Source organism: Henckelia pumila, chromosome 4 (genome assembly GCF_033568475.1).
Source record: "Henckelia pumila isolate YLH828 chromosome 4, ASM3356847v2, whole genome shotgun sequence".
NCBI lineage: Eukaryota > Viridiplantae > Streptophyta > Magnoliopsida > Lamiales > Gesneriaceae > Henckelia > Henckelia pumila.
Genome location: NC_133123.1, coordinates 81,957,813 through 82,029,901, shown reverse-complemented (window position 1 = coordinate 82,029,901; position 72,089 = coordinate 81,957,813). Strand labels below are relative to the sequence as shown.

General features: G+C 40.2%; 1 protein-coding gene and 1 non-coding gene across 2 annotated transcripts; one reads left to right on the top strand and one right to left on the bottom strand.

The window, feature by feature from the left end:
* Positions 1–39,150: 39,150 nt before the first annotated feature.
* On the bottom strand, positions 39,151–40,329 carry LOC140861334 (uncharacterized). Its single transcript, XM_073264340.1, has one exon. The coding sequence runs from the start codon at positions 40,327–40,329 to the stop codon at positions 39,151–39,153; it is 1,179 nt and encodes a 392-aa protein (XP_073120441.1).
* LOC140870095 (small nucleolar RNA R71) lies at positions 39,677–39,783 on the top strand. Its single transcript, XR_012147075.1, has one exon. It is a non-coding gene; the product is annotated as a small nucleolar RNA R71 (small nucleolar RNA).
* Positions 40,330–72,089: the final 31,760 nt, after the last annotated feature.

The following is a 72,089-nucleotide window of genomic DNA, read 5'->3' as shown; positions in this document are numbered from 1 at the left end:
TAAATCGAGAGTCGTTCGAGATTCGATAACTATGCAATACATCTTGAAGATCAAATAGTGACATCGCATGTGCTACTAAGAAACCATTTCTTAAAACACATCATGTACTCTGGCCAGAGATTCGTCACACTAATATCTTCTCAGATCGCATAGGATATCTACACTTGCAAGTATGTGGTGAATCCTTGACAACAAAGCATCGACTCCTATATGTGTTGTAACTGTACCCAATCCCGACACCTGATGACCCCAATAGAGTCGGTAAACGAGTCAAAGCACAGTACTAGCATATAGAGTCTCAATGATGTTTCAAGTAGTAAGGACTAATGGTGTACAACCAAAACCGCGGACTTTATCCACTCGATAAGTGATAACCACTTGGAAAGTCCGGATAGGGTAGTTCGATCATTCATCGTATGAATATCCATTTGCATGCTTCGAACATCTCTATGTTCCTCACCAATGAAACGTGGTACTTTGCATCGCAAATGCTAGTCTCAAACTCGAGCGATCCTTATCCTTATTATCGGACGGCTCAATCGACTAGGAACAATTTAGAATATACAGTGACTATAAGATGTGTTTTATGATAGACATCCCCATGTTCTACCACATCTTACATACACTATAGTATATTCAAGGTCTTTATCAAAACAATAATAGTATATCACAATATAACAATATGAAGAAAGATAAAGTCATTGCCATTAATAAAAGTGTAAATTATATTAAACAAAAGATTGTTTATACAAAGAGTCATCAAAGCCCTTAGCCACAAGTTGGCTCACCGGGCACCCACTCTTTCAGAACCACGAGAACCAGACGAAGTAGTAGGAGTAGAAGAAGACGTAGGTACAGATGGCACAACAGATTGAGCTCGAGGCTCAACAAATCCACTAGGCTGTGCTGGCATCATCAACTGTCCACGCCTATTGCTGGTCTCCACAAGTCGGCAACGGTTAACCAAAGTTTCATAAGACACCGGGTCATCACAGACGACAACCTGCGCGTAGATATCTTGGTTCAGGCCTTGCAGAAAGATATCATACTTCGATGCATCACTCGCATTAATATGAGGACTGAAAGGTAGCAGATCAAGAAATAGCTGCTGATACTAATCAATAGTCATTGATCCTTGCCTCAAAGTAAGCAACTCCATAGATCGTGCTTGGCGAACAGCCGGAGGAAAATATAATTTTTGAAACTCCCGACAAAAATCCCCCCAAGTCACCTGTCCTCTCTCAGTACGTGCCTGAGCAACCTTGGAATCCCACCAAAAACGTGCTCTATCCTCTAGAACGAATTCTAGAACTTCTAGTTTCTGCTCCTCAGTACACTCGAAAGCTCGAAACGTGCTCTCAAGTTTAGACATCCAGCTTCTAGCTTGTTCAGGATTCTCGCCTCCCACTAAGGGTTTCGGTCCTACCTGCATGAACTTATTAATAGTATAGCGACGTCGACCCTCATGAGGACGATGTTGATCATCCTGATGATGATGGCGACGATGATGATGATCACCTCCCTGGCCAACACTTTCGTGACTCTTGTCAGTCATATCCTGAAAAGAATTGCACATTAAAATCCCAAATGCGCAAGAATTACTCAAGACTAAACTAAATCCCAAGTACTAATCCCAAAATCTATGCATGCTCTGATACCAAAAATGTAGTGACCCTGCATGGAATCACCTACTAACTGGCAACTAATAGCATGCATTAAACTTAATACAGCAAAATACTTAACAGAGTAAAAACGTGCGGAAACTTAACCATAATTTACATATCAGCTTAGTAATATAATCCAGGCTTAAATCTGTAGTGATACAACCATATCGAAATTCTTAAAATTAAACATTATACAGCTAATAAATCATGCTGTATAAAAACTTTCAAAGCTCCTGCTCCCTAGTCCTGCCTTGAACTACCAGTTCCGTCCATCCTGCGACCTGCCCCATGGAATAGGGTGTCCAAGATAACAACTAGGACGTGAGCGCTACGCCCAGTACATAGACATGAGTAAACATATGTATATAATGCATGCAACATGATGACTGGTAAAAGATCATCTGAAAAGTCATGCTCAGAACCGGCACCATATGAGTGCTGCCACCGCACGGATCAACCTCTGGGTGCAACCACACTCGTCTAGTACACCAGAGTAGACAGACATAAATGCCCCCGCCGTCGCGGTACTCTCAGTGGCAACTTATCGAGTATAGAGCTGAGCGGCTCTATAATCAGGTATAACAAGGAATAGGCTCAACGTGTATATGCACATGACATATGAGTATAGAAAACGGTAAATCATACATCATGCCATATAATAATGCCAAATAAATGCAACATATAAACATGTATACTCGCTGGCAATCTCAGTCAATGTGTACGTACCTCTAGGCTAGTTCAAGTAAAGTAGATCCTAGGTTCCAAGCCTATATTCAAAAGTTCACCGTATCACTACACAAGTTCTATAAGCCTTAACTAAGCTAATAAGTACTCCCAAAACTTAAATCGATTCCCGGACCATACCTTCGTCCGAAGTAAGCCCTTTGAAGATGCTAGTCCCGGATGACTATAACTACAACTTGGTTATTCCAGAACTTCGATTATAACCGATAGGGCCCTCAAGTGTATATCTCACACTATATAACTGAAGAAGGAAACTCGGGAATTCGTAATTGAAAATGAACTCTGAACGGCCCTATTTATAGCCAAATTTCTCGGCCAGGATCGGAACTTCCGATTTCGGAATCGGAGCTTCCGATCTAGCTCATTGCGTGCATGTCTGCCACGCCAGGATCGGAGCTTCCGATCTACGATCGGAGCTTCCGATCTGTTCTATGATCGACACTTGTCAAAACTCGCGACTGAGTCATCGATCATTGCTGGCAGCTGGGGATCGGAACTTCCGTTCCAGGATCGGAGCTTCCGTTCCGATCGGAGCTTACTATCTAGGATCGGAGCTTACTATCTGGGATCGGAGCTTACTATCCGGCCCAAAATTAAAAAGCCCAAATTTTACTTCTGAAGTCCAATAACACTCCGAAATTGGTTAAATACCAACCCTTAATCATGTTTAACATATTATTATCTTAAAATGGTTTCTGGGTTACTACACTCCATCTAAAACTATTCCAATGCAATCCAAATCAACAAATACATTAAAAAAATGCAGTTCCTCCGATTAATACATGAAGTTCTAGAGTTTAACAACTACTCCAAAATAGAACATACCATGATAACAACACGGCAAATCTTGCATGTCAATACAACATAATAACGAAGTTCGATATCTAAACATGTTCTAACAACACTAAGTAGACGTGCTGACACGACTTCTAAACCGAGTCTCACTGCTACAACTTTCCCTCGGAGCTAACCATGCCTCTTCTCACTTGATCCTGCCCCAGGGATCGGAGCTTACTATCCGGCCCAAAATTAAAAAGCCCAAATTTTACTTCTGAAGTCCAATAACACTCCGAAATTGGTTAAATACCAACCCTTAATCATGTTTAACATATTATTATATTAAAATGGTTTCTGGGTTACTACACTCCATCTAAAACTATTCCAATGCAATCCAAATCAACACATACATTAAAAAAATGCAGTTCCTCCGATTAATACATGAAGTTCTAGAGTTTAACAACTACTCCAAAATAGAACATACCATGATAACAACACGGCAAAGCTTGCATGTCAATACAACATAATAACGAAGTTCGATATCTAAACATGTTCTAACAACACTAAGTAGACATGCTGACACGACTTCTAAACCGAGTCTCACTGCTACAACTTTCCCTCGGAGCTAACCATGCCTCTTCTCACTTGATCCTGCCCCACCTGTTGCCAAGTACACATACAAAACAAAGCAACAGCCGGATAACCGGTGAGAACGACATTCCCAGCAAAAGCAACATAACAATTAATACAACAATCAACATGCTTTCAATAAAACAAGGCAATCAATAATAACATAATGAATGCATGTCTTTTAAACCGGGATATCAATCTGATAAACGAGGGATTGCTGCTGTGCTTTTGGGATCCCGAGGATGAGATCACGTAACGACTCACCGACTCTCCCAATCGAGGTGGTGCCACGTATCCCACTCCTCTAGACTTTGAGCAACCATAATGAGTATGCTAGAACTAGGCGAAATACTACAACCTAGGCCACTCAATCATAGTTCCCAAACGTCTAAATAAAAAGGGCGGTTCTGCCCGCTGAAAAAAAGATTGGCTCAAGATGAATGCATAACATAAATATAACACATAAGTCATTTAACAAAAGCCAATACAATCAACAAGACACAAGTTCCTCATGCTAGAACAAGTGTAAATGCAAGTATGTGATTTCAAAGGGAAAACTCGTGGACCACAGTCCCGAGTATGCTATCCCGCTACGATGACTGCTTTTACCTTTCAATGCAGTAGCTTCCAACTCTGGATACGCTACAAAAGAGACTGTATCAACAACTATACAATCTAACAATGACAAGGCAACGGTTCAAGGAAATGTTCTATACCGTTCTTTGTTCAAATCTCGGAAACGATCAAACAGCTGCTAACTCTGGGCTTGATACCTCCAAACGAATCTGTACGGAGACAAATGAATGATCAATAACCAAGATCAACTTATAAGCCAAGTTCCAACAACTCAAAAACGGTTCAAAATCCCCAAAACTCAAACCGACGGCATAACGGCTATAACTGAACAAACCGGCAACGCAGACGGCAGTTCAATACCGATAACAACTCAATTCAATGCTAAAACAACAACAACAAGACAAACCCAACAAATCTCAATACCATGATTTTCGAAAATGGCTTCCAAAAATCATAACAATTCCGAACGTCGCTCTATTTCAAAACCGACAGATAATTAACGATCAAAACTCTGTCAAGAACAACATACTCGAATCTAGAGCGATTCTAACAACATCCAAAAACTAGAATGTATCGGATCGAAGAAGAACTTACGATATAACAGAGCTCTCACTGCAGTGATCGATAATCTGCCTTCAAAAATAATTTCCAACGGACGGATCGAGCCCGGAATGAAATCACAAAGCTCAAAAGCTCAAAAGTGGCGTCTACAATGGAGGAGGCGTTCTTGAGGAAGGAGGAGAAAGCTTCTCCAATCAAATCCAAGTGTAGATAATATATAAAAATCAATTTTGCGTTTTAGTCCCTAAAATTTCCAAAATTTGCAAAAAGGACCCTGATCAAAATCAAACCGGCTCGAGAACTCTGTAATCTCTGATTAACTCAAATAAACTCATTTAAAATAAAAACGGGGCGTTACAATTCTCCCCCACTAAGAAGAGATTTCGTCCTCGAAATCGATGAGAACCACAACTCATAAGATAGAATAAAGAACTAAAGACAGTAAGAAGAACTCACATCATCCGAATAACTCCGGAAATCGCTGTCTCATGCCAGACTCTGTCTCCCAAGTCGCTTCCTCGACGCCGTGACGGCTCCACTGCACTTTCACTAACGGGATCGACTTGGTTCTGAGTTGCTTTTCTTTCCGATCAAGGATCTGAATCGGTCGTTCAAAGTAGCTCAGAGTCTCGTCTAACTCGGCTTCGTCAGGCTAAAGGATATGAGAAGAATCTGGATGATACTTTCGCAGCATAGAGACGTGAAAAACGTCGTGAATACCAGATAAAGACGGAGGAAGTGCAAGTCTGTAGGCAAGATCGCCTATCTTCTCGAGAATCTCGTACGGACCGATGAATCTCGGAGATAACTTTCCTCTCTTACCGAATCTGACGGTGCCTCTGAATGGTGAAATCTTAAGGAAAACACGGTCTCCCTGCTCAAAACTCAGAGGTCGACGTCTGACATTCGCATACTTTGCCTGTCTATCTTGAGCTGTCTTCATTCCGGTCTGAATGATCTTAACCTGCTCTGCCATATCTCTAAGCATATCCGGTCCCAAATTTGGTGACTCGGACAAATCATCCCAAAACAACGGAGATCGGCATTTCTTACCATACAATGCCTCAAAAGGCGCCATACCGATACTCGTTTGGAAGCTGTTGTTGTAAGAAAACTCGACAAGAGGCAAAGAATCCTGCCAACTAGTGCCAAAATCTAGCACTACCGCTCGCAGCATATCCTCTAACGTCTGGATAGTCCGCTCTGACTGTCCATCGGTCTGAGGATGATAAGCTGTACTCAGATGCAATCGAGTACCAAGTGCCCCCTGAAGACTGTGCCAGAAGTGAGAAGTGAATCTAGGATCTCTATCTGAAACGATCGACTTCGGCACACCATGCAATCTCACAACGTTGCTAACATACAACTCAGCCATCTGATCATGACGATACGTCATCTTGTACGGAATAAAACAAGAAGAATTCGTCAATCGGTCGATCACTACCCAAATGGCATCGCATCCTCGAACGGATCGTGGTAGCTTCGTGACAAAATCCATAGAAATGTGATCCCATTTCCATTCAGGAACAGATAAACTGTGCAACAGACCTCCTGGTCGCTTCCGTTCTGCTTTCACCTGTTGACAATTCAAACACCGAGATACAAACCTCGCTACGTCGCTCTTCATTCTCTTCCACCAAAACTAGTTCTTCAGATCGTTGTACATCTTACGACCTCCAGGATGAATACTAAACCGACTGCAATGAGCCTGTCGGAGAATAAGCTGTCTCAACTCCGAAATATTAGGCACAACAACACGGTTATTCACGAACAAAACATCATCTCTAACCTGGAATTCAGACTGATGACCCGATCTGACTTTCTCTACTGAAATCTAGATGCTCGGCTCAGACTTCTGTGCTTCTCTGATTGCAACAAACAACTCTGGCTCGGCTTGAATAGCAAACACCCTGATAGTCTCCCTATCTGTTTCAAACTCTAAACCAGAAGTGCAACAATTGTCGATCAACTGGGAAACACCCATAGTAGAAAGAGATAAAGAACAAAGCTTTCGGCTCAAGGCATCTGCAACTACATTCGACTTTCCCGGATAATACTTGATTTCATAGTCGAAATCCTTCAACAGATCTAACCATCTTCTCTGTCTCATATTTAGCTCTGCCTGTGAAAACAAGTACTTAAGGCTCTTATGGTCAGAAAAGATCTCGAAAGACTCACCATAAAGATAGTGACGCCAGATCTTCAGAGCAAAGACGATCGCAGCTAGTTCAAGATCATGAACCGGATAACGAGTCTCGTGCGGTTTCAGCTGCCTCGATGCATACGCCACCACATGCTTATGCTGCATAAGAACACAACCCAAGCCTCGGTTAGAAGCATCACAATAGACTGTGAAACCTCCAGTACCCTTCGGAATAGAAAGAATTGGAGCACTGGTCAGTCTCCTCTTCAGATAACAAAGCTAGCCTCACAATCTGGAGTCCAAACAAAAGGCGCATTCTTTTGAGTCAGTTGGGTAATTGGCTTGGCAATAGACGAGAAACCCTCGATGAAACGATGGTAATAACCAGCTAAACCCATGAAGCTTCGGATCTTCGGCACTGAAGTAGGTCTAGGCCAATTCATAACCGCTTCAATCTTGCTAGGATCGACAGAAATCCCATCTTCAGAAATAATATGACCGAGAAAGACAACTCGATCTAACCAAAATTCACGCTTGGACAACTTGGAAAACAACTGCTCTACTCGCAAAATCTGCAAGACGATTCTCAAGTGCTCTGCATGGTCAGTACGGTTCTTCGAGTAGATAAGAATATCATCGATAAAGATAATTACGAACTCATCTAAATAACGCTGAAATATACGGTTCATCAAACCCATAAAAACCGCTGGGGCGTTAGTCAAAGCGAACGGCATGACTATAAACTCAAAGTGACCATACCTCGTCCTGAATGCTGTCTTAGGAACGTCTTCCTCTCGCAATCTCAACTGGTGATAACCTGACCTCAGATCAATCTTAGAGTAGACAGAAGAACCCTGCAGTTGATCAAACAAGTCATCTATTCGGGGTAAAGGATACCTGTTCTTAACTGTAGCCTGATTCAATTGACGGTAGTCGATACAGAGCCGCATAGAACCATCCTTCTTCCGAACGAATAGAACAGGAGCACCCCAAGGCGATACACTAGGTCTGATGTATCCTTTGGCAATCAAATCCTCAAGTTGCTCCTTCAACTCTCTCAATTCAACAAGTGCCACACGATAAGGAGCTTTTGAAATAGGTTGAGTACCTGGCACTAAGTCAATGCTGAATTCGATTTCTCGAATATGTGGCAAACCAGGAACATCTTCCGGGAACACATCAGCAAATTCTCTAACCACCGGTAAATCTACCAAAGCTGGGCTAGATTTCAGTACATCAACTGTATACACCAAAAATCCTTCTGCACCTTTCTGTAGCAAACGAGTCATAGATAACACTGAAATCAAAGGAATTCTAGATCGAGAACCCTTACCAAAGAATTTCCACTCGTCTGCCCTTTCCGGTCTGAACCTGACAAATTTCTGGAAACAATCGACTGTCGCCCTGTACTTGGTTAAAGCATCCATCCCGACAATACAATCAAAGTCTGACAGTACAAGTACAATACAGTCGAATTCTAACAAATTTCCTTCAAAACACAGTTCACAGTTCCTGAATAATCTGACAGAAACAATTCCTCCACCCAAAGGTGAAGTAACATCTACTACTGTAGGCAACAATTCGGTTGGAAAAGCATGCAATAATACGAATTTCTCAGAGATAAAAGAATGGGAAGCACCCGTATCTATCAAGACATGAGCAGAATAACCAAAAATCGAACAGTTACCTGCTATGACATCGTCAGGTGCTACCTGAGCCTGATCCTCTGTCAATGCAAAGACTCGTGCTTGCTGTCTCGGAGGCTGATTTGCACTAGAGTTACCTCCCTGTTGGTTCTGTTGCTGAGGCTGGAAAGAGTGCACTGCAGAAGACTGCCTCTCAGGCTGAGCTGTAGGTCTAAACGAACTCCCACTCTGAGCTCTATCTCAGTTACGTTGAGGGCACACCTTAGAGAAGTGTCCCGGTTGCTGACATGTGTTACAATTGCCGAAGACTCCCACACACTGATCCGGTGAGTGTCTTCCTCCACACTTGCTGCAGTACAAGGATGATGACCCAGAACTCGGTCCTGAACCGAATTGCTTCGAACCACTGGAACTGGACGAACTGTTTCCTTGCCTCTTGAACTGTTTACCTCTTGTTTTGTACTGATCCTTTTTGTTTCCCCCACTGCTACCACCTTCATACCTCTGCTGCTGGTTCTGATGTTGAGGTGGCTGATTCTGATACTGAGATGGTTGGTTCTGATACTGCCTCTGTTGCTAAGGTGCCCCCTGATTACCTCTTTGCCTCCACAAGCCTGCTTCTGCTCCCTTTGCGTAATTCATGGCATCCGCAAAGTTGCTAGGCCTGTTGGTGTTAACCAACGTGAAGACATCGGGGTTCAACCCGTTGATGAACTGATCTGCCTTAGCTTCTTCATCTCCGGCAATTAGCGGTGCAAAACGCAACAGACTATCGAACTTAGCCACGTACTCTTCAATGTTCAGATTCCCTTGCTTCAGATTTGCAAACTCTGCTCCCTTATCCTTACGATACGAGATAGGAAAAAACCGCTTATAAAACTCAGATTTAAAAAGAGTCCAAGTAACCTCTGTACCTCTACTCTCAAATTCTTTCTTGGTCATGATCCACCAGCTCTTAGCACCACCACGCAGCTGATGAATTACTAACCTGATTCGGCGATCATCTGTGTAGTCAATGGAATCAAACAACTGATCCATATCATCCAACCAACTTTCACAGTCAACTGGATTTTCTGAACCCATCAACAACGGCGGATTGAACGACTTAAACCTCTTCAGCAAGGTTTCCATAGGAGTCGCTGAAGCATCCAACTGATCAAATTCAGTTCTAGCTTGCTCAGTCGCAGGGATAACTGGCGGTGTGTTTCTGTTTATCACTCGACGAGGACCCATCTGATAATCAAAGGTTAGGACACGAGATATCAAAATCGTTACAATCAGTGCCCTTACAACCGCTTGGAATACCGGATACCAGTCGATAACAGAAATAGTTATATTTCAAGTAGATCATGCTTTATAAATTAAATCACAAAACCATGTAATTCAATAACTCTCAATAATAAAGCATGCTCGCATGGAATTAAGTACACAGTTACAATAATTCAAATACATGCGAGGAGCCAATACACGCAGACTCGATCTACCCGCTTACTCTAGTTCAACCAAGAATCTTAACTTTCTGATACCACTTAATGTGAGACCTCGGTTCTACACATCTAATTAAGGAGTAAACAATAATTAAGCATACAAGATCCAAGAACTAAAAGCAAAGCCAAAACGAAAGAAATTTTTTTTTTTTTTTAAAGGGTCCGCGCTCGGGCGGCCGAAAACCGCCGCTCGAGCGCGGCCTGGACAGAGGCGCTACTGATCTCAGAGTGGGGTGCGCTCGGGCTGCTAAAAATTGCAGCTCGGGCGCCCCCTACAGCAAAAACAGAACAGCAGAAAAACTTGCTTTGCAACTCCATCTAAAACTATTCCAATGCAATCCAAATCAACACATACATTAAAAAAATGCAGTTCCTCCGATTAATACATGAAGTTCTAGAGTTTAACAACTACTCCAAAATAGAAAATGCCATGATAACAACACTGCAAAGCTTGCATGTCAATACAACATAATAACGAAGTTCGATATCTAAACATGTTCTAACAACACTAAGTAGACATGCTGACACGACTTCTAAACCGAGTCTCACTGCTACAACTTTCCCTCGGAGCTAACCATGCCTCTTCTGACTTGATCATGCCCCACCTGTTGCCAAGTACACATACAAAACAAAGCAACAGCCGGATAACCGGTGAGAACGACATTCCCAGCAAAAGCAACATAACAATTAATACAACAATCAACATGCTTTCAATACAACAAGGCAATCAATAATAACATAATGAATGCATGTCTTTTAAACCGGGATATCAATATGATAAACGAGGGATTGCTGCTGTGCTTTTGGGATCCCGAGGATGAGATCACGTAACGACTCACCGACTCTCCCAATCGAGGTGGTGCCACGTATCCCACTCCTCTAGACTTTGAGCAACCATAATGAGTATGCTAGCACTAGGCGAAATACTACAACCTAGGCCACTCAATCATAGTTCCCAAACGTCTAAACAAAAAGGGCGGTTCTGCCCGCTGAAAACAAGATTGGCTCAAGATGAATGCATAACATAAATATAACACATAAGTCATTTAACAAAAGCCAATACAATCAACAAGACACAAGTTCCTCATGCTAGAACAAGTGTAAATGCAAGTATGTGATTTCAAAGGGAAAACTCGTGGACCACAGTCCCGAGTATGCTATCCCGCTACGATGACTGCTTTTACCTTTCAATGCAGTAGCTTCCAACTCTGGATACGCTACAAAAGAGACTGTATCAACAACTATACAATCTAACAACGACAAGGCAATGGTTCAAGGAAATGTTCTATACCGTTCTTTGTTCAAATCTCGGAAACGATCAAACAGCTGCTAACTCTGGGCTTGATACCTCCAAACGAATCTGTACGGAGACAAATGAATGATCAATAACCAAGATCAACTTATAAGCCAAGTTCCAACAACTCAAAAACGGTTCAAAATCCCCAAAACTCAAACCGACGGCATAACGGCTATAACTGAACAAACCGGCAACGCAGACGGCAGTTCAATACCGATAACAACTCAATTCAATGCTAAAACAACAACAACAAGACAAACCCAACAAATCTCAAAACCATGATTTTCGAAAATGGCTTCCAAAAATCATAACAATTCCGAACGTCGCTCTATTTCAAAACCGACAGATAATTAACGATCAGAACTCTGTCAAGAACAACATACTCGAATCTAGAACGATTCTAACAACATCCAAAAACTAGAATGTATCGGATCGAAGAAGAACTTACGATATAACAGAGCTCTCACTGCAGTGATCGATAATCTGCCTTCAGAAATAATTTCCAACGAACGGATCGAGCCCGGAATGAAATCACAAAGCTCAAAAGCTCAAAAGTGGCGTCTACAATGGAGGAGGCGTGCTTGAGGAAGGAGTAGAAAGCTTCTCCAATCAAATCCAAGTGTAAGATAATATATAAAAATCAATATTTGCATTTTAGTCCCTAAAATTTCCAAAATTTTCAAAAAGGACCCTGATCAAAATCAAACTTCGAGAACTCTGTAATCTCTGATAAACTCAAATAAACTCATTTAAGATAAAAACGGGGCGTTACAATATATTACCCTCATAGTCCTTTCCATATAAAACTCCCGAAATAAAGTTTTCCAAAATCTCGATCGGGCGCTCGGTCTGCTGATTTTCACCGACCGAGCGCTGGAAATTGGCCAACCTTCTGCCCGTTTTTATTCAGCAAGCGCTCGGTCTGCTCTTTTTCACCGACCAATGCTCAAAATCCTTCAACTCTATGCCTGCCTAAATAATGCCAGCGCTCGGTCTGCTCTTTTCTGCAGACCGAGCGCACCCCCTAATGAATCCTGAAATTATTTTTTTCTCGTTTTCCTGCCAGTTTAACCATAAATCAATAGGAGTAAACAAAACACACAACATTACATTAAATGCAAACAAAATTTGATATAAACTAACAAGACGACAAAGAAAGAATGCAAAACACCAATAAAACAAACAATAAAACATCGAAAAATGACTCTTATCAACCTCCCCAAACTAACCTTTTGCTTGCCCTCAAGCAAAATAGGTGACAAAATAAAATGCAAATTCAAACACAACAACACGACACAACGACAAATGTGGATGAACTCAACATTTTAAAGTCTCAGAATTTCTTCCAAAAGATTACAAATCCAATCATATCCATCTACTAAGATTTTGAAAGTAAAATAAAAACCGGAAAACCTTGTAAACTCCTAAATCCCGCAACTCACGTTTCAACATACCTTCCTCCAAATTCAATTCACACATTCAAGGATCTTGAGGACTTTTTCAGGTATTACAGGCTCAAAGATGAGAGAAATTCAATGACACACACTCCACATTGGTTTAACTCAAAGAATTACAGTGTGTGCGTGTTTTGATAAAAAATCTATACTTATTAAAAATGTCTATCAACTATCCATAGGCTAAATTATCACAACTCTTCTCCACTAGTATATTGGGCAACTATGACTCGGTCAATTGGTCTTAATAAGCTTATAATGTTAGGCCTGGTTCATGGCTACAAACGAAAGATATCGATTCAAATAAGGGAATAAGTTACAACCAACTATTCATTTTCATTTCCTTCTTCTTTCTCCTTCTAATTAACTTCATCAATCCATTGCCTTCACTAATTTTGCAAAATTGTCTTTTCATTTCAAATTTTTATATATTTTTTTTTTCAACTTTTCCAAACACACCATTTCACTTTGCAGTTACAATTCCGGAGCATATACAATTCTCACATTCAACTTACTCCCTTTAGGGTAAGAAATAGTGTTTAGGCTGTTCTTCGGTAGTAAGTGTAGGACTATGAAAAAGTGACGAATGGGGGTTTATCACACGTTTTCACGCATGTCATTCGATTTCAATAAAGCTCAAAGAAGGTACTAGAGATAGAATGTATCGATGGGTAGCTTGAAAGGCTCAAACGATTCACAGAAAGATTGCCTAAATCATTCCTAATCAAAGTTATGCCCGTATTGCGCCTCGAAGAGTGTTCGAACTAGTTCTAGACAAGTCTCAATTCACAATTAAATCATAAAAATTTCAACCAGTGCAGAAATAAACAATCATCAGCAGTAAACGATGATTTTCAACAGATTACAGATTTTTGTACCTCATGTACTCATAAACATTGTGAAGGCTGAACAGGGCAATTAAGGATGAAGTTAATTCAAGAGACACTAGGCCCAAAAATTCAAACAATGCCTCAATCCTATCCAAGTTTGTACGTTTCAAATTCAGACTCGAGCATATATCACAGAGTATATAAAGATCTATTTATATACTTGGTTCTACCAGTAAAAAAAAATTTGTTAGAAGAAGAAGATACTCATGGATTTCAGCTACCAAACACAAATTCTTTTTTCATCACTGGCTTTTATGATTTCATCCACAAATTCATGCATAACTCAACACAAAACAAAAGACAAAGACAAAATGCAAACAAAATACAAAGACAAAATCATGAAAACATAAAAGACACCCTCTCAAAACTAACATCTAGCAGTGTCCCCAATTCTAGACAAACAAAACAAAACCAAAAAACGGATAATGCAAAACACACAAAAAACAATAAAAAAACGAAAACAAAAACTCCCCTGATTATTGGTCCTCATCGTCGCCATCGGCTTCATCATCTGAATCATCAGGAAAATTTTGGTGGAGAGCAGAGTACTAGAAATGGTGTTGGATTGCGCGGCGTTCAGATCAAACAGGATTGATACCCGGTGCAGCGGAAGTTTAAAATTTTTATTATATGGAACGATTCCATATTGGGTATCAAATCTTTACGATTAAATTGTGTGTGTAAAAATTTAAATAACTATTATAAAATTTTTACCTTTAATCTCGAATCGAGATTCTGGACACCAACAGATTTCTCTGCTCTTGTTGTATCTCCCTGGAACCGATGGACGAACAGTTCTTCAATCAGGTCCACGAATAGAGATTTAATCCCTCTGATAGATTGCACTAGAAAATCTATCAGAAGTTTTCTACGAAGAGAGTTAACGAATTTGATCCGTTAAACCAGACTGTAATTCAAAATCACAGGCTGAAATTTTTCTCGAGTAGAGAGAGGGAGAGGGGGCGGCCACTTTAAGAAAAATAGCTTAGGGTTTTCGAAAATTTTGTGCCTATTGTGTGTAATTTCTGTACTGCAATAACTTATTTATAATGCAGGCCACTAACAGCTTAGGGCCCATTAGTCATAAGTTCAAGCCCGACAAGCAAAGCCCGCATGTTCAGAAATTAATATAAAATTCATCGTGACTCCGATTGATAAACCGATTTCACCAATGTGCACAGAAACCATTTCTGCACCTTTTAAAGTCAAGATAAATTTTTCTGAATCCGAATTCAGTGATTTCCAAAAATGGCCATCCCTATGTCATTTTAGGAAATCTTACTCCTCTACTCTTAAATAAGAAGTCCAACTTCTTCGTTCATTAAATTTAACTCTTTAAATTTAACTATCTCAACGGGGATTAAAAATCCATTACACTGTGTGACCCTCAATGGTTCAGGGATACAGCTAGCCGTGGGCTCACAACTCCTTGTGACTCGGAACAACAATTTCCGACTTGCCCATCGAATCATGGTATGAGCGCCTAGCAACATCGCCCCATGATTCCCTAGGTATCACTGATAGTGCCTACAAGAACCAGTAGATTTTGGTTAGTGTACAGTACGGTCCCTTCATCCATATATCCCGATCGAATCAACAACCATTGGTATATCGAGAGTCGCTCGAGATTCGATAACTATGCAATGCATCTTGAAGATCAAATAGTGACATCGCATGCGCTACTAAGAAACCATTTCTTAAATCACATCATGTACTCTGGCCAGAGATTCGTCACACTAATATCTCCTCAGATCGCATAGGATATCCACACTCGCAAGTATGTGGTGAATCCTTGACAACAAAGCATCGACTCCTATATGTGTTGTAACTGTACCCAATCCCGACACCTGATGACCCCAATAGAGTCGGTAAACGAGTCAAAGAACAGTACTAGCATATAGAGTCTCAATGATGTTTCAAGTAATAAGGACTAATGGTGTACAACCAAAACCGCGGACTTTATCCACTCGATAAGTGATAACCACTTGGTAAGTCCGGATAGGGTAGTTCGATCATTCATCATATGAATATCCATTTGCATGCTTCGAACATCTCTATGTTCCTTACCAATGAAACGTGGTACTCTGCATCGCAAATGCTAGTCTCAAACTCGAGCGATCCTTATCCTTATTATCGGACGGCTCAATCGACTAGGAACAGTTTAGAATATACAGTGACTATAAGATGTGTTTCATGATAGACATCTCCATGTTCTACCACATCTTACATACACTATAGTATATTCAAGGTCTTTATCAAAACAACAATAGTATATCACAATATAACAATATGAAGAAAGATAAAGTCATTGCCATTAATAAAAGTGTAAATTATATTAAACAAAAGATTGTTTATACAAAGAGTCATCAAAGCCCTTAGCCACAAGTTGGCTCACTGGGCACCCACTCTTTCAATCTCCCACTTGCCCTATAGCCAACTAGTCATACTACGTAGACCCATTGCTTCGCGATGTTTGTCAAATAATGGTCCTGGCAAGGGCTTAGTAAGTGGATCAGCGATATTGTCTGCAGAGGCCACTCTTTTGACAGTGATGTCTCCTCTTTCCACAATCTCCCGGATGATGTGGTATTTCCTCAGTACGTGTTTGGATCTTTGATGAGACCTTGGTTCCTTTGCCTGAGCAACGGCACCCGTGTTGTCACAGTACACCGGGACTGGACCAACAACTTCAGGAATGACGCCCAACTCTTGGACGAAATTCCTCATCCAAACGGCCTCTTTAGCAGCAGCTGATGCGGCAATGTATTCAGCCTCAGTGGTGGAATCCGCTGTGGTGTCCTGCTTGGAACTCTTCCAAGAGACAGCACCGCCATTGAGCATGAACACAAATCCAGAGGTTGACTTCGAGTCATCCACGTCACTTTGGAAGCTAGAGTCGGTATAGCCTTCCAATTTTAGTTCTCTTCCTCCATATACCATGAACATATTCTTAGTCCTTCGTAAATACTTAAGAATGTCCTTCACGGCTTTCCAATGCATTTGACCAGGATTAGCTTGATATCTGCTCGTGACACTCAGAGCAAATGCTACATCCGGTCTGGTAGATATCATCCCATACATGATACTACCTATGGCTGACGCATATGGTACATGTGTCATTTTCTCTATCTCTTCATCTGTCTTGGGACACATAGACTTGGATAAAGAAACTCCATGACACATGGGTAGATGTCCTCTCTTGGACCCATCCATTGAAAACCGTTTCAATATGGTGTCGATGTAGGTTGATTGAGTGAGTCCTATCATTCTCTTAGATCTATCTCTATAGATCTGTATCCCAAGAATATAGGATGCCTCACCCAAATCCTTCATCGAAAATCTACCTGATAACCATATCTTTGTTGACTGCAACATCCCTACATCATTTCCAATGAGTAGGATGTCATCAACATAAAGTACTAAGAATGTCACAGCATCCTTAACTACTTTCTTGTACACGCATGGTTCCTCCGGATTCTTGATGAAACCAAAATCTTTTATTGTTTCATCAAATTTTTGGTTCCAACTTATTGATGCTTGTTTTAGACCATAAATTGATCTCTGAAGCTTGCATACCTTATGCTCGCTTCCCATGGATGTGAACCCCTCAGGCTGCTTCATATAGATTTCTTCCTTAATGTCTCCATTAAGAAAAGCAGTCTTCACATCCATTTGCCATATCTCATAGTCATACCATGCTGCTATGGCAATAAGGATTCTTATGGACTTGAACATTGCAACTGGTGAAAAGGTTTCATCATAGTCAACTCCTTGTCTTTGAGTATAACCTTTTGCCACCAATCGCGCCTTGTAGGTCAATACCTTACCATCAGGCCCAAGCTTTCTCTTGTAGATCCATTTACACCCTATTGGAACAATTCCATCGGGAGGATCTACTAAAGACCAAACTTGGTTTGTATGCATAGAATCTATTTCCGACTGCATAGCTTCAAGCCATAAATTTGAATCCGCATCAGAAATTGCTTCCTTGAAGTTTCTTGGATCACATCCAACATCGGGTTCACCTTGATCCCCTTCAAGAAGAAGACCATATTGAATAGGAGGTCTAGAAGTCCTCTCGGATCTTCTAGGTACAGGCGTGTCTATCAATGGTTCCTGAGGTGTAGGATCGTTATTTTGTATTTCGGGTTCTTCTCGAATTTCTTCGAGTTCCATCATCTCGCCTTTCTTATCCAATAAGAACTCCTTCTCCAAGAAGGTGGCATTCCTTGAAACAAACACCTTTGTTTCAGCAGGATAATAGAAATAATATCCGATTGAATTCTTCGGATACCCTACAAAATAACATAAGCTGGATCGACTATCCAACTTATCTCCCACTGTCCGCTTCACGTAAGCAGGACATCCCCAAATCCTCAAGTACGAATACTTAGGAGCTTTGCCATTCCATAACTCGTATGGTGTTTTGTTCACTGCTTTAGTGTGGATGTTGTTCAACAACAATACCGCCGTTTCAAGCGCATAGCCCCAAAACGAAGGTGGAAGCTCAGTGAAGCTCATCATGGACCGAACCATGTCCAACAAAGTTCGATTACGACGCTCCGATACACCATTAAGCTGTGGTGTCATAGGAGGAGTCCACTGAGAGAGAATCCCATTCTCTTTTAGATAGTCCAAAAACTCGGTACTTAAGTATTCTCCACCTCGATCCGATCAAAGTGCTTTAATACTTTTACCTAGCTTGTTCTCTACTTCAGCCTTGAATTCTTTGAACTTTTCAAATGCTTCAGACTTATATTTCATTAAATATAAATACCCATACCTTGAATAATCATCAGTAAAGGTAATGAAGTAGGTGTGGCCATATTGAGTCCCAACTCTAAATGGACCACAAACATCTGTATGGATCAAATCCAACAGATTTTGACTACGTTCAGGTTTCCCCTTAAAAGGAGATTTAGTCATTTTTCCTTTTAGGCAGGATTCACAAGTAGGTAGAGAGTTAATATCAGACATATCAAACATGCTCTCTCCCACTAGCTTGTTCATCCTCCTTGAGGAAATATGACCTAGCCTAGCGTGCCAAAGGTTTGCCGGGTTTTGGCTATCGATTTTCCTTTTGTTTGTTGTTGCCGGTTTATCAACATAATTTATTGGAACGTCCTTTAGTTTTAAGTTGTATAGATCGTTTTCAAGTTGTCCATTTCCAATCAAACATTCATTCTTGTAAATATTGCAAATCCCATTCACAAAATTGCAAGAATTACCATCTCTATCAAGCATAGAAACAGAAATAATGTTTTTAATTAAATCCGGAACAAATAAAACATCTCTTAAAAGTAACTTAAAACCATTCTGCAAAATTAAATAAACATCTCCCACGGCTTTTGCTTCAACTCTGGAACCATTTCCGAGCCTCAGCTGGGTCTCACCCATCCTAAGCCTGCGACTTCTTGTCATCACCTGCAAATCATTGCAAATGTGAGATCCACATCCGGTATCCAATACCCAAGAAGTAGTATTAAGTGAAACATTTATTTCAATATAGAACATACCCTTCGCAGTTCGCAACTGCTCTAGATATTCCTTGCAGTTACGCTTCCAATGACCGGGCTTCTTGCAGTAATGACAAACATCCTTGGATTTTTCATTTTTTGAAGCCTTTGTCTTGTACTTCTTCTCGGGTTCGACTTTCTTGGGTGGGGCAGAACGTTTCTTGCCCTTTGTACTTGGCCCCTTTTTAGCCGAAGAAGAGGAGTCCACCAAAAAAGCCGGTTTATCCTTCTTTAATGTGGATTCATATGTCACAAGCATATTGACCATATCTTCAAGGGTGGCCTCTATCTTGTTCATATTGAAATTTACCACAAAACTGTCAAACGAAGAAGGAAGAGACAGAAGTAGTAAATCCACGTTGAGTTCATGCTCCAACACCAAATCAAGGGTTGCCAACTTCTGTATGAGCCAAATCACTCGTACCCCATGATCACGGACCGAAGTCCCTTCACGCATGCGACACGTCATTAGCTCCTTTACAGTAGCGAACCTTTCAGCCCTCGATTGAGCCCCAAAAAGTTCCTTGAGTTGAACGTGAATGTCAGCAGCATTCACGGTGTCCTCAAATCGCCTCTGGAGTTCATCAGACATCGAGGCTTGCATATAGCATTTGGTCTTGATATCATGGTCCCACCATGTATCAAGCTTGGCTAACTCCTCTGGACTTACGTCAGCTGGTGCTTCCTTCGGAGGAGATTTTTCTAACACGTAGAGCATCTTCTCCGAAGTCAAGACAATCTTCAACTTGCGAAACCATTCCGTATAGTTGGCGCCAGTCAACTTATTTTGTTCGAGGATCGAGAAAAGTGGATTACGCGAATTCATTGTATGAAATATTGAAAAGAAACAGACAAATATCAGTGATTGTTTAAGCAATTTACTAAGACATAAAATAGGCGAAATTTATTTTATGAATCTCAATCCCACTATTTTAACGATTTCACTACCCTCTAGTGAAAACGGGAAACTGTTTTCCTTAGTGAGAACATGGAGTCCAATTGACAAACTTATAGTCCCGAATAATATCAGCCAACCATAATTTTTAAAAGGTAGAGCCCAATTGCTTCCAAAGCAACCTCCACGTTTTTACCTCATGTCCAATAAGGGCCCAATAATATGACGCCGATTATTGTGACATGTCAAGATGACCCATCAATATTAAGTTGTGATGGACGGTCGCCATGTGGATCCCCCAATAATATGAGCCGATCCCATGGGAGTTCCACCCAACTTACAACATGTGTCGATCCAATGTACAGCTTTCCGACGAACGGGCCCCCCCAATAATATGAGCCGGACCGTATCCGCGGGTAGCATCTCATACATTGATCGTTGATGGAAGGTAGGAACATTTAAAAAAATTTAAATTTCCTTTATTTATCTTGATATCAATTTTAAATCATATTTAAAATGAGGGATTTTTAATTATAAAAATTTGTCTCATCATTTTTTTTTTTTTTTAAATTTTGTATGCTTGTCGGATTCACACAATTTTGTCTAAAACATGCATACAACTATAATATCACATATTATATAGGATGATCGATTCCATTTCTAATCGACCCGTGGTTGCCAATCACGAGTCTTAGTCCAATCCTAGGTAATATGCAGTATGAAATGCAATCCTATTACATTTGCTTCCAATTTACATTTCTTCTGTCTTTATTGTCTGCTGGGCCCACCTCCATCTTCAAATCTTGATCTCCCACTAAATCTAATGTATTTACAATAAATAACAATGACAAGTAGGGGATACATTTTTAAGGGGTGGGAACGGGCCATAAACCAAGCCCACTTTTATTACATATGACATTCATATTGGGCCATAAACCAGGCCCATTAATAAAACCAACAACAATAAAACAAATGTAAATTCCTAACATACACCTACAAAATTGGTCATGGCAATCGATCATCCTTATCCAATAACATTTAATTCAAAATTAATTTATTGGATAACATGCAATGGCAATTTAAATTTAAAAAGATAAAATCATATCTCATACATAAAATCTTATTTTACATATAAAATCATATTTTATCTTTTTATCAAATAAAATCATATTTCATCTATAAAATCCAATTTTATACATAAAATCATATTTTACTCAATATATCCATAAGATCATATCTTATCATCAATTGTACCAAAAATTAATTTATTTCAAAATTCAATTAAAGGATAAAATATTAAAATTTTCCAAAAATTCAAATTTATCCAAAAATCAATTTTAAAATTTTCGGACTCGAACAATTCGATCCGACGCCTCGTGGACCAATCAAAACAATTTTCGATCGGACCAAAATTAGAATTTTAACATATTAAAATTTAATTTAAAATTAAAAAATAATTTTTTTTCCCGCGGGCCGCCCGGGACGTTCCCGGGCCGGGCAGCCCGGCTGCCCCTAGGGCAGCGACGATCGCTGCCCTGGGCAGCGATCACATCGCTGCCCCTCCCGGGCAGCGATCCAATCGCTGCCCGGGTTTTTGCCCGAAAAAAAATATTTTTATTTTAAAATATTTATTTTGTTTCAAAAACCGAGGCCTAAAAATTTTTGTACAATCGATTAATTTAATCGCTTGATCTGAGCAACCTGGCTCTGATACCACTGTTGGATTGCGCGGCGTTCAGATCAAACAGGATTGATACCCGGTGCAGCGGAAGTTTAAAATTTTTATTATATGGAACGATTCCATATTGGGTATCAAATCTTTACGATTAAATTGTGTGTGTAAAAATTTAAATAACTATTATAAAATTTTTACCTTTAATCTCGAATCGAGATTCTGGACACCAACAGATTTCTCTGCTCTTGTTGTATCTCCCTGGAACCGATGGACGAACAGTTCTTCAATCAGGTCCACGAATAGAGATTTAATCCCTCTGATAGATTGCACTAGAAAATCTATCAGAAGTTTTCTACGAAGAGAGTTAACGAATTTGATCCGTTAAACCAGACTGTAATTCAAAATCACAGGCTGGAATTTTTCTCGAGTAGAGAGAGGGAGAGGGGGCGGCCACTTTAAGAAAAATAGCTTAGGGTTTTCGAAAATTTTGTGCCTATTGTGTGTAATTTCTGTACTGCAATAACTTATTTATAATGCAGGCCACTAACAGCTTAGGGCCCATTAGTCATAAGTTCAAGCCCGACAAGCAAAGCCCGCATGTTCAGAAATTAATATAAAATTCATCGTGACTCCGATTGATATACCGATTTCACCAATGTGCACAGAAACCATTTCTGCACCTTTTAAAGTCAAGATAAATTTTTCTGAATCCGAATTCAGTGATTTCCAAAAATGGCCATCCCTATGTCATTTTAGGAAATCTTACTCCTCTACTCTTAAATAAGAAGTCCAACTTCTTCGTTCATTAAATTTAACTCTTTAAATTTAACTATCTCAACGGGGATTAAAAATCCATTACACTGTGTGACCCTCAATGGTTCAGGGATACAGCTAGCCGTGGACTCACAACTCCTTGTGACTCGGAACAACAATTTCCGACTTGCCCATCGAATCATGGTATGAGCGCCTAGCAACATCGCCCCATGATTCCCTAGGTATCACTGATAGTGCCTACAAGAACCAGTAGATTTTGGTTAGTGTACAGTACGGTCCCTTCATCCATATATCCCGATCGAATCAACAACCATTGGTATATCGAGAGTCGCTCGAGATTCGATAACTATGCAATGCATCTTGAAGATCAAATAGTGACATCGCATGCGCTACTAAGAAACCATTTCTTAAATCACATCATGTACTCTGGCCAGAGATTCGTCACACTAATATCTCCTCAGATCGCATAGGATATCCACACTCGCAAGTATGTGGTGAATCCTTGACAACAAAGCATCGACTCCTATATGTGTTGTAACTGTACCCAATCCCGACACCTGATGACCCCAATAGAGTCGGTAAACGAGTCAAAGCACAGTACTAGCATATAGAGTCTCAATGATGTTTCAAGTAATAAGGACTAATGGTGTACAACCAAAACCGCGGACTTTATCCACTCGATAAGTGATAACCACTTGGTAAGTCCGGATAGGGTAGTTCGATCATTCATCATATGAATATCCATTTGCATGCTTCGAACATCTCTATGTTCCTTACCAATGAAACGTGGTACTCTGCATCGCAAATGCTAGTCTCAAACTCGAGCGATCCTTATCCTTATTATCGGACGGCTCAATCGACTAGGAACAGTTTAGAATATACAGTGACTATAAGATGTGTTTCATGATAGACATCTCCATGTTCTACCACATCTTACATACACTATAGTATATTCAAGGTCTTTACCAAAACAACAATAGTATATCACAATATAACAATATGAAGAAAGATAAAGTCATTGCCATTAATAAAAGTGTAAATTATATTAAACAAAAGATTGTTTATACAAAGAGTCATCAAAGCCCTTAGCCACAAGTTGGCTCACTGGGCACCCACTCTTTCAAATGGAATGGAGGTGGATATGGTGGTGGAGTAGGAAATGCTGCACGATCCATCCCGGCATTGGAGATTAATGCTCGGAGCATAGCAGTCTGGGACTCCGAGTAGGCAACATCGACTTTCTGAAACTCATTCTGATATTGAGCCCAGGCGTACAATTCATTTGTTGTCTCAGTAGCAGGGCGACGACTTGGCATTGGTTTTAGTACAAGAGTCGAAGATGTGCCAGCCCCGGAACTTGATTGCCCCTGCGATGTGAACTCTTGTGATCTGAAATTTTGCTTTGTCTTCACAAGTGAACTGTCCACATCCTGCATTGGATGTTGCCATTCCTCTTCGTCTCGCACGACAACTCCAGCTCGCACACACAGTGCGAAAACAATAGAAGGAAAGAAAATTCCAATATTCGGTGAACGGATAGACATGTACAGCTCCTTATTGATGAGTTTTCCGACATTTATTGACCATTTTTTATGCAGGGCAAACAACAACAACGCTCTACTCATCACCACGACGTGCGTGTGGGTTACCGGCATCATCTTATGGGTCAGAAATGCATACCACAATGCCGGTTTCATTTTCAAAAATTTTTCTTTAAACGATACAAACTTGACCGAGTCCTTCCAAATATTCCCATCATAACACAGTTCAGCATATACGAGATTATAATCCGGGTTAGCCTTAAAAGCATGGAATTGGCTATCGTCGACTTCCGGTGTTTGCAATAAAGCATTAATAGTGTCAGGGTAGAAAGAGATGAACTTCACCCGCACAAAAGATTTGTTATGTGTGCGTTCTTTAGCGTTGGAATAGAATTCCCATACCAACGGTATGATGGCCTCTTGAGATTGGCGGCAGAACTCGGTCCATCCATGCTTAGTGATGACAGGGTGTGAGTGAGGTTCGCGGATAGATCTATGCCTCTCTCGGGAATCGGAGTCCGGTTGATCTTGGCGGCTTCATATCGTGCTTTCGCCTCCACGGAGATAAACTTCCCATCAATAATGGTGGAGGATGAAGAAGAGGCACAAGAGGTGGCAATCTTTGCTCTCTTAGGATCCATCTTGATCGAAATCAGAGATAGTACCTGCGAATTTGATGGGAAAAAAGTGAGAAATAGGAGGGAGAGGAGGCGCCTAGGGTTTAGATTAAGAGAAGGAAAGAAAGAAATAAGAAAGGGGAAAGGGGATAGGGCTATTATATTTCTGATTCTTTGTCTCGCGCTCGGTCTGCTAAATTCAGCAGACCAAGGGCACCCCCTTTTACACAAAACAGTAAGTTGGGGATTCAGCAGACCGAGCGCATCCCCTATTGAGCAAAACAGTGAGTTCGGGTGTTTTTGGGCGCTCGTTCTAATGAATTTTGCAGACCGAGCGCACCCATTTTTGAATCTTTTTTTTTTAAAAGTAAACAAAAATAGAAATTTCTAAAACTTAAAAGAACAGAAAATTAAAAAGTTTAGAGCAAAATAATTTAAATTAAAACAAAAGAGAGTTAAGAGAATAGTTCTCAATTTAGAGTCTAGAGCTCGATTGTTCTCCTCCCCAAACTAGTCTTGGTCAGTCAGTGTGGTGATGACTGGTGTTGAATCAACATCACCCCCTACATAGTGTTTCAGCCTCTGAGCATTGACCGTGAAAGATTCGTTTCTTGCATCCTTTATTTCAATAGCCCCCGATGGATACACCTAAGTGATTTTGTAAGGACCGGACCACCTAGACTTCAACTTTTCAGGAAAGAGCCTCAACCTGGAGTTAAATATAAGAACTGCTTCCCCTTCCTTAAATTCTCTATGACGAATGCGTCGGTCATTTATTCTATTGGTCCTTTCTTTGTACGACACCGCCATATCGTATGCTTTATCTCGAAATTCCTCCAATTGGTTTAGCTCAAGCAATCTCTTTTCACATGCAGCATCAAATTCAAAATTTAATGCTTTGATAGCCCAATATGCTCTATGCTCTAACTCAACTGGCAAATGACATGTCTTTCCAAACAACAGTCTATAAGGGGAGGTGCCTATAGGTGTTTTGAAAGCAGTTCTATAGGCCCATAATGCTGTAAGAGTGGGTGCCCAGTGAGCCAACTGTGTGGCTATGGGCTTTGATGACTCTTTGTATAAACAATCTTTTGTTTAATATTATTTACACTTTTATTAATGGCAATGACTTTATATTACTTCATATTGTTATATTGTGATATACTATTGTTGTTTTGATAAAGACCTTGAATATACTATAGTGTATGTAAGATGTGGTAGAACATGGGGATGTCTATCATGAAATACATCTTATAGTCACTGTATATTCTAAAACCGTTCCTAGTCGATTGAGCCGTCCGATAATAAGGATAAGGATCGCTCGAGTTTGAGAATAGCATTTGCGATGCGGAGTACCACGTTTCATTGGTAGGGAACATGGAGATGTTCGAAGCATGCAAATGGATATTCATAGGATGAATAATCGAACTACCCTATCCGGACTTTCCAAGTGGTTATCACTTATCGAGTGGATAAAGTCCGCGGTTTTGGTTGTACACCATTAGTCCTTACGACTTGAAACATCATGGAGACTCTATATGCTAGTGCTGTGCTTTGACTCGTTTACCGACTCTATGGGGGTCATCAGGTGTCGAGATTGGGTACAGTTACGACACATATAGGAGTCAATGCATTGTTGTCAAGGATTCACCACATACTTGCGAGTGTGGATATCCTATGCGATCTGAGGAGATATTAGTGTGACAAATCTCTGGCCAGAGTACTTGATGTGATTTAAGAAATGGTTTCTTAGTAGCACATGCGATGTCACTAATTTGATCTTCAAGATGTATTGCATAGTTATCGAATCTTGAGCGACTCTCGATATACCAATGGTTGTTGATTCGATCGGGATATATGGATGAAGGGACCGTACTGTACGCTAACCAAAATCTACTGGTTCTTGTAGGCACTATCAGTGATACCTAGGGAATCATGGGGCGATGTTGCTAGGCGCTTTACCATGATTCGTTGGGCAAGTCGGAAAGTGTTGTTCCGAGTCACAAGGAGTTGTGAGCCCACGGCTAGCTGTATCCCTGAACCATTGAGGGTCACACAGTGTAATGGAGTTTTAATCCCCGTTGAGATAGTTAAATTTAAAGAGTTAAATTTAATGAACTAAGGAGTTGGACTTCTTAAATAAGAGTAAGGGAGTAGGATTTCCTAAAATGACATAGGGATGGACATTTTTGGAAACCACTGAATTCGGATTCAGGAAAATTTATTTTGACTTTAAAATGTGCAGAAATGGTTTCTGTGCACATTGGTGAAATCGGTTCATCAATCGGAGTCACGATGAATTTTATATTAATTTCTGAACGTGCGGGCTTTGCTTGTCGGGCCTTAACTTATGACTAATGGGCCCTAAGCTGTTAGTGGCCTGCATTATAAATAAGTTATTGCAGTACAGAAATTAGACACAACAGGTCATTATTTTGAGAGACAGAATTCGAAACCCTAGCCTCCTCTCTCTCTCACAATTCGGCCGCCCCTCCTTGCTCTGTCAGAGAATTTCCGGTCTGTGATTTTTAATTGCAGTCAGGAATAACGAATCAGATTCGTTTAATCTCTTCGCAGAAAACTTCTGACAGATTTTCTAGTGCAATCTGTCAGAGGGATTTAAACCCCATTCGTGGACCTGATTGAAGGAGTTCATCAGTTCCTGGGAGATACAAGAAGCGCAGAGAAATCTGTGTGGTGTCCATTAATCTCGCTTCGAGATTGGAGGTAAAATTTAATTAATTGTTATTTGAATTTTACACACACAATAATTTAATCGTTGAATGGTTGATACCCACACCATGGAATTGTTCCATGATAAAATTTTTAAACTTCCGCTGCACCGGGTATCAATCGTGATTGATCTGGGAACACGCCAATTATCCAACAGTGGTATCAGAGCCAGGATGCTCAGATCAAACGATTAAATTAATCGATTGTACAAAATTTTTGAATCTCGGTTTTTGGAAAACAAAATAAATATTTTTAAATAAAAAAAAATTTTTTTTTTCGGGGCAAAACCCGGGCAGCGATTGGATCGCTGCCCGGTGGGGCAGCAATTGTTGCTGCCCCAAGCGGCGCACGGCGCCGCCCAAAGGGGGCGCATGGCGCCGCCCAGGGCAGCGCTGTGCGCTGCCCCGGGCGGCGCACGGCGCCACCCAGCGGCGGCGCCAGGCGCCGCCAGGGCAGCAATTGTTGCTGCCCTAAGGGGGCAGCCGGGCTGCCCCCGGCCCGCGCCCCGGGTGCGGGCCGGCCCGGGAGTGTCCCGGGCGGCCCGCGGGAAAAATTATTATTTCTATTAAAAATTAGTTTTAATATGTTCAAATTTTATTTTTGGTCCGATCAAAAATTGTTTTTGATTGGTTCACGAGATTTCGGATCGAATTGTTCGAGTCCGTAAATTTTAAAATTGATTTTGGATAAATTTGAATTTTTGGAAAATTTTAATATTTTATCCGTAAATTGAATTTTGAAATCAATTATTTTGGTACAATTGATGATAAGATATGATCTTATGATATATTGAGTAAAATATGATTTTATTTGTAAAATTGGATTTTATAGATAAAATATGATTTTATTTGATATAGAGATAAAATATGATTTTATATGTGAAATGAGATTTTATATATAAAATATGATTTTATCTTGTTTAAATTTGAATTGCCACTGCATGTTATCCAATAAATTAATTTTGAATTAAATGTTATTGGATAAGGATGATCGATTGCCATGACCAATTTTGTAGGTGTATGTTAGGAATTTACATTTTGTTTTTATTGTTGTTGGTTTTATTAATGGGCCTGGTTTATGGCCCGATATGAATGTCATATGTAATAAAAGTGGGCTTGGTTTATAGCCCGTTCCCACCCCTAAAAATGTATCCCCTACTTGTCATTGTTATTTATTGTAAATGCATTAGATTTAGTGGGAGATCAAGATTTGAAGACGGTGGGCCCAGCAGACAATAAAGACTGAAGAAATGTAAATTGGAAGCACATGTAATAGGATTGCATTGCATACTGCATATTACCTAGGATTGGACTAAGACCCGTGATTGGCAACCACGGGTCAATTAGAAATGGAATCGATCATCCTATATAATATTTGATATTATGATTGTATGCATGTTTAGACATAAATTGCGTGAATCCGGCAAGCATGCAATAAAATGAATATGATGAGACAAATATTTTTATAATTAAAAATCCCTCATTTTAAATATGATTTAAAATTTATATCAAGATAAATAAAGGAAATTTAAATTTGTTTAAATGTTCCCACCTTCCATCAACGGTCAATGTATGTGATGCTACCCGCGGATACGGTCCGGCTCATATTATTGGGGGGGCCCGTCCGTCGGAAAGCTGTACATTGGATCGACAAATGTTGTAAGTTGGGTGGAACTCCCATGGGATCGGCTCATATTATTGGGGGATCCACATGGCGACCGTCCATCACAACTTAATATTGATGGGTCATCTTGACATGTCACTTTAAACGGCGTCATATTATTGGGCCCTTATTGGACTTGAGGTAAACACATGGGGGTTGCTTTGGAAGCAATTGGGCTCTACCTTTTGAGAATTATGGTTGGCTGATATTATTCGGGACCATAAGTTTGTCAATTGGACTCCATGTTCTCACTAAGGAAAAAGTTTCCCGTTTTCACTAGAGGGTGGTGAAATCGTTAAAATAGTGGGAGTGAGATTCATAAAATTAAATTCGCCTATTTTATGTCTTAGTAAATTGTTAAACAATCATTGATATATGTCTGTTTTTCTTTTCAGTATTTCATACAATGAATTCGCGAAATCCATTATTCTCGATCCTCGAACAAAACAAGTTGACTGGCGCCAACTATACGGAATGGTTCCGGAAGTTGAAGATTGTCTTAACTTCGGAGAAAATGCTCTACGTGTTAGAGAAAGCACCTCCGAAGGAAGCACCAGCTGACATAAGTCCGGAGGAATTGGCCAAACTTGATGCATGGTGTGACCATGACATCAAGACCAAATGCTATATGCAAGCCTCGATGTCTGATGAACTCCAGAGGCGATTTGAGGACACGGTGAATGCTGCTGACATTCATGCGCAACTCAAGGAACTTTTTGGGGCTCAGTCGAGGGCTGAAAGGTTCGCTACTGTTAAGGAGTTGATGACGTGCCGCATGCGTGAAGGGACTTCGGTCCGTGATCATGGGGTACGAGTGATTTGGCTCATACAGAAGTTGGCGACCCTAGATTTGGTGTTGGAGCATGAACTCAATGTGGATTTATTGCTTCTGTCTCTTCCTTCTTCATTTGATGGATTTGTGATAAATTTTAATATGAACAAGATAGAGGCCACCCTTGAAGAGATGGTCAATATGCTCGTTACATATGAATCCACACTTAAGAAGGATAAGCCAGCTTTCTTGGTGGGCTCCTCATCTTCTGCGAAGAAGGGGCCAAGTATGAAGGGCAAGAAACGTTCTACCCCACCCAAGAAAGTCGAGCCCGAGAAGAAGCAAAAGACAAAGGCTTCAAACAATGGAAAATCCAAGGATGTTTGCCATTACTGCAAGAAGCCGGGTCATTGGAAGCGCAACTGCAAGGAATATCTTGAGCAGTTGGGAACTGCAAAGGGTATGTTCTATATTGAAATAAACATGTCACTTAATACAACTTCTTGGGTATTGGATACCGGATGTGGATCTCACATTTGCAATGATTTGCAGGTGATGACAAGAAGTCGCAGGCTTAGAATGGGTGAGACCCAGCTGAGGCTCGGGAATGGTTCCAGAGTTGAAGCTACGGCCATTGGAGATGTTTGTTTGACTTTGCAGAACGGTTTTAAATTATTGTTAAGAGATGTTTTATTTGTGCCAGATTTAATTAAAAACATTATTTCTATTTCTATGCTTGATAGAGATGGTTATTCTTGCAATTTTGTGAATGGGATTTGCAATATTTACAAGAATGAATGTTTAATTGGAAATGGACAACTTGAAAACGATATATACAACTTAAAACTAAAAGACGTTCCAGTGAATTATGTTGATAAACCGGCGACAACAAACAAAAGGAAAATCGATAGTCAAAACCCGGCAAACCTTTGGCATGCTAGGCTAGGTCATATTTCCTCAAGGAGGATGAACAAGCTAGTGGGAGAGGGCATGTTTGATATGTCTGATATTAATTCTCTACCTACTTGTGAATCCTGCCTAAAAGGAAAAATGACTAAATCTCCTTTTAAGGGGAAACCTGAGCGTAGTCAGAATCTGTTGGATTTGATCCATACAGATGTTTGTGGTCCATTTAGAGTAGGGACTCAACATGGCCACACCTACTTCATTACCTTTACTGATGATTATTCAAGGTATGGGTATTTATATTTAATGAAATATAAGTCTGAAGCATTTGAAAAGTTCAAAGAATTCAGGGCTGAAGTAGAAAACAAGCTAGGTAAAAGTATTAAAGCACTTCGATCGGATCGAGGTGGAGAATACTTGAGTACCGAGTTTTTGGACTATCTGAAAGAGAATGGGATTCTCTCTCAGTGGACTCCTCCTATGACACCACAGCTTAATGGTGTATCGGAACGTCGTAATCGAACTTTGTTGGACATGGTTCGATCTATGATGAGCTTCACTGAGCTTCCACCTTCGTTTTGGGGCTATGCGCTTGAAACGGCGGTATTGTTGTTGAACAACGTCCACACTAAAGCAGTGGACAAAACACCATACGAGTTATGGAATGGCAAAGCTCCTAAGTATTCGTACTTGAGGATTTGGGGATGTCCTGCTTACGTGAAGCGGACAGTGGGAGATAAGTTGGATAGTCGATCCAGCTTATGTTATTTTGTAGGGTATCCGAAGAATTCAATCGGATATTATTTCTATTATCCTGCTGAAACAAAGGTGTTTGTTTCTAGGAATGCCACCTTCTTGGAGAAGGAGTTCTTATTGGATAAGAAAGGCGAGATGATGGAACTCGAAGAAGTTCGAGAAGAACCCGAAATACAAAATAACGATCCTGCACCTCAGGAACCATTGCTGGACACGCCTGCACCTAGAAGATCCGAAAGGACTTCTAGACCTCCAGTTCGATATGGTCTTCTTCTTGAAGGGGGATCAAGATGAACCCGACATTGGATGTGATCCAAGAAACTTCAAGGAAGCAATTTCTGATGCGGATTCGAATTTATGGCTTGAAGCTATGCAGTCAGAATTGGATTCGATGCATACAAACCAAGTTTGGTCTTTAGTAGATCCTCCCGATGGAATTGTTCCAATAGGGTGTAAATGGATCTACAAGAGAAAGCTTGGGCCTGATGGTAAGTTATTGACCTACAAGGCGCGATTGGTGGCGAAAGGTTATACTCAAAGGCAAGGAGTTGACTATGATGAAACCTTTTCACCAGTTGCAATGTTCAAGTCCATAAGAATCCTGATTGCCATAGCTGCATGGTATGACTATGAGATATGGCAAATGGATGTGAAGACTGCTTTTCTTAATGGAGACATTAAGGAAGAAATCTATATGAAGCAGCCTGAGGGGTACACATCCATGGGAAGCGAGCATAAGGTATGCAAGCTTCAGAGATCAATTTATGGTCTAAAACAAGCATCAAGAAGTTGGAACCAGAAATTTGATGAAACAATAAAAGATTTTGGTTTCATCAAGAACCCGGAGGAACCTTGCGTGTACAAGAAAGTAGTTAAGGATGCGGTGACATTCGTAGTACTTTATGTTGATGACATCCTACTCATTGGGAATGATGTAGGGATGTTGCAGTCAACAAAGATATGGTTATCAGGTAGATTTTCGATGAAGGATTTGGGAGAGGCATCCTACATTCTTGGGATACAGATCTATAGAGATAGGTCTAAGAGAATGATATGACTCACTCAATCAACCTACATCGATACCATATTGAAACGGTTTTCAATGGATGGGTCCAAAAGAGGACATCTACCCATGTGTCATGGAGTTTCTCTATCCAAGTCTATGTGTCCCAAGACTGATGCAGAGATAGAGAATATGACACATGTACCATATGCGTCAGCTATAGGTAGTATCATGTATGGGATGATATCTACCAGACCGGATGTAGCATTTGCTCTGAGTGTCACGAGCAGATATCAGTCTAATCCTGGTCAAATGCATTGGAAAGCCGTGAAGGACATTCTTAAGTACTTACGAAGGACTAAGAATATGTTCATGGTGTATGGAGGACGAGATCTCAAATTGGAAGGCTATACCGACTCTAGCTTCCAAAGTGATGTGGATGACTCGAAGTCAACCTCTGGATTTGTGTTCATGCTCAATGGCGGTGCTGTCTCTTGGAAGAGTTCCAAGCAGGACACCACAGCGGATTCCACCACTGAGGCTGAATACATTGCAGCATCAGCTGCTGCTAAAGAGGCCGTTTGGATGAGGAAGTTCGTCCAAGAGTTGGGCGTTATTCCTGAATTTGTTGGTCCAGTCCCGGTGTACTGTGACAACACGGGTGCCGTTGCTCAAGCAAAGGAACCAAGGTCTCATCAAAGATCCAAACACGTACTGAGGAAATACCACATAATCCGGGAGATTGTGGAAAGAGGAGACATCATTGTCGAACGAGTGGCCTCTGCAGACAATATCGCTGATCCGCTTACTAAGCCTTTGCCAGGACCATTGTTTGACAAACAACGCGAAGCAATGGGTCTACGTAGTATGACTAGTTGGCTATAGGGCAAGTGGGAGATTGTAAGAGTGGGTGCCCAGTGAGCCAACTGTGTGGCTATGGGCTTTGATGACTCTTTGTATAAACAATCTTTTGTTTAATATTATTTACACTTTTATTAATGGCAATGACTTTATATTACTTCATATTGTTATATTGTGATATACTATTGTTGTTTTGATAAAGACCTTGAATATACTATAGTGTATGTAAGATGTGGTAGAACATGGGGATGTCTATCATGAAATACATCTTATAGTCACTGTATATTCTAAAACCGTTCCTAGTCGATTGAGCCGTCCGATAATAAGGATAAGGATCGCTCGAGTTTGAGACTAGCATTTGCGATGCGGAGTACCACGTTTCATTGGTAGGGAACATGGAGATGTTCGAAGCATGCAAATGGATATTCATAGGATGAATAATCGAACTACCCTATCCGGACTTTCCAAGTGGTTATCACTTATCGAGTGGATAAAGTCCGCGGTTTTGGTTGTACACCATTAGTCCTTACGACTTGAAACATCATGGAGACTCTATATGCTAGTGCTGTGCTTTGACTCGTTTACCGACTCTATGGGGGTCATCAGGTGTCGAGATTGGGTACAGTTACGACACATATAGGAGTCAATGCATTGTTGTCAAGGATTCACCACATACTTGCGAGTGTGGATATCCTATGCGATCTGAGGAGATATTAGTGTGACAAATCTCTGGCCAGAGTACTTGATGTGATTTAAGAAATGGTTTCTTAGTAGCACATGCGATGTCACTAATTTGATCTTCAAGATGTATTGCATAGTTATCGAATCTTGAGCGACTCTCGATATACCAATGGTTGTTGATTCGATCGGGATATATGGATGAAGGGACCGTACTGTACGCTAACCAAAATCTACTGGTTCTTGTAGGCACTATCAGTGATACCTAGGGAATCATGGGGCGATGTTGCTAGGCGCTTTACCATGATTCGTTGGGCAAGTCGGAAAGTGTTGTTCCGAGTCACAAGGAGTTGTGAGCCCACGGCTAGCTGTATCCCTGAACCATTGAGGGTCACACAGTGTAATGGAGTTTTAATCCCCGTTGGGATAGTTAAATTTAAAGAGTTAAATTTAATGAACTAAGGAGTTGGACTTCTTAAATAAGAGTAAGGGAGTAGGATTTCCTAAAATGACATAGGGATGGACATTTTTGGAAACCACTGAATTCGGATTCAGGAAAATTTATTTTGACTTTAAAATGTGCAGAAATGGTTTCTGTGCACATTGGTGAAATCGGTTCATCAATCGGAGTCACGATGAATTTTATATTAATTTCTGAACGTGCGGGCTTTGCTTGTCGGGCCTTAACTTATGACTAATGGGCCCTAAGCTGTTAGTGGCCTGCATTATAAATAAGTTATTGCAGTACAGAAATTAGACACAACAGGTCATTATTTTGAGAGACAGAATTCGAAACCCTAGCCTCCTCTCTCTCTCACAATTCGGCCGCCCCTCCTTGCTCTGTCAGAGAATTTCCGGTCTGTGATTTTTAATTGCAGTCAGGAATAACGAATCAGATTCGTTTAATCTCTTCGCAGAAAACTTCTGACAGATTTTCTAATGCAATCTGTCAGAGGGATTTAAACCCCATTCGTGGATTGAAGGAGTTCATCAGTTCCTGGGAGATACAAGAAGCGCAGAGAAATCTGTGTGGTGTCCATTAATCTCGCTTCGAGATTGGAGGTAAAATTTAATTAATTGTTATTTGAATTTTACACACACAATAATTTAATCGTTGAATGGTTGATACCCACACCATGGAATTGTTCCATGATAAAATTTTTAAACTTCCGCTGCACCGGGTATCAATCGTGATTGATCTGGGAACACGCCAATTATCCAACAAATGCATCGTCAAGTCTAAGTGCCCAATCCTTTCTATTTGTACTCACACTTTTCTCCAAAATTTGCTTAATTTCTCGATTGGATACTTCTACTTGGCCACTTGTTTGGGGATGATAAGGAGTAGAAACTTTGTGCTTGACACCATATTTCTTCAAAAGTTTTTCAAAGAGCTTATTACAAAAGTGGGTGCCACCATCACTAATAATTGCACGGGGTGTACCAAACCGGTTAAAAATGTTTTTCTTCAAAAATTTTAGGACCACCTGTGCATCATTAGTTTCCAAAGCTTCAGCCTCTACCCATTTAGAAACATAATCGACGGCGACCAAAATGTATTTTTTTGCAAAAGAATTCGGAAATGGTCCCATAAAGTCGATTCCCCACACATCAAATATCTCACACTCAATAATATTATTTAAAGGCATTTCATGATGGTTTGAGATATTACCTGTCCACTGACATCTATCACACTCAATGACATAAGCACGTGCATCTTTAAACAGATTGGGCCAATAAAACCCATATTTAAGTACCTTGGCTGCCGTCTTGATGGGCCCAACATGGCCACCTACTTCACGATCATGACAATGACTAAGGATGCTTTTCATTTCTCCTTCTGCCACACATCTCCGGATCATAGAGTCAACAAAAATTTTAAACAAGAAAGGTTCTTCCCAAAAATAATGCTTTACATCTGATAGAAGCTTTTTCTTTTGATGAAAAGACTAGTTATGTGGGAGTGTGCCCGTGACCAAGTAATTTGCAAAATTAGCATACCACGGCAAGTGTTGTATGGAAAACAACTTTTCATTAGGGAACCAATCATCTATATCCACATTATCATTCTATGCACAATCAGGAATGCATTCTAGTCTAGATAGGTGATCAACGACAACATTTTCTACTTCTTTTTTATCCTTTATCTCTAAGTCAAATTCTTGTAAGAGTAGAATCCAACCTAATAAACCTAGGTTTTGCATCTTTCTTAGCCAAAAGGTGTTTAATTGCAGAATGATCAGTGTATATAGTGATTTTCGAAATTACAAAGTATGAATGAAACTTGTCCAGTGCAAAAACTACAACTAGCAACTCCTTTTCAGTGGTAGCCTAAATCAATTGAGCCTCATTCAAGGTTTTGCTAGCATAGTAAATCGTACGGAATACTTTGTCTGTCCTCTGTCCAAGAACAGCTCCAACAGCTGTGTCGCTGGCATCACACATCACCTGAAATGGAAGATCCTAATCCGATAAAGTCAGCTGGTGCAGTCACCAATCTTTCTCTCAGAAATTCAAACTCCTGCAAACAATTGGAATCAAAATTAAAAGGTGTATCTTTCATCAATAACAAAGACAAAGGTTTTGCAATTTTTGAAAAATCTTTAATGAACCGCCGATAAAAACCGGCGTGGCCTAGAATACTTCTGACTCCCTTGATCGTCGTCGGTGGAGGTAGATTCTGAATGACTTGCACCTTGGCCCTATCCACCTCGATTCCCTGGTCAGATATTCGGTGTCCTAATACAATACCTTCGGTCACCATGAAGTGAACTTCTCCCAGTTGAGTACCAAGTTCGTTTCCTCACATCTCATCAACACATTATTCAGATTATTCAGACATGCATCAAAAGACTGACCAAAAATGGAAAAAATAATCCATGAATATTTCTAGAAAAGTTTCAACCATATCATGAAATATAGCATTCATGCATCTCTGAAAAGTCGCAGGAGCATTACAAAGACCAAAATGCATGTGTCTATAAGAAAACGTACCATATGGGCAAGTGAAAGTTGTTTTATCCTAATCTTCAGGTGCAATAGCAATTTGATTGTATCCTGAAGACCCATCTAAAAAGCAATAAAATTCATACCCAGCAAGCCTTTCTAGCATTTGGTCAATGAAGGGGAGGGGAAATATTGTCTTTACGGGTTTCGTCATTCAATTTCCTATAGTCTATACACACACGCCAACCTGTAACTGTCCTATTAGGTACCAGCTCCTTTTGCTCATTCTTAATGACATTTATCCCCCCTTTTTACGGAACACATTGAACTGGACTCACCCATGCACTATCAGAAATGAGATAAATGATAACTGCATCCAGAATTTTTATCGTTTCAGCCTTCACTACTTCTTGCATCTTGGGATTTAATCTCCTCTGTGGTTGGACCAATGGGTGGATGTTCTCTTCCATTAATATCTTGTGCATGCAGATGGATGGATTAATGCCTTTGATATCTGCTACCTTCCAGGCAAACACACTCTTATGACTTTTGAGAACATCCAGCAGTTTGGCCTCCATCTCTCCTGTCAAAGAAAAAGAAATTATGACAGGTAATTTTCATTCTCACCCAGAAATACATATTTGAGATGGATAGGTAATGGTTTCAATTCCACAGTTTGTGGTTCCTCAAGACTTGGTTTCTGGAGGACTAAATCCTTCCGGTCACCAAGATCTTTGAGTCTGAGCTTGCCACCTTTTCTCCATGACTGGTTATCATTCAAGTAAGTCTTCATCTCCATGACTGGTTATCATTCAAGTAAGTCTTCATCTCTTCTATCTCTACATTGATTAAGTCATCATGAGGAGGAGATATGAGTGCAGCTTGTAATGGTTCCTGCAATGTATCCTAACAAAATCATATAAAAGTGAGTCCACAACATCAATTTGAAAACACTCTTCATTAATGTGTGAAAATTTTAGTGCATTAAACACATCAAAGGAAATTTTCTCTTCTCTCACTCTCAGATGTAGCTCTCCCTTTTGGACATTGATTAGTGCTTTTCCTGTTGCCAGGAAAGGTCTTCCCAAAATAAGTGGCATCTCCAAGTCCTCCTCCATATCAAGTACCACAAAATCCACCGGAAAGATGAACTTATCGACTTTCACCAGCACATCCACTATTACCCCCCTAGGATATTTGATAGACCTGTCTGCCAATTGTAATGACATTCTGGTGGATTTCGGCTCTCCCAAGTTTAGTTTCATGAAGACAAAATATGACATTAAGTTTATACTTGCACCCAAATCACACAAAGCCTTATGAAATTGCACATCATTAATAACACAAGGGATAGAGAAACTCCTTGGATCTTTTTGCTTCGGTGGAATCTTGTTCTGAACTAGTGCAGATCAATTTTCTGTTAGAGTGATCATTGCATGCTCCTCCAATTTTCTCTTATTGGAGAGAATTTCCTTCAAGAATTTCGCGTAACTGGGCATTTGCATCAATGCATCAGCGAAGGGAATTTTTATATTCAATTTCTTGAATACTTCTAGAAATTTAGCAAACTGAGACTCTAGCTTGGCCTTCTTGAGAGCTGCATGAAAAGGTGGTTGAATAACAATATTTGACTGTGATGTGGGTGGTTGTGTAGAATCAAAAGACTTACCTGCAGTTTTCCTTGGTGTAGCTGGTTCTGATTCTTTCTCGCCTCGTTTCTCACCCTCAATTTTCTTCCCACTTCTCAATTCAACTCCTTTGACCTGCTCTTTTAAATTCTTTTCTGTGTCACTTGGCAAAGTGCCCAGCTCTCTGCTGGACAATGCTTTAGCTAACTGCCCTATATGATTTTCCAAGTTCTTAATCGATGCATCCTGATTCTGCATTCGGGTTTCAGTGGATGATATGAACTTCTGCATCATTTGTTCCATGCTTGACTTCTCCTCCTAATGCAGTTTTCCATAGTTCTGATTCCCATATGGCCTATTATTCTGTCCTCCCCACGAAAAGTTCGGATGTTGTTTCCACCCTGGATTGTATGTATTTGAGAATGGATCATTCATAGGGCGGTTTTGATTCCCTACATGGTTCACCATTCCTCCCTCTGGCTGATATGATGGATTGCCTGTCTGACAATCTTTTGTGAAGTGTTCAACACCACATTTCTCACACCACACTTCTTGAATACACATCGCAGACTGCCCTAGAGTTAGCTCTTCAATCCTCTTATTCATGACTTCAAGCTGAGCTGCTACTGAGGTGAATGCGTCAACTTGATGCATTCCTGCGGGTCTCCTAGCTGCATTTCGGTCGGATTGAGGATGGTAGCTACTGGATGCCATCTCCTCAATTAACTTATATCCATCTTCCGGTGATTTTCGTAATAAATTACCACGTGCAGCTGCATCTAACATGGTGTGATTTGAATAAGGAAGACCATAATAAAAGGTTTGTATCACAAGACCGTCTAGTAATTGGTGGTGTGGACATCTCCTTAATAGATCTTTGTAGCGCTCCCATGCTTCATAGAGTGTTTCCTGTTTGCCTTGAGCAAATGTTGTGATGTCAGCTCTGAGTTTCATTGATTTGGACGGTGGAAAGTATTTATTCAGGAAAACCTTTGCGAGATCATCCCAAGTAGTGATGGAACCTGCAGGTAGATTTGTTAGCCATGCTTTAGCCTTATCTCGTAAAGAAAAAGGGAATAAACGCAAACAAATAGCGTCATCAGAAACTCCCTTGATCTTGAAAGTGTCACAGATTTCTAGAAAAAAATTTTGGTGAGCATATGGGTCATCGATTGTCATCCCACCAAACTGGACTGTGTTTTGCACCATTTGAATGATAGCAGGCTTTATTTCAAACTGATTTGCTGCTATGGTTGGCCTGATGATGCTTGGTCTGGCATTTTCGAGGGATGGAAAAGCGCTATCCATCATGGATCTGTAGATAGGTGGTGCATTATTCTTTGCTTCTCCATCTCCACGTAATCGTTCTTGTTCTTCCATTGCTTCTTTTTGTTGCTTTCTTCTTCTGCGAAATGTTCTTTCAATTTCTGGATCAAAAGGCAAGAGTTTTGCTTCGGAGGAATGTTGCATGCACTGCAAGAGAATCTTGCAGTTCATAGATGAAAATAGTGATTAAAATTGAAGTAGGGAAAATAAATAAAAAATAAAAGTAATCAATAGTCCCCGGCAATGGCGCCAAAAACTTGGTCGAGCAAATACTAACACTTAAATTCAATATAATTATCTCACTTTTATGCTCAAAATTATCGCAAGTACACGACTCAAATTATAGAAAAGTGTACTGAGTACGAGTATCGTCCTCAGGGACTACGTAACAATAATTTAATTATTTAATTTCTCTACCCAAAGTAACGAAAATTTGATCATTGATTATTCTAAAATTATAAATTAAATAATTCAACTTAAAACCCTAAAACAAATATAAAATAAATCGCAATAATGCTTAGCACAGGAAAATATAATCTGAAGAAATTTTGTTGGAATCTCGGTTCACCTTTCCCTAATTGAATTTGGACAATTGAAACCTATTTTTACACTCATAAATTTGACAAGAATTCCTGATATATCGACACTCTCTCTTGAGTTTATGCCAATCTAATTCAGTTAATGAAACAATTAAATCTCTTTAAGTGTTTATCATTAATGACTACTTTGCGTTCATTGAATTCCTACAAATTTCAACCTGGTGGTCTATGGTTATCAACATGTACTAAATATCATATCTCTATGTATATTTTAAGCCCATGAATTTTATCACTTGCACTAATCATGAATCTATCTCTCGATAGCAATTCACAACTTACGAATCTATGTTAAAGTTAGCTACTCCTCAACATAGAACAATAAACCATGATAAAATCAAATACTTGTAAAAAACTTAAATCAATTCGTCCAAAGATTCAATCAAAAAAATGTTTTGGGGTTAGGATCCCCTAAATTCCAACAAAATAAAGTTTAACTACTACAACTCATAATAAAATTCAATCTAATAAAGTTTTTAACATAAGAATTAAGAAATCGTGAAGAAGAAGAACTCCCAACGAGAAGAAGAAACTTCGATCTTCAGAGCCGCCTCCGCCTTAATTTGTTATGTTTTTCCAACCCTCAAAACGTCTGAAAAGATTCTATATATATTACACTCAGAGTCCTTTCCATATAAAACTCCCGAAATAAAGTTTTCCAAAATCTCGCGCAGGCGCTCGGTCTGCTGATTTTTACCGACCGAGCGCAGGAAATTGGCCAACCTTCTGCCCGTTTTTATTCAACAAGCGCTCGGTCTGCTCTTTTTCGCCGACCGAGCACTCAAAATCCTTCATGTAATGCCCCGATTTTATTATAATTGAGATAATCAGAGTTTTCAGTAATTGAGGGACGTTTTGATATTCGCAGGGGTCATTTTGCAAAATTTGAAGAAATTAGGGACTAAAATGCGAAACTTGGATTTTATATATTATCTAAAGCAAGTTGACTTCAACCATCACTTCACCCTCTCCTCTTTCCTTCTCCATTCGTTCGTACTGAGTCGAGAAGCCATGGATGGCTTTTCGAGCTTTTCTTCCGTCTGATTCGCACGATCCGACCGTCAGATTTTAGTTCCGAGTTGAGATTCACGATCACCACAACGAAGGCTTTGTTTTGACGTAAGTTTTGCTACGATCCTAGAACTTTGATTTTTGTTGGGTCGTCAGAATTTGATAATCTTCGAGTATGTTGTTCTCGAGCTAGCATAGATAATTTATTCGAAGTCGGTTCGAAAAAAAAACAAAGTTTGGATTTTATATGAATTTTTGAGGCATAATTTCGAAAATGGGGTTTTGGATTTTGGTTGAATTTTGGTTGTTTTATTGGATTGGAGGATGATATGAGTTGATCGGAGTTGATTGATGTTGTTGTTGATTTTTGGTTTGACCGTTTATAGCCGTTATGCCGTCGAAATCGAGTTTGGATTATCGGTTGTTTTGTTTTAGTTTGATTTCCGAGTTTGGTTTGAATTAGTAGATTGATATCGAATCCGTATATTCTTCATTTTCAGATTTGGATTGGAGTTTCGGGTTTGGATCGAACTTGGGAGTTGAATCGATTTGAGAATTGAAGACGGTATATTGTTGAGCTTCTCCGTTTCGATTCGTTTTGATTCGATTGATTATTGATTCGAACTCGTTGTTATTTTTCAGATTTGAATTCTCGACGAACTTGAAAAGGTAAAAGACGACATTGTATTTAATGGGATTGAATACTAGAGTTCAATTGATTCTCGAGTCCCGAAAATCACATACTGCATGTTTATTTGTTGGTGTGAACTTGATTGATTATTTTGTTTACAATTGCATTCATATTGAGCCGATTATTCTATTCGTTTTAAATATAGACGATTTAGGGAGCTATATTGAAGTGGCTTTGGATTTTGAGTTTTTCCAAGTGCCAGTGTAGTGACCCTTACCCGGATCACCTACTAAACAGAACTTAGGCATGCAATTAACTTAATTAAACAGATATCAGAATAAAACTGCGGAAACCATACAAAGTTTACAACCCCAAGTAAAGGAATCTGTAATTTATCCAATAATATACAACCAAATCGAATAGCTGTATAAACCCAAACAACAGTAATAAAACCTAAACGAAGCTCCAGCTGGCCAACCACTGACTAGCCCCTCCTGGATCCACCCTCCTCGTCCAATCGCAAACCTGCCCCATGGAATAGGGTGTCCAGAAAATATAGAGTACGAGACGTGAGCATAAAACGCTCAGTACGAGAGTATGAGTATACATGCATGCAAAGTGAACTCCCTATAGACTCGAGGTCAAGGATCAGATAACAAAGACAGACCAGGCCCTGGTATGTAGCACGTTGTGCCGTCGCTTCAGGAGGTGGCTCCCATACCGAGATAACCGTGGATACGCCGGACCCAAATCGATGGAAGTCCATCCACTAATAGGATAGGGTACAACCCTACTAACAGACATCTCGAAAGAGATACAGCAAGATGCAAATGAATGCAGCATAATATCATGGCATAAAAATCATGCGGTCACATAATACATGCATACTCAGTCAGGATATCTCGAACAGTACTTTCGTACCTCAAAACAGTGCAAGCTCTACCAACTCTAGGTCCACGCCTATAGTCTGCTCTACACTGCCAAATGATACTACTATCATTAAAGTGCTCTAAAAGCCTTAACTAAGCTATTGCATACTCCTAAATATTTATAGGAAGCAAAAGCTATACCTTCGTTCGTCGTTAGCCCTTTGATGTCGATGCCTCCAGAACTTGGGCACAACTCCGCTACGACTACCGAACGCCTCGCCGACCTCCGGACCAAGCCTAAGAAGACTAAAACAGCTCCAAAAGGACTAGAAAGGAAAGGAGAACTCGGAATTGGCAATTGAAAGTGAAGTCTCGGCCTTCTATTTATAGACAACGATCGGAACTTCCGATCCTTGATCGGAACGTCCGAACCTCGATCGGAACGTCCGATCCTGCCATCGGAGCTTCCGAAGATCCTGATCTGCCACGTGTCAAAATATCACTTGTTGACTCCGGATAGGGGTGATCGGAGCTTCCGGTCCTGATCAAAGCTTCCGATCCAACCACACGTCATGCCTGACGTAATAACATCGGTGCCTCCGATCGCTCATCGGAGCTTCCGATCCTGTTCGGAGCTTCCGATCGTGCCTTCGGAGCTTCCGATCCGTTCAATACCCAATTCAATTAATTAGCATTAATCCTTTAATTACTCAATTAGGGTACGGGCTACTACATTCTCCCCCACTTAAGATATTTCGTCCTCGAAAACAGATCTTAAGTACCGAATGCAAAAACAGAAATCAGAAACATTCTTTATTCAAATCAAACGTTTACAGAGTTTGCAACTGAATACAACTTAAAGAATGAAATCAAAACAACTCAGGATGGTCTTTACGCATCCTGTTCTCAAGCTCCCAAGTAGCTTCCTCAGTGCCTCGGCGCTGCCACTGAACTAAAACCAAAGGAATGACTTTGTTCCGTAAAACCTTATCCTTATAATCCAGGATACGAAGAGGTTTCTCAACATAAGTCAAATCCTTGTCTACCTGAACCTCAGACCGCTGTAGAATATGAGATTCATCCGCCACATACCGTCGCAACAGAGATACGTGGAACACATCGTGAATACTGGATAGATGCGGTGGCAAAGCTAGTCGATAAGCCAAATCGCCAATGCTCTCCAAGATCTCAAACGGACCGATAAATCTGGGAGACAACTTGCCCTTAAGGCCAAATCTGAGAATCTTGCGGAAAGGTGACACTCTCAGAAACACTTTCTCCCCGACCTCGAACTGCAAAGGCCTACGCTTGATATTAGCATAGCTGGCCTGACGATCCTGTGCAGTCTTAATCCGTTTCTTGATCTGATCAACAATGTCTATCGCCTGCTGGATAAACTCCGGTCCCTCAGCCTGTCTCTCCCCCACTTCTTCCCAGAAGAGTGGAGTACGACAACGTTGCCCATACAACGCCTCAAAAGGTGCCATCCCAATACTAGTGTGATAGCTGTTGTTGTAAGCGAACTCGATCAACGGCAAATGATCCTGCCAGGCTGAACCAAAATCCAAGACGCATGCTCTAAGCATATCCTCTAACGTACGGATAGTGCGTTCTGACTGACCATCAGTCTCCGGGTGATAGGCTGTACTCAAACTGAGAGTAGTACCCATCGCACGCTGAACACTCCCCCAGAATCTAGAAGTAAACCTGGGGTCCCGATCGCTGACAATGCTCACAGGCACTCCATGAAGTCGGACGATCTCCTGAATGTACATCCGTGCCATGCGATCCACAGAGTACTCTCGGCTATAGGCAATGAAATGCGCTGACTTGGTGAGTCGGTCCACCACAACCCAGATAGCATCACAGTTCCTCGGGGATACCGGCAAATGGGATACAAAGTCCATGGTGATAAACTCCCATTTCCATTCAGGAATAGGCAGACTGTGAAGCAATCCTCCAGGTCGTCGGTGCTCTGCCTTGACCTGTTGACACACCAAACATCTCGAAAGAAACTGATAAACACTGCGTTTCATTCCCTTCCACCAGAAACGAGTACGTAGATCCTTGTACATCTTGTTGCTCCCAGGATGAATACTCAACTTAGTGCGATGCGCCTGAGACAAAATCTCCTCTCGCAACTCTTCATCCTGCGGAATCACAAGCCTACCAGACAAACACAGAAAGCCATCTGACTGATAATGAAATCCAGACGAGCTACCCTCGTTAGCTAGACGAGCTAAACGCTGGGTCTTCGAATCAGACATCTGAGCATCTCGGATCCGCGAATACAAGGCTGGCTCAGATAATATCGCAAACATCTGGATACTCTGCATACCTTTATTATGCTTGAAGGTATAACCTGAAGTATAACAGTCACTGATCGCACTAGACATAGAACAAGTCTGAAGTGCGGATAATCGCACCTTGCGACTCAAAGCATCAGCGGTGAGATTAGCAGCTCCCGAATGGTACTTAATCTCGCAATCATAATCCTTAAGCAAATCCATCCAACGTCTCTGCCTCATGTTCAACTCCGCCTGAGTGAAAAAATACTTGAGACTCTTATGGTCGGTGAAGATCTCAAATTTCTCGCCATACAGATAATGACGCCAGATCTTCAAAGCGAACACAATGGCTGCTAACTCCAAATCATGGACTGGATAGTTGTCCTCGTGAAGCTTCAGCTGTCTAGAAGCGTATGCGATCACATGCCCATTCTGAGTCAGGACACAACCTAACCCCTGAAGAGAAGCATCCGTGTAAACTACATAACCTCCAGATCCTGACGGTAATGCCAACACCGGTGCAGAAGTCAACCGCCGTCGAAGCTCACAAAAATTCTCCTCGCACTCGGAGGACCACTCGAAATCCACACCCTTGCGGGTAAGCTGCGTCAACGGTCAAGATAACTGAGAGAAGTTCAGAATGAAGCGACGATAATACCAGAAATCCCCTCCCTGGATATGATATGGCCAAGAAAGAACACTCTATCCATCCAGAACTCACACTTGCTCAGCTTGGCGTACAACTGCTCATCTCGAAGAGTCTGCAGTACCAACCACAAGTGAGAAACATGCTCTTCCGTATTACGCGAATACACCAAGATGTTGTCAATGAAGACCACGACAAACTTGTCCAAATACTCCCTGAAGACACGGTTCATCAAATCCATGAATATAGCCGGCGCATTAGTCAAACCAAATGGCATCACTAGGAACTCGTAATGCCCATAGCGAGTACGGAATGCAGTCTTGGCTACGTCCTGATCACGGACTCTCAACTGATGATACCCAGATCTCAAGTCAATCTTGGAGTAAACTGACGTGCCCTGCAGCTGATCGAACAAGTCATCAATACGAGGCAACGGATACTTGTTCTTCACAGTGACTCGATTCAGCTGTCGATAGTCAATGCACAGCCGCATCGACCCATCCTTCTTCTTTACGAAGAGAACAGGAGCTCCCTAAGGAGATACACTAGGACGAATGTACCCCTTGTCCAAAAGATCCTGTAGCTGATTCTTCAACTCACGCATCTCTGACGGAGCCAGACGATACGGTGCTCTAGAAATAGGCAAAGTACCCGGCATCAACTCTATGCCAAACTCGACTTCCCTAGCAGGAGGAAAACCCGGAATCTCATCAGGAAACACATCTGGAAATTCATCCACAACAGGAATGCTCTATATCCCAATACTCTCAGCGGACAAATCAATTGCATAGATAAGGTAGCCTTCCCCGCCAGACTCTAAAGCTCGACAGGCTCTCAAAGCTGATACCAAAGGCATCGGGGGTCGCGCTCCCTCACCATAGAAAAACCAGCTCTCACTCCCCTCCGGATGAAATCGTACTAATCTCTGATAGCAGTCCACTGAAGCTCGATAGGCAGTCAACACATCTATTCCCAGAATGCAATCAAAGTCGTCCATCGCCAGGACCATGAGATTCACTAACAAAATGTTCCCTTCGAACTCTAAAGGGCAACCCATCACTAGAAGCTTAGCCAAAGCAGATTGGCCCGTCGGAGTAGAAACAGACATCACTACGTCTAGTGCAATGCATGGTAACTTATGCCTCTTAACAAAACGTGCAGAAATGAAGGAATGAGATGCACCAGTGTCAATAAGTACAAGAGCAGGTATACCATAAAGCAGAAATGTACCTGCGATGACTTTCTCATTCTCCTCCACAGCCTGATCATGTCTCAGGGCAAACACCTGGCCAGAAGCTCGTGGCTTCAAATGAGAACTCCCAACAGACTGTCCCTGCGACCTCTGCTGTACGGTGGCCTGAGAACCCGATCCTGATCCAGAACCAGAACCGCCTCCCCCAAACAGTGGACAATCCCTCCGGATATGACCAGTCTCTCCACAACGGAAACAAGCTCCAGAAGCTCTGCGGCACTTGTCGGATGGATGGTTCTTCCCACAGTGATCACACTTGTCCTTCTTACCGAAACGGACAACACCCCCAGAACCAGAGGAAGAAGATGATCCAGACTTCTTGAAAGATTGGGCACGGGGACCCAAAGAACTAGCAGGTCTCGACTGAGAGAAAGACCTGTTCCGCCGAATGCTGTCCTCCGCCTGGTGACAACGGCTCACCAAACCCTCGTAGGACATGTCGTCGCCAACCGCCACATGGTCATGGATCTCAGGGTTAAGGCCCTGAAGGAACAGATTATACTTCATCTCTGAGCTATCAGCAATCTCGGGGCAATAGGATAGCAGATCAAAGAACCTCTGCTGATACTCATCAATAGACATGGCTCCCTGTCGCAGACTCATTAGCTCGCCCGCCTTCGACTGTCGGAGTGCAGGAGGAAAATACCACTTTTGGAAAGCTGTGCGGAACTCGGCCCAGGTGGCCACTCCTCTCGCCGCAACAAAAGGTGCAGAAGTAAACCTCCACCACCTGCGCACACGCCCATCCAGAAGATAGCCAAGGGTCTCCACCTTCTGCTCCTCGGTGCATTGGAAAGTCTGAAAAGTCGTCTCCATGCGGTCTAACCAGTTCTCTGCATCCTCCGGAGACTCACCTCCAACTAAGGGTTTAGGACCCATAGCTAAGAATCGACGCACAGTGAAACGCTCGTCGTCATGGTGACGATGACGCCGCTCTCGACGAGGCTCCCGGTCGGCATCACCCCAACGCCCACCAACACTGCCATGAGAACTCTGGTCGTCACGATTTGACATCTACAAAAATACCTCAAGATGAGACTAAATCCCAAGAAATCTTTTGCATGCTCTGATACCATAAATGTAGTGACCCTTACCCGGATCACCTACTAAACAGAACTTAGGCATGCAATTAACTTAATTAAACAGATATCAGAATAAAACTGCGGAAACCATACAAAGTTTACAACCCCAAGTAAAGGAATCTGTAATTTATCCAATAATATACAACCAAATCGAATAGCTGTATAAACCCAAACAACAGTAATAAAACCTAAACGAAGCTCCAGCTGGCCAACCACTGACTAGCCCCTCCTGGATCCACCCTCCTCGTCCAATCGCAAACCTGTCCCATTGAATAGGGTGTCCAGAAAATACAGAGTACGAGACGTGAGCATAAAACTCTCAGTACCAGAGTATGAGTATACATGCATGCAAAGTGAACTCCCTATAGACTCGAGGTCAAGGATCAGATAACAGAGAAAGACCGGGCCCTGGTATGTAGCATGCTGTGCCGTCGCTTCAGGAGGTGGCTCCCATACCGAGATAACCGTGGATACGCCGGACCCATATCGATGGAAGTCCATCCACTAACAGGATAGGGTACAACCCTACTAACAGACATCTCGAAAGAGATACAACAAGATGCAAATGAATGCAGCATAATATCATGGCATATAAATCATGCGGTCACATAATACATGCATACTCAGTCAGGATATCTCGAACAGTACTTTCGTACCTCAAAACAGTGCAAGCTCTACCAACTCTAGGTCCACGCCTATAGTCTGCTCTACACTGCCAAATGATACTACTATCATTAAAGTGCTCTAAAAGCCTTAACTAATCTATTGCATACTCCTAAATATTTATAGGAAGCAAAAGCTATACCTTCGTCCGTCATTAGCCCTTTGATGTCGATGCCTCCAGAACTTGGGCACAACTCCGCTACGACTACCGAACGCCTCGCCGACCTCCGGACCAAGCCTAAGAAGACTAAAACAGCTCCAAAAGGACTAGAAAGGAAAGGAGAACTCGAAATTGGCAATTGAAAGTGAAGTCTCGGCCTTCTATTTATAGACAACGATCGGAACTTCCGATCCTTGATCGGAACGTCCGAACCTCGATCGGAACGTCCGATCCTGCCATCGGAGCTTCCGAAGATCCTGATCTGCCACGTGTCAAAATATCACTTGTTGACTCCGGATAGGGGTGATCGGAGCTTCCGGTCCTGATCGGAGCTTCCGATCCAACCACACGTCATGCCTGACGTAATAACATTGGTGCCTCCGATCGCTCATCGGAGCTTCCGATCCTGTTTGGAGCTTCCGATCGTGCCTTCGGAGCTTCCGATCCGTTCAATACCCAATTCAATTAATTAGCATTAATCCTTTAATTATTCAATTAGGGTACGGGCTACTACATCCAGAATACTTCTTATAGTTGCTCTGAAGTCTAGGGGTTTGAGTTGTGCTACATCCACCCCGAAAGGAAGTGTAGGTGGGTTGTTGTAATGACTTGGCCCTGGGATCCCAACCGAGTACCGATCGATATTTCGATTATCTAATTTGATAATCCCGAGTTTTGAATTCATGCATACATTCACCCTCATTTGATTTATTAATGATGATTACATGTCTATATGAGGTGTTTATTTGATATTGCATGTCTGTCTCTTTTACATAGAAATTATATTTCTAACCGGGTTATCCGGCTGTTGTTTTTGTTTTTATGTGTACTTGGCAACAGGAGGATCAGGATCTGGACCAAGTCGTTTAGGTTAGCTCGGGTTGAGATGATATAAGTGAGACACCGTGTGTCGTAGGTTCGTACCTTTTAGATTTGTATTATTTTGTTTAGTCGAACGAACCCTATTGTCAAACTTGTTATTGTATTTGGGCAGAACTTAGATTATGACATGTTATATATATTGATTGGATGTGTTCTTGAGTTTAGAATTGTTTGGATTTGACTTGAATTGATTTTTCCAGGCTCTCTCTCCATCTCTGCCCGTTTGGCCTGCGCGCGGGCGAGGATGACCTCGCGCGCGCGCTAGCGAGCCTGGAGGGCTCGGGAGTTTTTGCCCCCGCGCGCGCGAGAACTTTCCTCGCGCGGGCACGAGCAACTCGCGAACCCTCTGTCCGCGTAGCCTGCGTGCGCGCGAGGAGATGATCTCGCGCGGGCGCGAGGCTTTATCTTTAAAAAAGATAAAAAAAATTTGATTCGTTTTTCCGCGGCTCTTCGTGTTCGATTGTTTTTAATTATTCGGGAATAGGAGATTAGAAACGGGGTATCACACTTCAACTCTCTGCTTGCCTAAATAATGCCAGCGCTTGGTCTGCTCTTTTCTGCATACCGAGCGCACCCCCTGATGAAGCCTGAAAATATTTTTTTTTCTCGTTTTCCTGTCAGTTTAACCATAAATCAATAGGAGTAAACAAAACACACAACATTACACTAAATGCAAACAAAATTTGATAAAAAAATAACAAGATGACAAAGAACGAATGAAAAATACCAATAAAATTAAACAAACAATAAAACACCGAAAAATGACTCTTATCAACAACCAAACACTCAGAACCTCTGAAAATCGATACCACATACTATCAAATCAATCTAAAGTATCTATCTCAACAATAGATTTCAATAATTCCTATAATCTCATAACATCACTAACTTCTTAACAATTATCTTATCATATTTGTATCACATCTAATACATCTTATTCTTGAATCTTTTGAAATCTACTTCAATAAAAATCGCTAACTCGTGACGATTTGAGTAATTTCGAACTAAAATCTGTCAAAAAATCTATTCTTGTTTTGACTCTAGAGTTGCTAAACTTTTTCATAGATCAATCGGTCTCTTCTTTTATGCTTCTATTACTGGAAATGTTGGTATCTGAAATTCAATTCTGTCATATCGTCTTCCATTTTCTTTCACAAATACTGATTTTCAAGTAATTCATACACAATTTCCAAACAACTGAATAGATATATAATCTGTTGTAGTGTGCTTCTTCCAGAATTTGATATCTCATGTCTAGATTATTTGGCACAATCAAATGATTATTCATCTCAAAATCAATTAACTCTGATCTCCTATCTTGTCTCATATCTCAATCTAACATTCTCAACCAAATTCTAATCTCTTGATTTAATCTCAATGTTGATTTAATCTTTCCAAACTAATCTAACGTAGTTTGGATTGCAACAATCCTGATTATTTGAGTATCTGTCTAGAAACTCAGGTACAAAACAAAATTTTAATCAGTCGATCAAACATTCATCTATTTTCTTCTGTCTATTTCTCAAGTTCTGGCAAAATCATACAATCAATCCATAAATCTTGTTGTTACTCTGAATCAAAATTTCTATAAGTTACGAGCCAAAAAAATCAAAATAAACTGAATTTATATACCAAATGATCAACGACTCTTGAAATTCATAATTACAGAAACTCACTCAAGTCAAGGTCATCCAAAGATCAACTATTTTGAATGACAAAATTTGCTAAGTGAAAACAGCTCACTTGCATCTCAACTTAAAGAGAGTGAATTAAATCAGACTCTAACAAAGAATAAGTGCCAATCAAGATCGATTGAGATCGAATAAAAAAACCTCAGAATCGACATCAAGAGATTCAAGAATCCCTATTTAATGATGTAATAACTTCAGCAATCTTCAAGAGAAGACTCAACTGTAATTTATTTTTCTTATCTTCATCAGATCTCCCAATCAATAGTGATTGATCCATAAACTTATTCAATAACCAAAAGAAAATGAAATCTGAATTTTTGAATTCATATTATAACTCAAATACCAAAACTTAATTGAAATTCAATCTTATTTCTTACAAACTGTAATTCAGCTTTTCTGATTCAATTTGCTGATATCTTCTTTTTATAGCCTTTTACCAAGGTTAGAACATAGCAATTACAACAGATAAAGGCTCAACATACAATAAATGTAACATAATCAATTACTTCGCTATATCTGTATACAATGCACCCACATTCATAATTATGCAGGCAGATTAATCAAATCTTATAAATACCTGCAGTCTCGTCATCTGGTGCAGTTTGAGCCCAGTTATCTGTAGATGCTTGTTGCCTAGGAGATGGATCTTCATTCTGATTTCCTCTTGATCCCCCTTGATTAGGACACACTCTAGAAAAATGTCCCACTTAATAGCAACGATGACACTTTCCTGAAATGCCTCGACATCTATCACTAGCATGTTTTCCTCCACAGTGAGTGCAGTATTCACCGACATACTCTGCCTTCTGACCCAAACCAAATTGTCTCGGTCCACTAGAGCTAGATGAACTTCTACCATAGTTCTTGAACTGTTGTCTCCAAATCTTTAACCTCTCTTTACTACTGCTGCCACTACCTCTTGCCTCATATCTACTGTGTGATTACAATTGCAGCTAAGGTTGCAGTTGTCCCAAATACTGAGGCATGGTTAAATTTTCCTTCTATCTCATAAAACCTGCTTCAGCTCTTTTAGCCCTGTCAATCGCTTCTACCAGATTATTCGGTTGCTCCGCATTTATCCAAGCATAAATTTCCAGATTAAGGCCATTGATAAACAGATTAGCTGGGACTTCCTCATCATCAACCACGTGAGGAACAAATCGAAGCAAGTTGAAGAATTTAGCAACATAGCTCTCAACAGTGAAATTTCCCTGCTCCAGATTAACAAATTTTGTTGCTCTATCTTCTTTATAGAATATCGGAAGAAATCGCTGACAGAATTCAGTCTTGAATACCTGCCAAGTAATTCCTGAACCTCGGTTCTCCAGACTTTGTTTTGTCACAATCCACCAATTTCTTGCTAAATCTTGAAGTTGATATATGATTAACCTGATTCTACGTTCATCAAAGTAGTCCAAAGACTCGAACAAGTGATCAATCTCTTCCAACCAACTTTCACAAGCAAAGGCATCTTCTGTACCTTTCAATGTTGGCGGATGATACGTCTGAAATCGCTCTAGTAACACCTCCATCGGTGTGAGTATAGCATCCATCGATTCTAAAGGATTACTATTATATTATCTTGTTCAGTCTGAGGTACTTACTTCACCTGAGAAGTAATGTTCTATTCAATCTGGGGTGCTTACTTCTCCCGAAGGACCATACTTACTTTAAAACAAAATATATAAGCAACACAAAGATTATACTATTCAAATCAGTATAACATAAATATGTTCTTATGCTTTTTCATATAACACATGCTTGCAAGTTCTCATGCTACTCAAAGAAAACATGCTTACAAGGAATTCAAATATTCATGTGAATTCACATAATCAGGTTAGCACGTAAGCATATAAGAATATAATTTCTTCAATTAGTAAATCATACTCGCATACAATGTAAAAAAATAAGTAATGCATCAATCATGTAATAATATAAATGCATGCGACTCAATCTACCTCGCTCAACTTCTATCTTAGTCCAAGAACTTACGCTCTGATACCACCTATTGTGGGGACCTCGGTTGCTAATCTCAACTCTCTTTGGGCAACTAAATATAACTAAGTATAGACCAGAGGTACGCAATCAACAACACAAAAAAAAATTTTTTTTTAAAAAAACCAAGGCCTCGCTCGCGAGCCAAAGGTGCCGCTCGAGCAAGAAACGCTCGAGTCCGAGCACTATTCTAGCCTCGACCGAGCGGGCCAAAAGTGCCGCTCGAGTGAGCCTGTAGATGCTCGAATTTTGCAGCTGATCAGTTGCTGGGTTTTGCTGCTTTCTTGGTACCTCTCAACATATAATTCAAGCTAAACAAAGTTAGACATACAAGATCAAGTGATACATGAAAGTAAACAACTTTTTTCTACTATCAAAATCACAATATGCTACAAGTATTAACAACATAACTACATTCTACTTTTATCAAAACATAAGTTCAACAACACTTCTATTCGAAACCCGAAGTCTCCACGTATAATCTCTCATCTCAAGCTATCCATGTCGACTCTGACTGGTTCCTACCCCATCTGTTATCATGCACACATACAAACAAGAAAACAGTCGGATAATTCCAATGACAAATACATCTCAGTATGAAAGCCATATATATAAACATATAAACATATCAAATCAGTATTCTACTATCACAAATCACAAAGTTCATATACCCTTTCCTGTCTGATTTCATTCAAAGCAAATCAATCAATATCATATAGACTCAAGTACAAGATGAGGGTTAAAGGATTCAATCCTCACAGAATCGATAGTTTTATAAATCATCTCTTTGGGATCCCGGGAAAAGAATATGGCCATAAATCAAGCCTCCCACCTGCGCTCCCGCTCGAGGTGGTAACAAGCTCTTTTTCCTTGGACTGTGAACACTATATTAGGAATTCTGGCAATAGGAACTCAAATCTGATTCCTAGCCTCACATATATAAGTCCACCACGTTCAATATTTTCTTTTTGATTATGCTTTCGGAGTTTTGAAAGAATTGTGGCTCAAGAGGAATACATTTAGACTCTATCAGAAATTTACCACAATTAAATCGCTCATAATAATCTAAACTTCTCAATCTTAAATAAGAAAGAATGTTTAATCAAGCAAACTCATTTATTAAATAACAAGATCAACTAATCAAGTAGATCAAGTAAATCATATAAGATCAAGAAAGTACAACTAAACATGCATGTATGTGATTTAATAAACTCAAAAACCACCACGTTCTCGAGTTATTCTACCTGTCAAGGCTAATGTCGAATCATACCTTTATCTTTAATTTAGAACTCTTGAATCTTGCCAAGCTTGATCAAACAATAACTCTATTCCAATCTTGCTTATCAAATTCTGCTCATACCATCTTGATAGTTCAATGTCTAGTTGTTCCAAACTTGTAGCAAACTTCAAATCAATTCGGACTCGTCGACTCGAATTCGATATCTTTCAACTTCAACTCTTAAATGTATACAATTCAATATCATCAACTCACCATTCATTTCAACTCATCAAATTTCAGCAACTACACATCTTTTTCAATTGACCGGAATTCAAAACAACGTCGCAACTATTCGAATTCGATAAATCTAAAAGCTTAAACATCATCTATACTTCAACATGAACTCAATAACAACTTCAATTTCTCAGCATAGACAAAATAATAGTAGCCCCTAATTTCAGAATTTATATCAATTCCCAAATCTCAAATCGACGACGTAACAGACCGAAACTGATATTTCCAAGCACATTAATATCATCATATCCATCATCTAAGTCCAACATAATACTCAAAATCAACCTTAAATTTTGAAATATGCAGCTCCCAAAAATCAGAATTCTCAAAAATACTCAAAAATTCATAAACATGTCCAAACCTTGATCTTTTCGGGATCCAACTTAAATATGCTATCTTCGTATATACTAGAACGCGTTTATACAATCAAATATTAATTCTAAAAATATTTAAAAAATTAAAATATGGTATAATTTATCCAAACTTACGTCAAGGTGTAGCACTCGAAGCCGTGATCGCAAATATACGATCAATTTGAAATTCTACCGGTCGGATCAAATTTTACTAAAATTTGAAAGAAAAGAATCGGCCATGGAAGCTTTCTCTCCTCCCCTTCTCGACTTCTTCTGCTGAGTGGAATGAATTGATTCATTCAATTCATATATAAATCCCACGTGTAATGCACTCAAAAGAGAAATATTGCACTTTGGTCCTCGAAAATCCACTCTGTGCAATTCAATCCTTATCACTTTTAAACCTTAAATTAAATCCTTTTTAATTGCCAACTCAACATTTAAATCTTAAATCCCATAAATAATCAATTCAAATATTTTATCCTTTTAATTTAAGAATCTTGGAATTTAAATCCCAAAATCCGTAAATTCTCAATTAAATATTTTTGACTCGGAAATTAAATCTCTAATTTTCATAAATTCCCAAATAATTTTTTTCCCAAATTCTGAATATAAATCTCAATTTTCATAATTAATAGCTTAATATTTTCAGGTCCTTACATAGAGTATTTAATAAACGTACTTTACTTATTGATGAATCTATGCATGTTGTATTTTATGAATCTATGTCTATAGTTTCTCGTACTAATAATGATGACTAGGATTTACTCGAAGAAGAGATGACCTCCGTAAGCTTGAATGATGTCACTACAAGTGAGGACACATCACTACCAAAGGTAAGGGCGCATCACAAAGATCATCCTATGGATCTTATCATCGGTAGTCGATCAAAGGGAGTATCTACTCGCTCATCTCTTAATAATATTTTCAATCATATTGCTTTTGTTTCTCATGTTGAACCTATGTGTATTGATGATTCATTATTAGATGATTCTTGGATTATAGCCATGAAAGATGAATTGAATTAGTTTAAACGTAATGATGTTTGGTTACTTGTTCCTAGACCGCATGATAGATCTATCATTGGCACTAAATGGGTCTTTAGAAATAAACATGATGAGCATGGTACAATTAGTAGAAATATAGCTAGACTTGTAGAAAAAGGATATAGTCAAGAAGAAGGCATTGATTATGATTAAACTTATGCGCCTATTGCTAGATTAGAATCTATTCGCATGCTACTTGCTTTTGTTTGCTCTAGAAATTTGAAGTTATTTTAAATGGATGTCAAAAGTGCCTTCTTGAATGGTGAACTAAAAGAAGAGATTTATATTGAACAACCTGATGACTTTATTGATCCTTTATTGTCTGATCATGTTTATAGACTAAATAAAGATTTGTATGGTTTGAAAAAGCTCCTAGAGTTTGGTATGAAAAATTGTCTACTTTTCTTCTTTCAAATGGTTTTTTGAGAGAAAAGATTGACATTACTTTATTTACCAAAAATGTTAAAGATTATCTCTTGATTGTGCAAATTTATGTCGATGATATAATTTTTGGTTCTACTAATGAAACTCTTTGCCAAGAATTCTCCATGCTTATGCAGGATCACTTTGAGATGAGCACCGACAGTGGTTTGGAAGGAAACAATACGAGAGTCAATGTGAGAAGTCAAACCAGCTTGAAGAACTGATATTTGAGCGGAGGTGTGCTCATTTGTGCGACAAACAGTTTGTGAGACTTGTTCGGAAATGGTATCCATAGCCCAAAGATTGCATTCTTTGTAGTTTTGCAATTCAGTAACGCATCGGCCGAGCTCAGAAGGCAGACTGTTTAGATGAGACATAATCGCGGATCTTGAGTTTTCGATACCAGCATGTTGTCCTTGGATGCGATTGCTAAGGCTCTGCGTTGTGGAGCAAAGTTCGTTTATGATACGTTCCAAAGCATAAGTTGTAGGTTCTGGTTCAACAACCAAAGCTGAAGCAAGTTTGTCAGATTCATCGCCTGACGCATTGAGCATGAGCATTTGATCATTGACAGTAGTCGTGACAGGGGATGAGATGAGATGCTCTGTACTTGGTGGTGAGACGGTTGTGTTGTTCAATGATGATGGTACATCGACCGTAATCTCTTGGTCAATTGGACTGACCGGACTAGTTGGCTGAGATGCTGTAATTGTCGGGTTCGAAGAGGAGTCAGCCGAGTGAATCTCATGAAGAGGAGATGTAGGCTGAATTTCGTCAAATATGGACTTCATAACGTCAAAGACTGAGGTAATTGGGATCTCAGTAAGAAAATCATCAGCCAGATGTAATTGGTTTGATTAGTTAAGGTTCTGAAAGATGAGCAGTACTAGATGTTATTTGTTTGGCAGAGGATGAGGCAAAGGAGAAGTATGTCGAAGGACATTCTTCTTGTGCCGCAATGAAGTCCTGTTCCTTTGCTGTGAATATGAAGTCAGACGGTTCTGTGTTATCGTGAGAATCCAGAATTGGAATCATTGCCTGAACTTCTTCTTGGTGCGTTTGCTCGTATTCATCGTTTGGTAGAGGAATGAAGTTCTTTAGCTGATATTCCCGTAAAAAGGTGTCAGTGACATCGACTGACTGCTTAAGACGTAAGATGACTTCACTGTCATCCTTGGCAGTTTTGCTCATCGGTTGATAGTGCTCTTCTCTTTTAGAAAGAATATATCGGGCGAGACTATCACGGAGCTGAACGTCAACCAATTTGTATCTGCTGAGTGCGGTCTCAAGACTTGAGGTAGCTGCAAGAATAAACATTTTGTCCTCTAACTTGGAGAGGTATTCCAGCTTATTCTCATGCAAAATCTGAGAATATGAAGCGTTGAGGCGATAGTTCACCCATTCATCAAATTCCTGAAGGCTGAACCGTATAGCCCTGAGAATGTTGAAAATAATAATGAGGACCTCCATTTTGCCTACTGATTGGGCTTTTGGAGGTGGGATGAGGATTCCTTTGCCTTTCCCTGAAGATTGGTAGTGGTTTTGTTGAGTGCTGAGGACGATGGTTCGTTGAAAGTGATTCATTTTAGTGAAGGAACTTGGGTGCTAACAACCAGATCCTAAGTCCTTATAATTTGCTGACTGATGATGGAGACTGCATCAACCGATGAAGTGGGTATTTCCACTGAGATAGGTACAATAGTAACTATGGTGCTTTCTGCTGGCTCGGATGTTGGCTGGGGAATAGGGACTGTTTGAGTAGGAAGTTTCATTGATGCGGAGACTTCAATCGCTGCTGCTGTCAGCTGAGAAGTTGGAGTGTGAACGGTGGATAGCAGCTTGATACTCTTGGGTTTCGGTTGAGATGGCTTGAGAGCCATTTTATTCCTTGGAGAAGGAGAAGAGTTAGCAAAAACCTGAACCAAAGGAGCATTGTCACTAACCTCATCATTGAGATCAGAGTCCACGAGTATAGTGCGTCTGGTAGGTCAAGGAAGCTTGAGTTGAAGAGTTGCAGTACTCATATCAGCTTGTTGTTCTGCCCCGATCTCTCGTTTGATAGTCCTTAATTGATCAGTAGACACTTGATTCTTTTGCAAGAATAGGGGAATAATGACTGCATTGAGACATTTTGAGACATGTAAGGATTCAAAAGTTGATGAGTCCACACCTAAACCTGCAAGAAGATGACAAATCTGCAGTGCAAAGCCTTCAGATTGTCCTTTGCCATGAATCATCTCACATAGAGTAGAGTAGAGAATGGATGACCAGTTAAAGTTCAACTGGGAGGCAATGGAGGCCATGTACTTAAGTTTCTCGAGAGTGATCTTGTCATAAGATCCAGCCTTTGCTAAGAGTGTCTTTACGACTATGTTGTTTAACAGTCGATATGCTGGCTTAAACTCTGCTTAAGACCGTTGACTTTGATAAGTGCGTCATCTAGTGTGAACTGAGTTGCCCAGTGATCGGCATTACCATCAGGTAGGTCTGCGCATTTCATCAAACCACTGGTGGGCAAGTCAAATGTGTCACCGAAGAAGTGTTGATTGAATTCTATCTTCCGTCCCTTGATGATGCAAACAATGCTTCCATGATGCAATTCAGCGGATTCAAAGAATTCTTTGACTAGATCGTAGTTGACCGTAGATCCGGAACTGAGAAATTTTCAAAGTCCTGAAGCTGCAATCATGTTGAACATTGCGAAAATTTCGGAGTTCTTGATGGAGTGTACTTCGTCAAAGTTGATTACCAGGAAAGTTTTTTGGATGGACATCTTGTGGAGTTCTGTAATAAAAAAGTATGATCGATATTTTTGAAAAAAGAGCGTAAAGGATTGATAAGAGATTGGCTGCGAAAACATATAAGTTTGTGTTATGTGTGTGAGTGATCGTGAGTGTTGTACACGTCACCAAAGATTTTGAATTTTGAATTTTTAAAAGTGAAAAACATGCAGTAAGATAAAGATAAGTATAATATAAATATAATATAATAAAAGGCGATTGGTTCCAAAGTCCAATGTCTGTAATCATTCTTGATTGTCTGACATTAGGATTTGTGGCGTTTTGGATACGCCGTCAGGTCCAAAAATATGATTTGACGTGTAGGCTTTTCAGTGGATAAATGTAATTGATATCGGCCGACTCATCATCTTCCTTGGGTGCCTATAAATATGAAATCAAGAAATTAGTCGGGCAACAAAATACACTCATAATCTATAGAACGATAAGATGCCGGGCCCTGGAGGTGATTTTGCTGAAGAGTTCAACTCAGCTTTGACCAGGGTTAGGTCTCACGAAATTTGGAATGTTGTATATTCTAAACTGTTCCTAGTTGATTCAGCCGCCACAAAAAAGGATAAAGGTCTTGAGACTAGTATTTGTTATGTGAGCACCATGTTTCATTGGTTGGGGACATGGTGATGTCCAAGCATGCAAATAGGTGCTCCTTGTAGAGTGCACTGAACAATCCTCCCTAAAGGACTTTTCAAGTGGTTCTCACTTATTGAGAAGAATAGTCTTAGTTTATGGTTGTACACCATTAGTCCTTATGACCCGAGACAACATGGAAACTCTATATGTTAGAGCTTCACTTTGACTTGTTTACCGACTCAACTGGGATCATCAGGTGGAAATGTTGTGTGTTGTATCGAAACATATATGAGTCGATGCATTGTAGTCGGGGATTCACCGCTTATCTTCGGGTATGGATATCCTATGTGATCTCATGCATATGTAGCTTGAAATCTCTGATCAGAGTAGGTGGTAATTAGGAAATGGTTTCTTGAATTACACCTTCGATGCAACTACGACATGACACATAGTTATCGATTCAATGACAACTCTTGATAAACCAATGGTTGTCAAATCGGTCGGGATATATGATTTGAAGGGACCGTACTGTACACTAACCATAATTGAATGGTTCTTGTAGGCACTATCATTTGATACCTAGTAACATGATTGGTTGGATACTATCAGACTTGAGTTTCTGACGTTCTTATTATCAAAGTGTTGATAAATAAGAATGGATCTATACAGGGTATGCTCATATAAGGGACTTGTTGATCCCGAATCACATGGAGATGTGAACCCACTGCTAGTTGTATCATTGAACCATTGAAGGTCACATAAGTACTAGTTTTCTAGATCCCGTTGATAATAAAATTAGTTCAATGTGTTGAACGACTTATAAAGGAGTTTATAAATGAGGCAAATTTGAAGTATGACTTCTAAAGGCGAATAAATAAGAAAGTAACTTTTAATTTGTGAATTTTTTCTAAAATTAAAAGTTGACTTGAAAAATAATTATTTTTGAAAATAGTGATTTTCAAAATTATTATTATGAACTTAATTAAATTAATTCAAGAGTTAAATTAATTAAACACTAGTGGACTTTATAGAGTCCAAATAATTAAATTAATTCAAGTGTTGAATTAATTAAACACTATTGGGTCTTGTAGAGCCCAAATAAAATAGTGTTGAATAATTATTCTACTAGTGGGTTTGAATGAATTCAAGTTAGAATTAATTAATTGATTAAACTTAAATGGGTTTGAGTTTGATAATTAATTAAATATTAAGTTCATAGGCCATGTAAATATATATGTTTGACATATAATATATACAATACATGAGAGAGAATGAATATGAAAGGTTAAAAGACAAGATGCAAACTTTTCTATGTATGCTTTTACTTTTTCCATGCATGCTTTGTCTTTTGTCATAACACACTTTTTAAGTACCAAGACAAGCAATATTTCTTCTCTATTTATTCCCCATGGCCGAACACATCAACACATAATTCTCCAATTTTTGTCTTTCAACTTGGGAGAAAAGGCAAGAAAATTCTCAACGAAAAATGCTTTAAATATTCTATTGCATATTTAGGGTGGATCTAGTTTGACTATTCGTGGAACTAATTTGAAGAAAGAAGTCCATTTTCAAGAGCTCTTGGAAGCTTGTTCCATTTTTTAGCAAGGTGTGCTCTTGAAAGCTTGTAGATAGTGTTTTCAAGAGCTAAGTTGTTCACAACTTGGTTGGAGCCATAAATCAGTCTTTTGAAGTAACGCGATGCACTCCTCAATCAGGTTAACCATCTCAAATTCCTCAAACTTCTGCTTCTTAGACATCACATCCTTCAAGAATTTAGCATAATTCGGCGTTTGCAGCAAAACATCGGCGAACGGAATGTTTATGTGAAGTTTCTTGAAGATCTCAACAAATTTGGTAAATTTCTCATCCAAAGCCTTCTTCTTGAACCGCTGCGGATATGAAAGGTTGGGCTTAAACATTGGCTTTTCTTCCTCTACACTCTTCTTTTCCTTAACAATTTTCTCATCAATTTTAACATTTTCAACACCCTTTGACTTCCCATCACTCTCAGCTTTTCTTCCTTCAGCTCCTAATTCTTTTTCACTCCTCAACTCTATGGCCTTATAATATTTTAATGGATTCACCTCAGTATTACTTGGTAATTAACCTATATTTTGATCTTTCAAAGCATTCGCTAGCTGTCCAATTTCTGTCTCCATAGATTTCATCATAGCAACCATATTAACCATATGCGTCTCCAAGCTATCAAGACGAGTTTCAGTTCTCGCCATCCTCTTACCAGATTCAGTTACAAACCTGCTCACTACATCTTCCAATGATGGCTTTCCCTCACCCTTATTTGTATTAAACCCCGGGGGAGGATTCAACGCATTCTTATCATTGGCATAAGAAAAATTTTCATGATTACGAATGCCAGGATGATAAGTATTAGGAACATAATTACCTCGATATCCTCTGTAGCCATTAGGATTTATGTAGTTAACTTCTTTCGGAGGATGAGACTCCTCCATCGAAACTGATGCACCTGCTGAATCCGCTATGCTCACTTTGTTCAATGCAGCCACTTGTGTAGTCAATGAAGATAGTTGGGCAGAGATAGATGTGAAATGATCAACTGCATATACTCCGACAGATTTCTTGACTCCCATGCATTCAGACGGCCATTGAAAACTATTGATAGTCATATGCTACAGCTTGTAATAGGACTGTATAGGTTCCTTTGAAAATATGGTTCCTCCAGCAGCAGAGCCCACTGACATCCGTGTATGCGTATTCAACCCGTTTTAGAACAACTCAATTTCTTCTCAATCTGCAAAATTGGGATTAGGACAACGCCTCAACAAATCTTTTTATCTCTACCATGCTTCATATAACTGTTCTGAATCAATCTGCCTGAAAGTACTAATCTCGATCTTCAGTTGGGTGGACTTGGCAGGTGGAAAATAGTTTGCTAAAAATTTGACAACCATGTCCTCCCAACTGGTTATGCTTCCCAACGACAGTTATTGCAGCCAACTCCTCACCTTATCCCTGAGAGAAAATGGAAATAGACGCAATCTAATAATATCCTCAGAAACACCATTCATCTTTACCGCATTAGTAATCTCCAAGAATGTCCTCAGATGCAGATGAGGATCAGCAATAGCACTCCCATTAAACTGGTTCTGCTTAACCATGTTAATCAATGTAGGCTTCAGTTCAAATTTGTTGGCATTAATGGTTCCTCGAGCAATTCCTGAGTAGTGAGCTTGAATAGTAGGCCAAAAGTGGTCTCTAATTGGCATCAAGGGAACCTGTTGTGCATTATCTTCAGCCATATTCTTTAACTCTTCTCTTCTTAACCTTCTTAAAACTCTTGCAGTGCGTTCGATCTCCGGATCAAACAATAAAGAACCAACACTTTGAGATCTTCGCATAAACTGCAACTCAAAATTATTGAAATCAATCAGTGACTAAAAATAAAATAAAAAAAAACTCTAAATTAAAATCTAGACTAATTGGAACAAGACTAAAATAACTTCAAAAAATTACTCCCAAGCAACGGAACCAAAAACTTGTTGCGTATTTTTATGCTTGCAAGTGCACGATTGTAAAGTTTTAATAAATAGTAAGTTGAGTATCGTTCTCACGAGGAGTAGTAGTGAAAATTAATTAGTACTTGTATTTAGAATAGTCCAAATTTTATCTAAAAAATTAATTATAGAATTTTTGTTTGAAAACTTAAATAATCAGTAAACTTTAGCAAGCCAAGCACTTAAATTCAGAGAAATAACAATGAGAGAAAAATGTCTAGAGGATTTGATTTCACCTGGTTTTGATAACAACTACTTCTAATTAATTTATTTTCATGAATTTTATTCAATTAATAGCCAAGTACACTTAATTATTTTATTTCCCTCTCCCGAGCAAAAAATAAAGTGTATCAAATAAGATTCGATTTCAATATCCCTATTAAAAATCTAGGCTTAATGATATGTGAAAAACAATGTTCTTTCATAAACTCCGTTAAATTTATACACTCTCCCGAGATATATAAACAATAACAGTGTATTTTCTAATGTCCTATTCAAAATCCCCTCTCCCGAGCATCGATTTTAAATAAATATAACAAATCAACTAGTGATCAAGTAATTGAAAAGACAATAAATTCTAGAGAACACAATTAATTTAGGAGAATACAATCAAATAAAATTAAAATTCGTAGAAGTTGTCTACACCAAGTTACATCATCCTCTAGACTAAACGAATTTAGTTCATAGTCAAAATATGATAAACGCAAAACATGTTCAGAAAAGTAGACATAAATTCAATAATAAAAAGTTAAAATAAGAATAAAAAATCCGATGTCGCTTTTCCATGTCCGGTTGATTGATCTTCGTCTTTGTTTCGTGATGTTCTTCTATCCTTGTGCAGATTTCCTCTTCCGAGTTCCTCTCTAATTCTCACGACAAACTCTCTGATTTTTTATCTTTGTTGTGCGGCTGCTCTCCTTCAATATCTGCTTCTTTTATATGCGTTCATGAATCCCCACGATCAACCCTACAATCTAGACATCAAAATTTCCAAATCTCTATCGATTTTCCAAAAATACCCAGTAGCGCATTAGCGTAAGATGAAGCACGGAAGCGTGAAATTCTTTCTTCACAGATGCGCTGAAGCGTTAATGTTATTTGGCGCAGAAGCTCATGATCTTGCTCTTAAGCTTTTCCAATATTTTCCCAAGCTACTGCCTTTTCAGCGCATAAGAGTAACTCCAATGCGCAGAAGCGCTTCCTTTTTCCTTTTCTCCAAGACATTAGCTCATATGCTCTTGATATCACGCAGAAGCGCATCACATCTTCTCAAATCTGACCAAGCCTTGCGCAGATGCACTTATTTTTACACAGATGTGCATCAACTCTTGTCCAACATGCTCATATGCTCTTATTCCACTCGCATATGCTCTTCTACAGCGCGCGACAATTTTCTAAAAATCATATCTCACAATCTAACCGTCGGATCAAGATGAAATTTTGACTTGAGCTTTAAAACATCATAAATTCATTATGAACGGTGGAGATTGGATTTAGATGTTTTTAACATCCCCAGTAATTTTCTGAAGTTTGATATCCCGTAATTCATCTTTTCGCTTCTTCTCGGTACTTTTCCTCCAATCCTTGCATCTCAAAAAAACAAAAACAAAAACAAATACGCATAATATCCACTTGATACATCATAAAATCTAAGTCAAATCATATGCACATTAAGTGCATAAAATGCACTTATCAAATTCCCCCAAAATTAGACTTTTATTCGTCCCGAGCGAAACAATAATGAGTAATATAATCGGCCTCCGAATTTTATATTCCAAGATTCAATCCACAAGTAAGCTAATTTTCTCAAGAGTTCTCGTGTGTGTGTGAGTTTTCAATATGCTCTGATACCACTTAATGTGAGACCTCGATTCTAAACCACTAATCTCGGATTAAACAACAAGTAAGCGAACAAGAATCCAAGACTAAAACAATTCAAAAGTTTTTTTTTTTTTTTTTTTTTTTTTTAAAACGCCCGCGCCCGCGCGAGGAACCAAGCTCGCGCGCGCGCGGGCAAACGATCCCGAGGCCCTACGGAGACCTCGCGCGCGCGCGAGGAACGCCTCGCCCGCGCGCGGAAGGCCTGGGCAGAAATGCTCAGGCTGCAGAAAAAGAAAAGGGATTCCGCGCTTGGTCCGACATGCCTTCAAATACAATTACAATAACAGGGTGTAGGGAAACATGCCATAACAAGTCATGCTTTCAGAAGGCCTAAAAACAACCAGAAGTCTAAATCGATACAACAACAACATACTTCGATTTCAGATTACAATCCGAATACAAACTAATTCGAATAACAAAACATATCAAGTTCGAGTTCTAACATGCTTCAATCTTAAACTAGATAAACATGCTAATTCGACTTCTAAACCGAGTCTCACTTCTACTACTTGCCCTCGAAGCTAACCATGCCTCTTCTGACTTGTTCCTGCCCCACCTGTTGCCAAGTACACATACAAAACAAAGGAACAGCCGGATAACCGGTGAGAATGATAATCCCAGTAAAAGCAACATATCAAGTAATGAATATACAACATGCTATCAAACCACATATTCAAGTCGAAGTTAATGATATGCATGTCTTTAAAACCAGGATATCGATTCTGATAAACACGGGAGTATTGCTCTGCTTTTGGGATCCCGAGGATGAGATCACGTAACGACTCACCGACTCTCCCAATCGAGGTGGTGCCACGTATCCCACTCCTCTAGACTTTGAGCAACCATAATGAGTATGCTAGCACTAGGCGAAATACTACAACCTAGGCCACTCAATCATAGTTCCCAAACGTCTAACAAAAAGGGCGGTTCTGCCCGCTGAAATCAAAGTAGGCTCAAGATGAATGCATAACAGAAACATAAACATAAGCCACATAACAAAAACTCAATCAATCAACAATTACAAGTTCCACGTGCTAGAACAAGTATCAATGCAATATGTGATTTAAAAAGGGAAACTCGAGAACCAACAGTCCCGAGTATGCTATCCCGCTACGATGACTGCTTTTACCTTTCAATGCAGTAGTTCCAACTCCAGGAAATCTACAACAAAAGATTGTATCAACAACTATACAATCTAAACAACAACTACGGATCAAGGTAAATCTCATTACCGATCTTCGTCCAACTCTGAAACGATCAATCAACTGCTAACTCAGGGCTTGACAACTCCAAACGAATCTGTTCAGATACAAGAGATGATCAACAACCACGATCACTCACACACCAAGACTTCAATCAATACAAAAACGATTCGAAAACCCAAAACTCAAACCGACGGCATAACGGCTATAAACTGAACAAACCGGCAACGCAGACAGCAGTTCAATACTGATAACAACTCAATTCAATGCCCAAAACAACAACAACAAAGCAAACCCATCAATCTCAAAATCCACATTTTCGAAAATGGCTTCCAAAAATCATAACAAATCCGGACGTCGCTCTAATTCAAAACCGACAGATAATAAACGATCAGAACTCTGTCTAGAACAACATACTAGAATCTAAATCGATTCTAACAACCTCCTAAAAACAAAACATATCCGATCGGAGAAATACTTACAATATAACAGAGCTCTCACTGCAGTGATCGATAATCTGCCTTCAGAATTAATTTCTAACGGACGGATCGAGCTCGGACTGGATTTTGAAAGCTCCAAACTCACGTTTGGCTCTCTAATGGTGGTTGGAGGCGTGGAGAAGGAAAGGAGGAGGAGAAGAAGACCAATTTCAATCCAATCAAGTTGTAGATAATATATAAAATTCCATATTTGCATTTTAGTCCCTGAAAAATCCAATTTTTGCAAAAAAGACCCTGATCAAAATCAAACCGGCTCGAGAACTCTGTAATCTCTGATTAACTCAAATAAATTCAATTAAGATAAAAACGGGGCGTTACAATTCTCCCCCACTAAGAAGAGATTTCATCCTCGAAATCAACGAGAACCACAACTCATAAGATAGAATAAAGAACTAAAGACAGTAAGAAGAACTCACGTCATCCGAACAACTCTGGAAAACGTTGTCTCATGTCAGATTTTGTCTCCCAAGTCGCTTCCTCGACTCCGTGACGGCTCCACTGCACTTTCACCAACGGAATCAACTTGGTCCTGAGTTGCTTTTCTTTCCGATCAAGGATCTGAATCGGTCGCTCAAAATAGCTCAGGGTCTCGTCTAACTCGGCTTCGTCAGGCTGAAGGATATGAGAAATATCTGGTTGGTACTTTCGCAGCATAGAGACGTGAAAAACGTCGTGAATACCAGATAAAGACGGAGGAAGTGCAAGTATGTAGGCAAGATTGCCTATCTTCTCGAGAATCTCGTACGGACCGATGAATCTCGGAGATAACTTTCCTCTCTTACCGAATCTGATGGTGCCTCTGAACGGAGAAATCTTAAGGAATACACGGTCTCCCTGCTTAAAACTCAGAGGTCGACGTCTGACATTCGCATACTTCGCCTGTCTATCTTGAGCTGACTTCATTCTGGTCTGAATGATCTTAACCTGCTCTGCCATATCTCTAAGCATCTCCGGTCCCAAATCTGGTGACTCGGACAATTCATCCCAAAACAACGGAGATCGGCACTTTCTACCATACAAAGCCTCAAAAGGCGCCATACCGATACTCGCTTGGAAGCTGTTGTTGTAAGAAAACTCGACAAGAGGCAAAGAATCCTGCCAACTAGTGCCAAAGTCTAGCACTACCGCTCGCAGCATATCCTCCAACGTCTGGATAGTCCGCTCTGACTGTCCATCTGTCTGAGGATGATAAGCTGTACTCAGATGCAATCGAGTACCAAGTGCCCCCTGAAGACTGTGCCAGAAGTGAGAAGTGAATCTAGGATCTCTGTCTGAAACGATCGACTTCGGCACACCATGCAATCTCACAACATTGCTAACATACAACTCAGCCATCTGATCATGGCGATACGTCATCCTGTACGGAATAAAACACGCGGACTTCGTCAATCGGTCGATCACTACCCAAATAGCATCGCATCCTCGAACGGATCGTGGTAGTTTCGTGACAAAATCCATAGAAATGTGATCCCATTTCCATTCAGGAACAGATAGGCTGTGCAAAAGACCACCTGGTCGCTTCCGCTCTGCTTTCACTTGCTGACAATTCAAACACCGAGATACAAATCTCGCAACATCGTCCTTCATTCTCTTCCACCAGAACTGACTCTTTAGATCGTTGTACATCTTACTCCAGGATGAACGCTAAACCGACTGCAATGAGCCTCTCGGAGAATACGCTGTCTCAACTCCGAAATATCAGGCACAACAATACGGTTATTCACAAACAAAACGTCATCTCTAACCTGGAATTCTGACTGATGCCCAGTTCTGACTTTCTCTACCGAAACCTGAATGCTCGGCTCAGACTTCTGTGCTTCTCTGATTGCAACAAACAACTCCGGCTCGGCTTGAATAGCAAACACTCTGATAGTCTCCCTATCTGTTTCAAACTCTAAACCAGAAGTGCAACAATCATCGACCAACTGAGAAACACCGATAGTTGAAAGAGATAACGAACAAAGCTTTCGGCTCAAGGCATCTGCAACTGCATTCGACTTCCCTGGATAATACTTGATCTCACAGTCGAAATCCTTCAACAGATTTAACCATCTTCTCTGTCTCATATTCAGCTCTGCCTGTGAAAACAAGTACTTAAGACTCTTATGATCAGAAAAGATCTCGAAAGACTCACCATAAAGATAGTGACGCCAGATCTTCAAAGCAAATACAATTGCTGCAAGTTCAAGATCATGAACCGGATAACGAGTCTCGTGCGATTTCAGCTGCCTCGATGCATACGCTATCACATGCTTGTGCTGCATAAGAACACAACCCAAACCTCGGTTAGAAGCATCACATTACACTGTGAAACCTCTAGTACCCTTCGGAATAGAAAGAATTGGAGCACTGGTCAGTCTCCTCTTCAGATCAACAAAGCTAGCCTCACAATCTGTAGTCCAGACAAAAGGCGCATTCTTCTGAGTCAGCTGGGTAATAGGCTTGGCAATAGACGAGAAACCCTCGATGAAACGACGGTAATAACCAGCTAAACCCATGAAGCTTCGGATCTCAGGTACTGATGTCGGTCTAGGCCAATTCATAACCGCTTCGATTTTGCTGGGATCGACAGAAATCCCATCTTCAGAAATAATATGACCGAGAAAGACAACTCGATCTAACCAGAATTCGCATTTCGATAGCTTGGCAAACAACTGCTCAACTCGTAAAATCTGCAAGACGATTCTCAAGTGCTCTGCATGGTCAGTACGGTTCTTCGAGTAGATAAGAATATCATCGATGAAAATAATGACAAACTCATCTAAATAACGCTGAAAGATACGGTTCATCAAACCCATAAAAACAGCTGGAGCGTTAGTCAAACCGAACGGCATGACTATAAACTCAAAGTGACCATACCTCGTTCTGAATGCGGTCTTAGGAACATCTTCCTCTCGCACTCTCAGCTGATGGTAGCCTGACCTCAGATCAATCTTAGAGTAGACAGAAGAACCCTGCAGTTGATCAAACAAGTCATCTATTCGGGGTAAAGGATACCTGTTCTTAACTGTAGCCTGATTCAATTGACGGTAGTCGATACAGAGCCGCATAGAACCATCCTTCTTCCGAACGAATAGAACAGGAGCACCCCAAGGCGATACACTAGGTCTGATGTATCCCTTGGCAATCAAATCCTCAAGCTGCTCCTTCAACTCTCTCAATTCAATAAGTGCCATACGATAAGGAGCTTTTGAAATAGGTTGAGTACCTGGCACTAAGTCAATGCTGAATTCAACCTCTCGAATGGGTGGCAATCCAGGAACATCTTCCGGAAACACATCAGCAAAATCTCTAACCACTGGTAAGTCAACCAAAGCTGGGCTAGATTTCAGTACATCAACCGCATAAACCAAAAATCCTTCTGCACCTCTCTGTAACAAACGAGTCATAGATAACACTGAAATCAAAGGAATTCTAGATCGAGAACCCTTACCAAAGAATTTCCACTCATCTGCCATTTCAGGTCTGAACCTGACAACCTTCAGAAAACAATCAACTATCGCCCTGTACTTGGTTAAAGCATCTATCCCGACAATACAATCAAAATCTGACAACCCAAGCACAATACAGTCGAATTCTAACAAATTCCCCTCGAAACAAAATTCACAGTTCCTGACTAGTCGGACAGAAACAATTCCTCCACCCAAAGGTGAAGTAACAGCTACTACTGTAGGCAACAATTCAGTTGGCAAAGCATGCAATAACACATATTTCTCAGAGATAAAGGAATGGGAAGCACCGGTATCTATCAAGACATGAGCAGAATGACCGAAAATCGAACAGTTACCTGCTATGACATCGTCAGGTGCTGCCTGAGCCTGATCCTCTGTCAATGCAAAGACTCGTGCTTGCTGTCTTGGAGGCTGATTTGCACTAGAGCTACCTCCCTGTCTGTTCTGCTGTTGCTGGGGTTGGAAAGAGTGCACTGCAGACGACTACCTCTCCGGCTGAGCTGCAGGTCTAGACGAACTCCCACTCTGAGCTCTATCTCTATTACGTTGAGGGCACACTTTAGAGAAGTGTCCCGGTTGCTGACATGTGTTACAATTGCCGAAGACTCCCACACACTGATCCGGTGAGTGTCTTCCTCCACACTTGCTGCAGTACAAGGATGATGACCCAGAACTCGGTCCTGAACCGAATTGCTTCGAACCACTGGAACTGGACGAACTGTTCCCCTATCTCTTGAACTGTTTACCTCTTGCCTTGTACTGATCCTTTATGTTTCCCCCACTGTTTCCACCTTCATACCTCTGCTGCTGGTTCTGATGTTGAGGTGGCTGATTCTGGTACTGAGATGGTTGGTTCTGATACTGTCTCTGCTGCTGAGGTGCCCCCTGATT

Bases quoted from the DNA above. Each gene is read 5' to 3' on its own strand.
- LOC140861334 (XM_073264340.1), bottom strand. From the start codon at position 40,329: ATGAACTGCAAGATTCTCTTGCAGTGCATGCAACATTCCTCCGAAGCA.